The sequence below is a fragment of the Coloeus monedula genome (genome assembly GCF_965178545.1).
Source record: "Coloeus monedula genome assembly, chromosome: Z".
Taxonomy (NCBI): Eukaryota; Metazoa; Chordata; class Aves; order Passeriformes; family Corvidae; genus Coloeus; species Coloeus monedula.
Genome location: NC_138822.1, coordinates 68,342,007 through 68,414,095, shown reverse-complemented (window position 1 = coordinate 68,414,095; position 72,089 = coordinate 68,342,007). Strand labels below are relative to the sequence as shown.

The following is a 72,089-nucleotide window of genomic DNA, read 5'->3' as shown; positions in this document are numbered from 1 at the left end:
CAGCCTACAACAGAAGCCCAAACAAAATCTTCATTTCCTATCCGGAGAAAAGGCCAGAACCTGAAGTGTGTCGCCAGAGCCTGTGTAGAGCAAGGGTAGTCTAACATACAGAGTTGAGTACATACAGCGTGCTTCACAGATACACTGCACGTTAGCAGAGAGCTCTTCACCTCACTGCAAAAAATACATGGTGAGGCTTCAGAATAGTTGAGAGTTAATCTTACTGCTTCCACTCACCACCACCCCAGTTCTCCTCAGTAATGAACTAGTCAGGATGTAGATAACTCTTTTCTGAAAATAAATCAGTGAATGATATTCCCTTTATTAGATTTGTTTTACTTTTTTTGGTGGGTTTTTTTTGGGGGGGGGTGATGGTGTTTGTTTCTTTTCTTCTCCAAATGAGACATAACAAATGCAAAATTGAGAGAAATGAAGAAGTAACAGCAAAGTGTCACAGCAAGGTAAATGAAAAAAAAAATATGATGGCAGAGTAAAGGTATGAGGAAAAAACCACAAGAATAAAAAGAAATCAAATTATGCTAAAAGTTGCACATGAAGAGCTATACACCAGAAGGCCATTTGTAGCAGACGCTCAGATGCATGAGCAATGCTATGAACACTGAACTGCCACCTACTGGTATATTTTGTGCTAACCATGTTGCTTGGAGTACACCATGGGACTCCACAGGGAATGGGAGATCCATGTTTTTCTCTGCCACCGACGTTTTGGTGACTATGGTGACTTTTTGGTCACCAGGGTAATGGCCCTGGTGCTATAACCTCTCCACTGTAAAAGACAGATATTGAGATTTCATAATCTGTGTGCTTCCACAACCTGTGCAAAGTTCTTTAAAATCTAGCGGTAGAATGTTCTGCAAGAGAAGTAGAAACTTTTGCATGTCCATGTCCAAACTCAGCACTTCTGGAGAAGATGCTAAAAAATGAAGTGTGAGACTCATAAGAAATGGAGAACAGAAGATAGATGAGGAAAAAGAAATGCAAGAAGGTAAAGACCAGTAGGAGTTAAGGGGAGGAGAATCAATAGAATACAGTGTAAGTGATTAATTGCTAAGGACAATACAATTTACGCTGCAGTTTTAGCAGACGTGTATGTGTTTCTCCAGCTGTGGGAACAGTAGATTCTCCAGATCTTGTTTCTGACACACAATAACTGTGAACCCTATTATGTGCAAATAATAAATCTAAGCAGCACCTCCAACATACGAATGAGCAAGAAAAAGGAGGTCGTATTTTCAGAAGTGTTAGCACATATTTGTCAACACCAAACTTAGCTAAATAGCACAAAGGAAGACTACAAGACAGAACACACACACAAAGCAGTATGTGAGCTCGCAAATAGATACACGATTTTGAAACCCCATATTTAATAGGTAAGGACCCTAGGGATGGCAGACAGCAGGGTCTTGGGCAGACTGGATGGGCTTGTTTTGCTGATGTATTTACTGGCTGGTATGTTAATTTTTTCAATGTGTTATAGAGCAGTTCCCAAGTTAGGGTCATGACCCCACTTGGGGCCCACAAGCCTGGAAGTGAAAATGAAAGTGGGGTTGTGACCCTGGAAGTAGGGTTCCTAAGGGAAAACTTTGGGAAGCACTGATGTTGTGCTTCTAGGTGAGACCCCTACGTGGACAGTATGTTTAATCACTGCTGAGGGACAAAGTTTTTGCCAGTGCCTATATTTCCCAGACTTAAGTCTCATTTCTGACTGATGTATTGCCAGATTCAAGTAAATATCTCAGGTATATAAAGAGAGATTAGAGAATTAGATTCAGAATTTTGAGTACTACATCTTGAAAAGATCAGGCCCACAACACAGTGTAGACATATCCACCATTTTCTTTAAAATATCCTTTAGTAGCTATGTTCTACAGATTAGAGCACTTTCCTCACAATCCTTGTCCTGAAGAAATCATGCCCACTTTTGCCATTCTTCAGAAGTATGATCACACCACCAGGACATCACTGTGGCATGGAACAAAGTCTTTGGTAACTCTGCTTTGTTACCAGGGGACATGAGGGTTGTCCCTCACAATTTTTACGATCTTTGGGCAAGGAGCAAGTGTGTTGGCTAAGGAAAGAGTTACTATGTTGAGAGACATCCTCAATAGAAAGGGATAACCACTCTGAAGTCTGACATTGTTTAAAAGAAGTGGCACAGATACCTTCTTCAAGAACAGATCCTAAGCTTGAATCCAGCCTGCGCTGTGAAGGTTTGAAGGTTTAGTAGCCAGGACACATTCATCCAGTCCCATTTCAGGCACTGTAAAATATCCTTGTTGGTCTCCAGCAGCTGCTGCACCCAAATGAGACAGTTTTTCCAGCTCCTGTGTAATTTCTGACACCCCACAAGGGAGCTTGATACCCCAATGAGTTTTAAAAAGAGCAAGATCCCTATGTGTGGTCAAGTGAATTAAGCCCTTAGGCTCTTAAGTCATGTAAGTACTCTTGAAGAGTCATGAAAAGTAGACATAAAGAGTTGCATCTCCTTATTTCTCATGCTCTATGCATACTTATTTCAATTTAAAATTATACTGTGCCATGTCATCAGCTTTCTCTGTAGAGCTGGAGAATATTTCTGACTTTCACCTAGAGAAATATTTTGTAGTCATTAACAGAACAACTGTGATATGCAGCATGCCATTTCAGTAAGTGAAGAGGCATTAACAGCTGATTTTTGGCAGCAATATGTCTCTGTTTCTCATTTATTAGTAGCTTATATTGATTTATACCAGGATTAATTATTGATACAAATATTTCATCCATATTTTTTTATGTCACAAACAGGGGAAAAGACATGGCTGTGAATAATCCATAGAATGGTTTATGAAGCACAAATTCCTCAGAGAGTATCAGATATCCACCTGGTGTCCCTGAGTGCTGGATTTCACATTTAAATCTCTGAATTAACAGATGTGTACAGTCACACACAGGCAGAAATCCCCTTCTTGATACTACATCTGAGGAGGCTCATGGACACTGTTTATTTTAACAAAGTGGTGGGGTATCTTGTGCTCATGAAATTTATTCCAAATCTACACATCTTGGAATGTTAATAACCAGTATCTGCACAGAGTTCAACTCCCAAGTTTTAGTTCACAAAGCACATCTTAAAAAGACAAGTATACTTATTGAAATCAGTTTCCAAAGAGAAGACAGCTACAATTTTGAGCGGAAGTCTCCAAACCTGAGAAGCACGCTCTTCTAATGTATGCAACCCTGTTAAAAATTACATTTTTCAATTTTAGCCTGAACATTTTGATAACTGAGATCCAAGCATTTCAAATTAACTGAGACAAATAAAATTTATAGAAGCCATTATAATAAAAACTAAAAATAGTAGATCTCAAAAAGAAGGAAATTGCTCTAAAGCTTAACATATTTTAAAATACTCCACATTATAGATCCTTCCATTTCCTTTGTTAGAAGTGAGGATTGGAAAACAATTTTCAAGCTTTTTCTTCACGAACATGAATACTAGAAATATAGGCTTCTATGATGCAATCATATTATGCAAGAACTTGGGGATTTTAAGAAACAAAACAAAAACAAACATTGAAAAACATGATAAAGTCATTAAGAGTCAGCAAGGCTGCTGCCAAGCAGAGAGGACTTTATTTACTCAGAACTGTTCTGTCCTATGAAACTGAAGTCTTACATGCATTTAAGAACACCTCTTTCAATTAGTCCCACATAGGGAAAATCATTCTCCTCATCTAGAAATGGTAATTCTAGCTTAAACATGTTTTAAAGGTATATCCTATTTTTGGCAGTGAAGCAAGTCATATCTTCAGCATGAATGCCAGCATACCTACATCTTTGGAAAGGTAGTGTGAAGCATAGTTATCATGACCAAAAAAAAAAAAAAAAAAAGCATTTCTAGCAAACATAATCATGTCAGTGAAATGCATTAAGTCTAGACCAGACTGGAATACACCACTTTCTGAAGTACCACAGAAACAAACTGTTATTTAGAATTCAATTTTTCACAGGGGCAAGTAGCCACAGCTGCTTATGCAGTTTTAATAGCTGTTTTTCACTGCAGTAGCAAATCACATAAGAACATATCAAATAATCTTTAATTATGGTCTTGTAAAATAGTCAACAGCAAGTATCAAGCCCAGAACCTGTGTCCTCATTCTTTGTTAATAATGAAAAAAACCCTCAAACAACACGATATTTTGACATATGTGATCTCCAGAAGAAGAGTTGAGTATGCTTGTCACTGTGAAATCTTCATCTTTTCTAATGAAAAGCAAAATATTTAAAGTAATTTTTTCAACAACTCTTGGAAAAATGCTTGCATGAACTATCTGGATATTGAAAAAAATTAATGTAATTACTTGCACATACAATCACTTGATGTGCTGTCTTGTCTCAGGCAGATTGTGCACCGAATCCTCAAAGCTTCCGTGGGTTTCACAAAACCTGCAAATCACAGATGATATCTTTGTTTAAAGCCTCCAATGGCGGAACAAGTGGCTCAACAAACTAGAGGGCGTGTAACAACTGTTGCTCATGAGGAAGGTCTGACAGACCCACCATTACATGCATTTTTTCCTCTCCCCAGGTTACAAAGAAGCACTGCTGCCAGTAAATAAATCTTAGCTGAGAAGGGAGGTGGTTTTTGCCCTTCCACCCCTTCTGTGCAGGCACATATCCCTAAGCCACTGAGTTCAGTACAGAGAGCCGGGCTGGGCCTTAAGAGCCAGAAAGGGACCCTGGATAGTATGCTAAGGCAGGCATAAGGGATACAACAAAATACTGTATTGATGCTCAGCAGGGTCGCAGCATCGGTGGCTGAGTGTAGTGTGAAACTGTTATCAAGGTTCCTGGCATAGTTTTGGCTCAGGCCAACTACCTCTCTTCCACAATTCAAAATTGTATGTCCAGGATCTGCAGAGACCAAGGATCATCCTCAACATGAATGCAACTAACACAGTCAAGAATGGACACAGACTTTTGCTTCAAAGAATAGTCCATTTTATTCATTCACACAGACACAACCTTCAGGTCAGGTTTACACACTGTCTGTGTGAAACACTGTATATTTATGGTTCTAGAAATTACTTGTATAACTTGCAAGTGATGGAATGACATAAGACAAAGCCACAAATGAGCTGTGCATGATACTCATCTTAATTTTCCAGCAAAGGCAAGCATGTATCAACCTGACTATGTTCCTTGCTCCTTTAAATGTACCACAGAGATTTTTATTGCAGAATCAGGAGAGACAGCAGTTAAGAGAATATACTTAATAAATATCTTAATATGCAAACAGTATATAAGCAAAACACTAATAAACAGAAAATGTACTTGCTATTAAAATAATCAGGAAAGAAATTGATTGATTTCAGTAACTTCAGTGAACTTCACAATCTGTGTTTCTGAATAGGAGAAATGCCAGATTTGGAATAAGTAGTTGCCTTATGGAATCTTGGCGTTTTCTCCTGCTCAGAAATGCAAACTCTGAAGTTGAACTGAGCTATGCAAATCATCTTGTCTTATGCTCCTCTTATTAGGCAATTCCGTCTTGATATTCTGAGTAATGAACTACATAATACAGTCTCAATGGTACATGGAATCAACATGTTACTTCAAGAGCAAAGACACTTTCAGTAAAAAATTGCTTAAAATAATTTCTTTCATCCTTAAAGAGCTGCTGTCTGCACAAACATAGCTAGGCAGACTGAAGCAAGGAATGAGAAGGAATGAAGTGCTATTGGACACACCTCGTGGGTTCTTGATATTACTAGGAATATTCCTGGTGCATAGCTCAGTCTGAGATGCTATCTACATTATGGCATGTGGGCAGATAATTCACATTTCCTTTCTTGTGTGTCACTGATCTGTCTGCATGAGAACAAGTTATCTAACCTACTGAACAAAAATAAATCATGAAGCTCTGTTTTAGAAAAGATCGCAGAAATTTTTGCAAGGTTAAAGCAAATATCAAAATACTTTAGTAAAAGAAAGAAAAAGAAAAAAAGGGAAGAATGCATGAGAAAGCATATTAAAATAGTCAGATGGGCTACTAGTCCTAGGAAGCAAATAAAAGGAGTTAAATTACAGATATTTATGTGCCTTTTTTTTTTTTAACTCCAGAAAGGTGATTTTCCAGCAGGGAATTAATTGAAAGCTACCTGCTTGGAGCATCATTGTGGAGAAAAAGTGCTTTAGATTTCCAGAAGTAACTAAGCAGAGTCAAGGCTATTGCCTTGATAAGTCAGAGCAGTATGATAATTGCATTGCCTCCATTAGAATTTTGCAGGCTTCGTTAGCAGGAACTAGTTGATTCACTGAGGTGAAAGAACCCAAACAAAATAGAAATTAGTGAAATAATGTATTCTGAGCCTTCACTTCAATGCCAGCTGGAGAAATCTGCACTTGATTTGAGCATCCAGGTCAGCCCAGGAGCTCCGTGCAGTATTGGTCCTCCACTTGTGAGAGTTGTAGTGCTTTCATGCGTGCAAAGTCTGGTGTTCTTCCAAAAATTCATTCTCATGAAATAAGATAAACTCTCTAATTTTTCTGTTGTAAGAATGTTGTGTCTTGAGAAGAACTGTTTGAGAGTCTGAGATAGCCACCAGCACTTTGATGATTTTAACTTAAGATTTCCACTGCAAAGGAAGTGCCTTAGGCAATCAGCCTTGGTGAAAGTGAAATCCCAACTTTAGCAACATAAAGGTAACCACTGAGAAAGGCACAAGAAAGCTACAAAATAGTGACTTGTAAAATAGTTGCATTTCTGAGGCTAATTTTAGTGGGACAGTTTCCTAAGATTAATTAATTAATCCAGCAGACCTAATTGCAACTAAAGACATCTGTCAAGAAATTATCTTTTTGTCATCTTAAAATTAAGTTTTGATCTAACTTACTTGGTCCATGCATGGAGGAAGAGAAAACTGTTCTGTTTTCCTGTTGACATGAGGATTTGTGGTCCAGTTGCCTTTTTTTTTTACATCATCTCTTCTTCAATCAAGGTATCTAGACTATTTGTATACCCTTTAAAAGACCCAGTCAATAAATGCTTTACAATGAAAACCACATACATCCCTAGAAATTAAGTCATTTAAATAAGATAAAATGCCACACATATTTTAAAAAATGCATAAAAATTAAGATTAAATAGATGGAAGTTCTGAAAGTTTACTATAACCATCCTGCTGGTTAATAGGGACCCTTTTTTTGTTGTAGTTTGCAGTCAAAATCCATAATTCTGTAGGGTTTTAGCTGCTGTATAAATTTGCAAGAGGCCTTCAGGTTCTTCTTGGACAGGTTACATGGAAATTGTACTCTAATTCTGGAAACTTGTCATTAGGAACTGGTGAAAGGGACATCAAGAACCTAGGATGCTACAAGGAAATACATTTTTCCTCCAAATATTTATGTATGATGATATGGAAATATAAAGGACCTTTTGTGATTCCTTTCTACTGACTCTACTCCATATACTTTTGCTATAAAGAGGAGGATGACCCATGCCAGAAAAAAGCAGGACTTGGTGACTTGTCAAAAAGGGAATGAGTAATACAAACCCAAGAAATTGGATTAGGCTAAAATCAACATCCAATAAAAACATTCCCTAGGAAGTCTGAGTTTGGAGCTTATTTTTACGTGAAAGTATTTAAACTTTCACTGATACTTACAGTTTCAGACATCCCAATGGTTTTCCATTAATAAGAAAATTTTAGTTTCTCACTTACAAATTTCAGCTGGTTGACATAGCAAAGAGAGGAAGGGCATGACATTCTGGGAAATCTCTACCTTGTAATTCTTGGTCTTAAAGATCTGGGGGAATAAGTTTCATGTTCCATGAGGCTGCCCTATAGATAAATTATTACCTATAATGATAACCTCTTATCAGACACAGCATTGCATGTATTTAAAAATAAACAACATATTTTCATACAAAGCAAATGAAACAGAGATAATCCACTTGGGCATCAGCAAAAATCATGCCACAACACCATAAAGGAAATTTTTAGTTATGCTAGAAGAAGGTGGGGATCACAGGGAAGATGGTACGGCAGTTAAAAAAAAAAAAAAAAAGACAAAAAGAGGAAAACTGAGATAATCACAAGTAGTCCCAAGCAGTGAAGTATCCCACCTGAGTGCTTCTTAAACATCTTATTTAATATATTTGTCAACTTTACCTTGAAACAAAATCCAAGTATACAAATGTTGATAGCAAACATTAGGACACATTCTAGTCATACAGATAAAGACACAGATACAACCCAGAAGAACAATATGGCCATGATTAACTGGCTAGTGACAACAGACAAAAGAATTGAGACTCCAGACTGAGGAACAACTAAAAATGATACAGGACAATAGTGTCATATGAACAAACTTCAAGTCAAACACAATCCCAGGACAGGATACAAAGAGCAATGAAGCTCTTGAACAGACTTCCATAAGGAGCAATGGGGCAAAATTAGTCCAGATCATCTTAAGATGGAACTTTATCAAAACAGGCTATATGATATAGTTGCCTAAAGTAAGAGGAGATTGAGTGTGGCAAAAGACCCTTTTAAATCCTATATATTCTTGGTTAAAAAACCAAAACACCTTGCGACTATTTCTAGAAATGTAATTCACAGGGACAATAACCTGCATTCCACAACTTTCTATTAAAATTTATTTTCTTGTTCCAGTTTTTCCTATTGAGAAGCTATCAGTGCAAAACTTTTAAAGCACTCAAGGAAAGAATGTGAATACAGAAATCCAAGTAGGGATAGAAAGTTTTTGACCTGATGAGACAAGAATCAAAACAGAATAAATATGTGAAAGAAACCATGGGCTTTGCCTTTGTAGGGAGACCTTAAAGACTGAAGGGTGTGGTGATGAAGAAGGTAATAAAGATAATTATTCAATGCAAAAGTCAAAATATTTTATATAAGCATTCCTGAAATTCTCCCCCATTTTGTAGCAAATCAGTAACAATTATACAAAGTTTAGTACCAATGTAGAAAGTTCTGGGGGTTTACTGGATACAAAATTTTCGTATTGGCAAATCAAACATTGCTATTATAAAAGTCCAGAAATTGTGAATGTGGTGTATGGACTTCATAACTTGGAATTTTTTCAAGAAGTATCCCCAAAAATTGAAATACAGAAGCATGTAAAAACAAGTTTCAACATTATTGTCTGTGTTCTTAAAGACAGAAAACTAAGAAAAGGGAAAATTCTTTCTCTATTTTCACTGTACTTTAGGAATCTAGTTGTCTTCTGAAGTGCAAATTGCAACTTTGTCAATAACGGGGATATTTCAAGAGACTGCAAAAGTTTGCATTTGTTTTTTTCCCAAAATGTAAATTATGGCAATTTTTATTTAAATCTTCTTCTGAAAATTGTACTCTTTTTTTTTGCAGTTGTTTCCTTGTTATTTGGAGGGGTTTTACGTTGTTGGAATTAGAGGCCTCAATTCAGTGAAGTACATTAGCACATTCCAAATTTCTTTAGGGCCATGAATATCTCAGTTGAATGCATGAAGGACTCTATATAATATCACTGTCAAAAATAGACCTGGGTTTTAAACATATATGAGGCAATATTATAAAGTATTTTACATTAATTTCTGTTAAAAATGCATTTTCATTTGAATATGGTAATATAAAAAGGAAATATAAATTAGGAATACATTAAATAACCAAATATGAGGCTAAAGAACTCCCTTGAAATTGTCTGATCCTATCAGATAGTACTTAAACAGTTGTTACATACAATAACAAAAATACCCTTTGTGAATAGATATAAATTCTTTTGCCATTTCTAAGATTCACCTGAATTAGAGATATAAGACATAAAATGAGCTTCCAGAAGATGTTGCTAATGTCTTAATTTTTTTTCTGGGAGCCTTTGTTCTCATTCAGAATGCCAGTGATCCTCTCTAGACCACAGAGATTCAATGGAAAACCTTTATTATTATGTCCATTTTGTCCATAAATGTACTCTCTGATTTCATCTTGTGCTCTCTTTTCAGATCAGCTACCCTCCCCTTCAAAAAGGAAAACCCTAATAGCACTTTCCTCCAGTGAATTCCAGTAAAAGGAGGTAAGCAATAATAGTATGGATTAACAGGCATTAAAATGAAACCATATGGAAACATGGACAGAGGATTTGAGCAGGAAAAGTACTGTTTAAAAATTAATCTTTATGTCTTGAAAGGGATTGTTAGGAACATTGCAAAAGTTCTGAAAACTCTTAATTCAATGCTGCTACAAAGTCAATGTTCTGAAAAAGTAAAACAACATTTATGTTGTCAGATTGGCTTCTCTTAGAATGACAGCCTGGGAAATACACTTTGTGACCTAAATCTAAACTAACAAAAGACCCTGAAGAACACTTATTGTATCTGTCATTTTAGTCAAAATTTCTGTGATCACTGACATGTACATGTTAACATGGAATTTATTACCCTCTTGCAATATTACTACCCTTTTTTTTTATGAGGAAAATAGAAAATGAGAGTCTCCAGTGTCTAACATGGCAAATGAAGCACAAAGAAAGAAATATGAGAGCTACAGTACTATTTAGCCTGTTGTTTATGAGGGGGGGTGGGGGGGAGAATGTAATTTAAATTATAATTTTAAAATATTTAAAATTACAGTTTTCTACCTGCTTTTTCACTGCACTTCATTGATATAAAATGGAAAATATATGAGAAAAGTAGTCTGAAAGAAGGAGAGTTTTACTGATACTTTCCAAACTGACATGAAGAACACACAGACACAACAGGGATTACAAGTGTTTTTGATGAAGTCTCTCTCATTTAAATTTGTTTCCGCTTTCCTCATAGAATGGGATAATCTCTCCAAAATGAATTCTTAAAAAAAAATTACTCAAAGAAAGGTAATTGCTAGTATAAGGCTTAGCGGCCAGAAAAAACATGGGAAAAAAGGTAAGGAAAGCAATAATAAATAAATTTATAAAATTAGAAAAGGACTAGTATGAGGTAATTGCACAAGCCAGTTAATGTACCAAATGCTTAACTGTTTCATTGAAGAGCAGAAAAAGTAATGATCATGCATCCAGTTGTATGAAAGAGCCTTGGTTTCACAACAAATGGATGAGTTAGGTCCTCCTGATTAAATCTTGACATGTTAATATCTGAGTCAAAAGGCACAGATATGACTGACTTTGCTACCTATTAGTTAAAACTAAACTCAACAGGAACACTGAACTGAGTGAACTGAGGAAAAGACCTATTTGTGTCTAATAGTTTCTGTTTCAGATGAAATAGGAATTTATTTCAGTGGTTTTTCCTTGTGTTGCAATACAGCTGCTTTTGGTGAAAACTGAATCTGATAAAAAACTAAACCAGCAACAATTTAGTCAAGAAAATGGAAAAGTGACCCCAAGTTAAAAAATGACCAAATAAACTATTTTCTATTATAGTTATACACTTGGGGGATTGTTTTAATTTAATTTTTTAAATTGAAAAATAGTAATTCATTTTCATTTGGCAGGCAATTAATGACACTTTTGCTTTGCCACTTTCCTCTTGGATGTAAGTAATTTGTTTCTCAGTATAGCAGCATCCTGCAGCTGAGTGGCTGATAGTGGCAAGCATACTGATATGGTAACCCTTTTAGAGGCAAAGGGCAGAAACACCCCACTCTCCCCAGATGTTTAGACAGGCCTACAACTTATTTCACTTCAAGATCCTGATATTTGATTTGGCCTATACTCTTCAAAATTAAGAACTTTACTGTATTTTTAAGTAGAAATCTTTTGGCATTTACAGTCCTAATCTTATAAAATTAGGTGGTACAAATCAGTGTATTACTACTTTACAGCACTGTTTAGAATTGTCAAGACAAAATGTGGTATGCATTAGAAATTGATGACTACCAAAATGATAACCTCGTAATCAACTGTGTAAGTGACAAAACAGAGCTCACATCTTTAGAACAAAACCATGCTCAGAAACACATTCAAGCAGACAATCTTTTTCAGAAATTCTTTTTTTTTTATTAGTTTTATACAGGCTATAGTATGTTAGCAAGCAGAAAAATAATGTGCATCACTGATGTCACTGTGATTTAACAAATGAAAAAAGGGTTTATACAAAGGCACTTAGACAAGTAGAGAAAAGAGAATTACTGTGAATAAATGATCAGGTGCCTTAATTTATAAAAGTAACAGCACATTTTTGTCAAGTCGTGGTGGGCAAAGCAGAGGTGCCATGGCCAAGCACCTATATAAAAAAAAAAAAAATTCCTACTGAACATAACCTGACTGGGGGTTGTTTTAAGGAAGGCATAGTGTTCCTTCACCAGTGTATTGAGCAAAATCACACATTCTTCAACATATTCTCTTATAAATTACTCTGATTTTTCTTTTCTGGACATTTTCTAAATATTCTACTTAGAAAATATTCTAAATATGCTGACATATATTTCAGCAACTTACTTCTGTGGAAACAGAATCATTAAGAACCTTAAGAATACCAACAGCTGTTTTACAGAAATCATATTGTTTTTCTAGGATTACAATCCTTTTTGCAGAAACTAATTGTGTCACCAAAACATCCCTGGTGCAGCTAACATACTGCTGGTCACAATCAAAATTTAGAACACTATATAGCATGCTGCATTACAGTAGAAGATTTTTGTCTTTCATCCAAATACAGAAGGTGCAGAAATATAGGTCTCTTCCAGTATGCCAGTCCATAAGACAGACAGAGACAAAACTTGTATTTCCTTATCCAAAGTACTCAGCACCAAAGCAAGTTGGTTGTTGCCGACCAAGAACCAAATGGGTTGTTGCCTTCCTTTTTGCAACCTCCTGATTTCCAATTCCAGCTGCTATTGGGATATCCATCTTTCATTTCTATACAGACAGTTACAGATATTGCAGACTTTTTGGCAGCTTTTGTGAATCTTAAGACTCTGAAGCTCTAAACATAAGACAAAACTTATTTTTTATTTTACAACAAAGATCCAAAATAATGTACATGGTTCCGTAGTATAATTTGATTATGAAAAGTGAGTAAACCAAAATGGCCCAAATGTCTGGAGGCAACCCATGTTTTTACTTTTATTTAGCAAACTCATTACATTTGAGGCCCCCTTCCCATTTCTGAACAGACTGATTCGCAATGCTAGGTATGTGACAAATGAATCAATCCTCATACAAGGTATAGCACAGCCAGTCTTTTGACCTGGGTATTTCCACAGCAGGGGAATACTTGAGTAAATGCTGCCCTTTCTCAGATCTTGTTAGACAGGGGAGCTGGCTGGGGTATGGTGGTGACATGAACACCTGAACACTAAGCATGCTCCAAGCAACACATGAACTCCTGTGAGCAGCACAAAGAGAGCTGGAAGTAGCACTTTCTTCCATCTGGTCAACAAGACAGGTGCACAATTGCAAATCACACACAGATTGCTGCAGCCAGGAGAAAACAGAAAAGCACTTCTTAAAATGTCCTGCAAATTTTATAGCACAGAAGTTTGATTCCCAGTCTTTTCTGTGGTCCAGAACTGCAGAAGTCTGGGGTCCAATCCTTGCTTCAGTTTGTATGCTGTGGAAACAAGCAGCTGGCATTGAGAATCGTGATTATAGAAAGTGAGGTGGGGCTTATTCAAGACTTACGAGAAACGGTTAAAATACTCCACACTATACCTAACTGACTTGTGGGTTTTACTGCCAGAGAATACTGTGAAGTTCACTCAAACTCCATCTTTAAAAGAACTTCTGTGAGTAGGAAAAGCTTTCATGATAATGGATATTACTTAAGATGGGAACTTCTGTGTGGAAGATTGAATGTCATCCTTGCCTCCAGTGTCCTCAGAAACATCTTTTAGTGGTAAATACTGAGGCCTACTTTCATGCTAACATTAAAGGACTTTAGTCTGATCTAGCATTGCATTGTTGATATATTTCTGTTCTATATTTCAGTTCTCATAAGGCTAAAGGAAATTTTTTTCAAATATATTTTACTGGACAGCACAGTTGCTCCATTAAGATGTATTTATACTACCTATTTTCAATAATTTCCCCTAATCTCTCAAAAACCTCTTCAAAACAGGTGGACTTATTCAGTATCTATCTGTAGTTGATGGCATTCAATAAATAGGCAAGTTGAAGTGAGACACTATTTACAGTGATCAAATTTCTCACAGAGCAGTGGTACTCTGAACACTACTCTTGTGAAAAACTGAGTATAATGTAAGTGTGTGCATCCAAATGAAGATCAGATCAGTGAAGGAAGAGATTTAAATTGCATAGAGTAAATGAAAGGAAAATAAAGTCACAAATTAGACAAAAAAATGTTGGTCTCAATACAATTCTCTACCTTTAAATAAATTAATAATTAACCAGATACTCTTTCTCATAATTTCTTTTCCTAAATTCTAAAATGCATGTATTTATTTAGCTTACTTATGATTCTCATTTTCAAAAGGAATTAAAATCCTTTACATATAAATATAAATCTTAACGATATATGGGATATACAGAATATAGAATATACAAAAATAGATATAACACTAGATACAATATATATATAAAATATATCTCATAGATATAAATAAATCACTACTTTTCACCAATATATCAAGAAACATTTCCTAATTTTGCATGAAAGGGAAATAGAGTTCAGAAAAATGGTACTTCTACTGCACTACATATTATAATATCATATAGTGTTTCCAGCAATATTAAAGAATGGTGATTTAAAATTCTTTTGTTCCACATTAATCAGTTTAGGTGGGATTTTTTTATACTAAATACCATTTAGTATTTCAGAATGCTTCTAAAATCTCATCATCTGAACTCAGGGTTCAAAAACTATGCAAAATATCAGGTATGGACTTCTAAAATTGTTGGCAACAGAGAAATCTTTTATTTTTTGCAGCATGAACTGTAAGGACAAGGACCAGATTAAGTCATGCTCCTTCAAGACTGGAGGAAAACATTTCCTGAAGACTTAATTTTCCAGGAACCTCACAAAAAGCTAAGAAGGAAGAATGACTATCATTATCAGTGAAGTGTCTGATCTGGACAGCTAAAAGGACTAGAATCTCTAACAATTGTTTTACTTTTATTATTCTGATACTCTTCCACTAAGAAACACTCAGGCATACCTAGGATCTTTCAAAAATCATATGAGAAAGCAGATGGCTATAAAAATTCAAAGACTGAAATCTGTTTTACCTCCAGTTAAAAAAAAAAAAAGAAGAAAAAAGAAAAAGAAAGAAGACATAGAAATTACTCTACAGATGTTAATAATTGTCTGGGGTGGGAGTCGGGGAATGGGAAGGCTGGCTTCTAAGTAAACAATGCAAAAAAAGACAAAGAGGTCCCTGCTGATGTACAACAATAAAAGCAGTTTTCTCAGCAGTGTCAGCTTAGCAAGCCTGAGGGTCTGTATTTTAAACCCCAGTGGCCTGACGTCACTCACCCTGATGGTGTGTGTGAAGGAAGCTATCTCTCCGCAATGACCGACCTGAAAAGTGTTTTCAAAGCCCAGTGGGCTAATGTCACTCACACCGACGGTGGATGGTGGGATCTCTCAGGGTGGCAGCCTGGGGGAAGTGAGCTGCAACACCAGCAGCCGACCATCACTCACTCTGATGGCAGGGGGTCAGCTGGGATTCTTTGGTGGCCTCCCGGGCAATAGTTAAAAAGAAGATTTTGGTTCACATGTCAATGTCTAACTTGAAAGCAGCGAGTATAAAAAGTGATTTTTTTTTTTTCTATTTTTTTTTTAATTGTGTTTCACTAGTGGCAGCAGTGCAGCCAGGAAGGGGAGTTTCTCTGCAAGGATGTTTGATTGCATGTGAAGCTTACAATGAGGCTGGCTCTGCCTGGTTTTAATTTTTTTCTCCTGTATGAGCTGAGATATTTTATTCCCCCATACCAAAAGGGGGGGAAAAATTAAATCCAGACAGCTCCAACTGCACTTTACATTTCATATGCAATCAAACAGACTTTGAGAATACCGTCAGCTCTTTTACCAACCTGCCTGCCATATAAAGAATGTAAATAAATACTAAAATCCCAAAACATCATGTTCTTATGCTAACTCATCTTGTAATGCAGAAACTGACATTTGGGACAAATTCTCCCATTAAATTTACCCTGACACCTAAAACCTTGTAAGGTTTGCAAAGGACTACATAGGGATAGTTTCTGTCCCACTGCAAATACTAAAAAAACCCTACAAGCATAAGTGCAGCTGATATTTCATCAGCAAAGTAAATTATTTTGGACAGAATGAAGCCAAAAGAGTCACTACTTACACAGAAAGCTCTTTACAAAGATAAAATTTTCAAAATAAAATTCTCTAAAACTTAGTATTTTAAAAACTAAATCCTAGTCCTGTGAAAGTAAATGAATGTTATTTAGTCTGTGTTAAGCTGTCATACTTAGTTAGTCTGAAGGGTCAGAATCTGAGAGGTATCCAACACTGAAGTCATAGCTTCTGTATGTAAAATCAATGCAACCAACAAATAAAATGAAACTGGGAATACATGCAGTTCTAGACAATATAATCAGCTTTCTTGTATTTTGTATCCCTTTTCTCCCAGGTCTTTGCCCCATTAGACTGTTGAGATTGAGACTGATGCTATTGTTTCCTACACAGTTCCTCTCTGCCACCCAGAAGAAAACAAACTAATTCAAAGCAACAATACATTAAGGAATAGCTCAAGAGCTCTACTTGTGACTGCTAACTGTAGTTTACTTGAGACTATGAAATTATTTCCACCAAAACTGGTTTGCTTGAGCATGGAGTAAGGCTGTGCAACTTCAGTCTAGCAGGAAAAAAGTAAAAGGTTAAATTTTGCTCTCAAATTCTCACAATGTGTGCAGCTCACATATGTGAAGAGAAAATATGACTAACTCTGCACAGTTAAGCTAATAAGCTTTCTCATAGAGTGAGACAATAGGAACTCTGAGCATACTGTACAGCACAATAAGTGCTGGCACATGAACTGTTTCAGTCTTGAGGGACAGTGTTTCACAGTATATCAGTGACAGAAGATCAGCTTGCAGCCAGAATTATGAATGAAAAGTTTAAGCCTTCGTGAAAGTATTGACTTCAAATGGTAGTTCTGCGGTCACCTCAAAAATTGATGCATTGAACTAATTTGAGGCATTTCACACTCCACTTTCGAAAACTGCTACGCACAAAAGTTCATTAGTTTAACCTAAGACATGATGATTAAAAAAGGTGTTGTATTATATGTGTGAATACATTTACACAAATTTAAGCCAATCAGATAAAATAGTATACATTCGACCTATGTAGGAGTATCTTACAGGTCTTCTTATAAACCTGGGGAAGTAGTGGGAGACAGAAAAATTCATGTCTCTCCCTTTCTCAGGCACCAGACTGCAAGGGACTGCTGGTGCATATTAATTTCAGGGTAAACTGTGCGCTTGGAATTGCCACAAATGCTGTCTCTGGACAGCTATGGTTGTTTGTCTTGAAATAGTCTCTCATAATTTTGTGACTACTATACAAAAATACTTCATCAACAAATGCTATGGTTACATTTAAATTAGTAAATAAACAGTCTAAGAATCCTTTTGTAGCCCGGATGCAGCTCAGCTTACATGGCACAGCTCACATCCGTGGAGCTAAACTCTTTCTCCTCTTCTCCCCTACTCAAAAAAAAAAAAAAAACAACCCAAAACCTAGAATGGCCTCATCCACACGGCTTATTAGGAACAGTCCCAGGCCCATGCTCATTCCCAGACTGTGCTCAGACATTGTTTCGGATGGCGCTAATTGGTCAGGGTCGAAACGGTTCCAGGGGCTGTGCAAGCAATTAGCAGCACGTTCACTTGTGCACATGCTCAAACCCATCAGTTGTGATCTAACACAGGACCGTCCTGTCCCTGCAGCTGCCAAAGGCAGCTCCTGGATTTGGCAACCTCCTTTGAGAGATTCAGTTAATAAGGTGGCAACTTCGAATTCCAGCTGCCATGTGCTAGCTACCGCTGTCCTTCTCCCACCCAAAGGAGAGGCAGCAGGGAGGGCAGGAGTTTGAAGAACTAGGTCACATGAAGCACAGGAGCCTTCATGTGCTGTCCAAACCACTGGCTTCCTCTCTGGCAGGGAAAGAAGACACAGATACAAAGCTGGATCTACCCAAAAGATCTTCAGCTGAGCTATGATAATCTGTCAGCTGATAGACAGACTCAGACAATTTACCTCAGTTCACAATGGAGCCCTCAAGGGCAACCAAACCATTGGTGCCTTTATACAGCTATAAAATCTTCCCCTGCTCACATAAATGACAGAATATTCCTCCTAGCTGAAGCACCACAAAAGAGAAAAGTTTGGATCAGAGGAAGTAAATCTGAGTTGTTGTGAATGCTGTCATCACTCGTGCTGGACAAAGATTTTGGAAAAGAGAAAAACTAATGAATTTTGTGAGATACAGATACTCTTACTATGTCTTCTATGCAGGTGACTGAAGTTTTGATGTGAGACACGCATTATTACACTGATAACTAGTACAGCTGTGGAAAAAAAAATTGGGAAGCAGTTTTTCAAGTCTTTCTCTCAAACTTTGAACAAAAACTGCTAAGTTCAAAAGTTTGGGGTATTTTCCCACCTGAATTTACCAAAAGACACCTCTACCCCATATAAACCATTCCAATTCATCATTGCTTCAAAATTAGTCCTGTTATTTGTCTTACTACTTCTGACTTTGAACATACTCACTAGCAATTGAAAAATTAATTCTAAATACTCGTTTCTGTAAATCCACCAAATTTGTAAATCACTCATGTTACTGTATCTCTCTATTGTGCTCCCCAAGCAGATTTTTCACTTTTCTCTTTTTCTGCAGCATTGTTGCTATTTTGAAAGGGAAAAACAGGATACACTTTAATTTCCCCGTAATTCAGAAATACTTGAAGAAAGAATAGAAAATTACATATTTTACAGTGGAAAGTTTGTATAGAATGCCTTGCAACTGCCTAATACACAGACTATGAAATAATGGCTCTAGGTCTGACATTTCATTAGGACTATATAAAATAAGGATGTTGCTTACAAAATTAATGTTCTGTTGATCTCATGCTGTAGAAGATATTTGTTGAAAGTTTGTTTAGTTTTTCATTAGAACTATTTTTCCATCTTCCTTCATTTAGGGCACGAAAGTGCTGAATTTACTAGCTTGTACAGAATTTTTGTATCTGACCCTGTCAAGCTCTGCTGTCAAAATCAAGCACAAGGCTTGCTTCTCCTGGAGCAAAGCAGAAAGAGTTAGTCAAAACCAACATCCCCTCATGTAGGAATTCCATAGCTTTTATTTTTTAAAAAAACTTCTAAACATTTTCTCTTTTTTAAGTAAAATTAAAGTTGAAACTTTATTTAAGCTTTTTAAAAAAATCTTCAAATTTTTAATATAAAAATAGTTAGAATAGTTTCAAGCATTCCATCTATTTTCACCATCAGAACCAAAAACTTTTCAGTTCTTCACAATGTTGCAGATCCTACTATAACACTGCTTTTCCACCATGTGTTTTTGGAAAGTTTATGTCATATGAGCTTTTGGCACTGAACAGAAACATACTTGACTTCTGATTTATAGCAATCTGTCTTTAACCGTGTACACAGCACCCTAATTATTCTAGGGCATGAGCACTGTTATTTACTTCCTGTTTACAGTTAATGTATTATAAATACTACTCCAAGAGACTAGGGGTCATGTCAGTCTTCCTTGCTTGAATATAGGAGGTAAGGCTGGAATTGGTTTTAAAATAGAACAGAGCTCCTGAAAGTGCCACAGTATGTTAGAGACTTCCTTACAGAGACTCAGCAAACTAAGAACGTGAATCCATCTCAGACAGTGAAACTAAGAAGTATGCTAAAAAGCAGATGCAAGAAGATACACCAATACTTCCATGTCTTTGTACAGAGTGCACCATTTTGTCTGAGAAACATAATAGGAAAGAATGGGGCCAAAAATAGCTGTCCCCACAGCTTCTGTGCCCAGAAGGAGATCTCCAGGGCCAAGAGGACCAGCCAGCCCAGACACCTGCCTGCCCTGGGGCTTGTCCCCTGACGTCGAGAGTCACAGAATCAGTAAGTATTACGGCTTGAAACAGATCTTAAAGATCATCTAGTCCCAATCCCCCTGCCATGGGGCTGGGACACATCCCACTAGACCAGGTTTCTCAAGGCTTTATCCAACCTGGCTTTGAATACTGCCAGGATTGGCGAATCCACAACTTCCCTGGGCAATCGGTTCCAGCGTCTCACCACCCTCACAGTAAAGAATTTCCTTCTAATATCTAACCTAAATTTCCTCTCTATCAATTTGCGCCCATATAGAAAATGGCCTCACAACCAATGCTGCCAGAAAATGTTTCTGGGACAAATATGCGGCTGTGGAAAAGGAGCGTCTGCACCCCAAACACGTGAATGGCTCCTCCACGGAGCTCCGGGCGTCAGCTCTGCCCTCTCCCCGTGCCAGCAGTGCCTTTCACTCCAGTCTCTGCCGAGCCCTCTCCCCATCGCTCCCTATCCTTGTCCCTATCCCAGTCCTCCTTCCCGCCCGCCCTTCCCACCGCCTCTTTCCGCCCTCGCCTTCGCGTTTCCTGTTCGGGCGGAGGAAGTTTGGCCCCGCGGCGCCGCCGTCTCCCAGCGGCTGCGCTGAGCGTCATGGCGGCGTATCTCTCAATGTCAGCGGCGCTGAGGGGCCTCGTCGCCAGGAGCGGTGCGGCCGCGCTCCGCCCGCCGCCGCCCAGGTAACGGCACCGTGGGCTCCCCGCCGGCCGCCCGGGGGGCCTGAGGAGGCCGTCCCGGGCCTGGGCCTCCGCCGCGGCCGCCCCGGGAGCTGGGCCGGGGGGGGGCCTCGTAGGGACCCGCCGATGGTGGGGGGCGGCCAGGCTGGCAGCAGGCGCCCAGCCGAGGCTTACTCCGTGTCAGTCCATACGTGTCCTTGCCTGTCCCTGTCTGTCCGTGCGTGTCCTTTCTCGTCCTTGCTGTCTGCCTCGCGGTGACCGCCCGCCCGATGTCCTTGTGGTGCCTGGAGGTCAAGTTCTGGTCGTCATGGCCTCGCTGCTGGGTAGCGTTCCCTCGCCAGCAGGCCTCCCAGAGATTTGCACCCCATTACCCTCTTCTGTATCGTGTTGCCTTTCCTCTCCATCCCCTCTTCGAAACACGTTACCTTTTTCAGAGGATGAGTAGCTGCTTTTGCACTGACTTCCTGAAAGTAATATTGGAAATAGCTTTATGATCTTTGCTGGAACTTTTTCATTTATTTATTTAATGCAGAGACCTGTGTTAGAAGTCCAGTACATGACCCAACCGTGAGTTGAAGATGTGTACATGTGTTTACCTTTGTGCATCTCACAGGCCTAAAGCTATTTTAAGACCCCACTCTAGTCAGGAGAAGTAATGTAGCTCAATGCCTTTACTTTTGATTTAGAGGGTTTGCTTTTTGTGCTGATTAAGTCCTTATGTATTGACAGATACGGGTTAGTTACAGTAATTTTTTTAATCTATGGGGGTTTTGAAATGTGTATGTATATCTGTGTGTATGTATGCATGCATATAGAAAGACACAGAGAAATCTATATGTACACACATTGAGAAAGAAATATAGTTTAACTGTTTTTTCACATTTTTATCCTCTGATTGTCCCACTGGTTACTGCTGCCTCCTCCCTCCTAAAATGGCACCTGTTTTATGGTGTTGAAGGTTAATTCTCAGTCTCCTAAAAATGCTTTGAAATCTGTGAGTATGAATTTAGGAGTTCCTCTAGGCTAATGCAGAAACTTATTGTTCATGTTCAACTGCTTGTTTCTGCTCTTCTTCTCCTCCTCCTCCATGGTGCTGACAGAACTGTTGCCTGTGCCATGTGGTAAACTGGGTCAGTCAAGTGATTCAGGCTAAAAATAATTTTGTTTGTTTGTTTTAAAATCTTACCATTCTACATTTCAAGTAATTATTTTGGAAAAAATAGTAAGGTGTAGCAGGGCTGGGTATGAAAAACATGGAAGTATGAGGTAGGTACCGTTAAGTAGGTATTTCTTCTTTGAAACAGTGCCTTAGGTTCCTTCCTTGCCACAGAGGGAGACAAAAAAAATTGTGTCCCTTAGTGTTTTCAGTAAGAGGGATATCGAGGACATTTGCCTGAGTGGGACTGAAACTTATGCTTCGCATTCTGTAGGATAGTGGCCTGATCATAGGTCAGCAGGTTTCTTGGAGAAGAGGGAGAGCATTATGAGTTTCTCGTAAAGTTTTGTAAACAGCTTTGTAATCATTGCTTGTTGTTAGAATGAGAATAAAATTTTCTATGGAGCAAGGAAAAGACGCTTCAGAATTAGATAGTTTTGGCAGTATGAGGGAATGCTTAAGACTGTCATTCATTGCATGAGTTTTGCAATGTAATTATTTCTTGGTCAGTAGGCACTAAAACTTCAATCTTTTCTCAATTACTGTTTTATATAAAAATATCTGTATATAAAAAATATTTTTGTATGAAATTTTATTCTTAACCAGCCTCTGTAGTCTCCCTACTTGGGGATGAGAATCAACATACATAATTATAGAAAAGGATTTAGGGTTCTATGTTTTAAATTCAAGATGTCTTCACAGATCTTGCAGCTCACAGTGAGGTAGTAAATCAGATAGAAGTAGAGGGGAGAAAGTGTATCTGTTGCTTTTCTACTTTTTATTGCTTCTTGAATGGAACTGTTTGTTTTCCTTTGTTACATACCATATAATCGTTCTTACAGAGCATGTAATCCTTTGTATTTCATCAGAAACCTAGATAAATTTCAGTATACAGATAGATGCCTCAAAGTTTGACGGTGAACAAGTCCCATTTTTAGCTTTAGTGTCTCCTAACATCTCCTGAACTCACAGAACTGAACCTTTTGCTAAAGACTACTTAAGCTTGTTTTCCAATTACACTGGTCAGCAACTATCCAAAAGACTACTTCTTTGAGAAGCCAGTAGTTTGCTGCATATCTTGCAATTGGATATATAAATCCTGCAATACTGGTTTCCTTTCAGAAAAGTATTTTGACAGACACAATTTGGTACAAGTAGTTTCTTTGTTTTGGAGTATATTTGAAGTATTTTCTGTCCAATTTATTACTGGTGTAATCTCTGTTATTGTCAAACGGTAGAAAGAATGTATTATACTAGTATGCTAGATGTGTGTCTTTAAGTAAATACAGGCGTTAGAATTCCTAAGAATAAAAATTATTGGTGTTCTTAGGAGATGACTGAAGAAGATTCTGGAACTGTGAACTGTGAGAGAATTTGAGTGATTCTTACATCACTCCAGCCTTATACTTTCGTTTACTTAGATTCAGAGTAAGGTTTGGTTGTTAGGTAAAACTTTAGGCAAGTTTCATGTTACTTGCCCAGTTAGGTTATGAGAGTAATATAGCTTATTGTTCGGACGCTGTAGGATTAAATTTTAAGCATTCAAGATGTAGTTTTATTGGCAGTGCATTTTTATGCAGCTTTTTGCATGTGAAGCTTCTTACGGTGCTCCAGCTTTCAGAACTTCAGTTAAATAATAATACAGTCACTTTTCAAGAGTTACAAGAGAGATTCTGTTCTGATTTCCATTTGTGATATTTTGTTCTTAGAAATCTTATGACATCATCTAGCACAAATACTGCTTTTATCGGGACATGTTTAGGCACTTTAAGATACACATGGCCCAAGCTGCCCAATGATTATAAACTGGTTATTTCCACAATATGGAAATAAGTGTTCAGTTTGAAGTTAAGAGAACATACAGCAACATTCCTCTTATCTTTATGAAATCCCAAGTGCTTGTTTTAAATCACTTAAACAGTGGTTACTGAGTCCCTCATTATTTCATGTGGTGGTGAGCCTTTCAAATGTCAGCATATGCCTGAGCTGATTCAGAAGGCAGAAGTGCATCCTTTGCTTAAATCATGTTTTGAAGCTTTCATGCTGTAAGATCTGTGAAGTTTCCAGGAGGCTTGAAATTATGTTGAACATGCTCTCCCTATTTGACCTAAAAGATTGCAGTGTTTCCTTACATTAGTAATAAGGACAGTTGCAGCTGGGAAAAGAAAACTTCAAACAAATTTCTGCTGAACTGGGAGTCAGATACTTGTTTCAAAACCACTTCAGAATGTTTCTGAGAAGTCCTTTCTGTCACAGTGTATTGGAGACAGAATTAATTTCTGTTGCTGTTAGCAGAATATTTTGTGTGTGAAGGTGTAATGTGGCCACACACTCTGTACATTCCATGATAATGAATTTTTCATGTCACTTTTCAGTGGTTTTTCAAAATGTGTTACTTTCCTCTTGTAATGCTGTTGTAAAGACAGCAAATGTGTTGCTGGTTCATCATTGTTAGGGGTTCAGAAGGATGCCCATGCACAAAAAAAACTCAAGACGCAGTCAGAATTGCAAAGCAAGTCGATTTTATTAGTCAGCAATAAATACATACCAACCCCTGGATGTTGGAGAAGCCGCTGAGCAGGAGAAGGAGATGGAGTGTGGTGGTCAGGCAGGAGGGGCAGACAGTCTGTGCACCTTCAAGGCTAGCCCTGGATGAAAATGGCATGCATCATGTCCTCCTCTCCCCTCCACCCCAGAATCACACATTATATCTCCTCCTCAGGAGTGGCCAGTTTCAGTATTATCTCACATGGGGCCAGTGCATGAGATGAGGTCATAACAGCCCATGATCACACCTCCATGCCAACAATGGCTTTACTGTGTATTATTCCTCTTTCACAGGATGAATCTCACCAGGTGACTGATACATAGTTTCATTTCTGAAGGGTAGTCTTACCAACTAACAATAAGGTCTTCTTTTACATTATCTTGTCCATGTGTACAACAGCAAACCAAATATGGCAGGCCTTAGACATGTCTTTAGTCCCTGATACAATCGTAAATGCATATCTGAGGTTATGAAAGCAAACAATTATGGATACTTGTGTAGTACAAAGCCTGTTATTCAATTCATACTCAAGAAATTGAGGAAATCTGGGATGCCATTTACATCTCATTTTTCAGTTACTGTCTTCATAAGCAAGCTTCCCCTCAGGAAAATGAGGGGGAAGCCATTTTTGTGGCAAAATAAAGGACTTCTAAAACAGAAAAAACTCAGGTCTTCATTTTTTATCCTGTCCTTCCATGGAGAATAGATAAAATGCTTTCTAACTTAAAAAAAAAATCTGCAAGATCACTAGCTTACTCTTTTGTGTTATTGTTTGGTTTGTTTGTTTTCTTTCATGAAATAATATTGCCCTTTTTGTTGCATGCCAATACCAAACCATGTGCTAAAACAGGGCTTAGTAGACTTCCTGCATCTGGGTAGAGGAGAGAGCTGTTTAAAGATGCACAAAGCCCTGACTGAATTGGTTAATAGAAGCACTGTTTGGCCAGTGTTAGTGCTAGCCAGTGTGAGATTTTTTGTCAAGTCTGGAATAGGTGGCATGTTGCAGAAATTGTATTATTTATTATTTCATCCACATGTAATACATGTCTGCTGCTTACTTTATCCCACACAATATATAAAAGTATGTGTGGTGTTGTCAGGCTCAGACACATCAGAAGCTGTGGTTTTCATTAATAAAAATTAGTCTGTAGCATTTGTCTTTGTTAAAATTATTTCCGGTGACTGATATCATCTGCAGAGATTATCTGGGATAAAATTTAAAGATAAGACCAGGCGAAAGAGCAGCCTTTTTGCAGTCTTGCCCTACCTGTATAAGTGATGTTTATAGATAGTTTCATTTTGGTTATTCACTAGGGAAAAAGATGTATTTGACTTCTAAAATATGTATTTGGCTGGAATTTTACAATTTTCTTTTAAGTATCAGTTTTGGTTTTAATATGTATCAGAGCACGACATAATAACACTACTGTAAGTTGAAATCTGGAATAAAATTCCATCAAGTTTTTTGCTCATGATGTTGTGTTGACATGGAGTGTTGGAGCAGACTCAAGGTGAAAGATATGGAAAGACAAATGGGCATAGACAATGGGAGAAAAAAGATGAAATCCACTACAGTTCATACACTTAATAAGCATGAGTTTGAAAAGAAAACTCCAGGCAGCAGTGAGTCTTTGTCTGATCTTGGCAGACACCCTGAAGAAGTAGTAGTTTGGGAGTAGGCATTTCATATGTCTTAAGTGCATAATTTGTTTAAAACCAGCTCCTTTTGACACTGTCCACACTGTTCAAATAGTGATTGTGTCGTTCAGAGAGGGTCTAGGCAGCAAATCTTGCCTGTTCACTGTGACTGAAAGCAGCAGCAGTGGTTATTTGTTACAGTCACAGGTCCTTTGATGACACCCTGTATCTGGCACTTAAGAAGGATGGCCCTCTTTATTCAGCAATTTTGCATGCTTTGAGGAAAAGAAGGGGAAATTTCTGATAAGTAGGATGACTTCAGTCCCTCTGCAGTATTTTATGTAGTGTATCAAAATTCCTATTCCATCATTACTTGAGTAGTTACAGCAGAACAACATACTCTCTACTCATGTCTGTTGTGTTCATGGGTGTGCACCATTATTAAGATATCAGAGTGACTCTGGTGAACCAGAATGGTGTCTTAGATGTCCTGCTTTTGCCTTTTCTGTTCGGCACTGTTGGAAGTAGGATGTAGGAGTGCTCCTTGTTTCCTTTGGAGTGGAAAGAGGAAGCTTTGGAAAGTCCCCATGGAGCAATGAAGATGTTGAAGGTAATGAAACATGGGACCAGTAGGATGTTGCTGTCAATGTGAACAATTCCATCACAATGAAAAAGTGAAAAATACCATGTGTCGTGTAGTTGTTTAGTAGTGAGCTCAGATCAAGCTCATTCTACTTCTTAAAGTGTATGGGATTCCTGTAGTGTTTGTGAAAGTTAAAGTACTTTCAATATTGGTCTAGAGGAGGAAGAGGATGGATTAGAAAGATGTGCAGGTAAGAGGGGCAGATAGGAAAAAAAAGTTTGGGAGAGACAAAGTTTAGGAATGGGGCAAGGAGGAAATGTGTCATTCTGGAAATGGCTATTTTTGTGATGTACTTATGCAGAAGTAAGTAGAGCAGGCATCTTGACAGCAAAATGTTCCTGATAAGGCTTCTTAGGTTGCTCTTTCTTATTGGTCATATAACCTGGAGTGACTTTTTAATTACATCCAGTTGCTTCATTTTGGAATCAGAAACCCGGAGGGGAGGAATGACACTCTATTCAGAAAGTGAAAGTTGAACAGAGACAAGCAGACAGATGTTTAAGGTATACTTGTGTAGAAAGATAGCTAGTAAGTAAGCAATGTGCTTGCTTCTCCCCTAAAACAGCAGAATGCTCTTCTGACCAGTTCTGTGGCAACTAACTATCGTGGGCTCTGAACTGTAGTCGCTTACGTAAAGTTTGGCATACTTTTAAAAAAGCATTGTTACATGTGGTAATAACTTTTTTCAAAAACTTACTTATTTGAGAACCTAATAATCTTCTCTCTACATAGAAGATTTGAAGAGGAGTGGAGATATAAATAAAACCCCAAAACTGCACCAAAACAAAAAAACCAACCAACCAACCCCTGAAAAAAGGCTTTGGAGGGTAGAGGTGAAGTTTGTTGGCAATAGTATCCTAAAACAGAAGGACATAATACTGTCCTTCAGGGACTAAACAATTTAAAATAAAATCTAACACTGCATTTGAAAAATGACACTTCGTTTTCAAGACAATCCCCCAAACATTCTTATGGAGAAGAGTTTCCTGTTAGTATATGCTAATACCAAATATTTGATATCTCAGAGTTTGAGAAATATATTTGTGGAACTTGTTGCACTAAGTTGAACCACATTTTTTGTCAAATAAATAAGTCAATAGTAAGATTATGAAATGCCAGATAGATACACGGGGAAGGGGAATAATTATGCCAGTTGTCAGTGGACAGTTTTTCAAATCTATGTTAGCAAAATAATAAAATTTGCTTTATTGATGTATGTTTAATATATCATGTTCAACGGGCTTAACTCATAATGGAAAAATACTGCTGTTTGGATTTTAAAATTACCTTCATTTTGCCTTAATGTAGGTTTGAGCATTTTGACTCAGTTGACCTTGTTATTGTCTCTTAGATGAAATTGACTGTTTTAAGAGACTGAAATGCTGAGAGACTTTTATAGTTAGCAGAGAAGTATGAACCTGCTAGCAAATAGTTTTTAAAAAAACCCAAGTTTAAAAAATTTTATACCAATAATTTCTTTAAATTTGTGTGATCCTTAATAGCTGAATGTTTGATATTTTCTACCCATGTGCAGGTTTTCATTCTTATTATAATACAGTGGACTTTGCTAAGTTTTTAAAATTCTTCTGTAAGCATTTGATTCTGAGTATGTTAAAAAGTATACCTCTGAACTGTCTTAAGATCATATCCTTTTTTGTTTCTAATAAAAGAAATCTCTAAACTAGCAGGAGGCAAGCTGAACAGTTAACATTACCTTCTTTATAATGTGTGTTTTCGTATTTCCTAAGAAATGAATGGCATTATTTCTGTCTGAGTTTCAAAGGACAGTTGTTCTCTCCTGGCAGTATAATAGTATGTTTAAATACTATTTACTTAACTCTTTCTAGCTGCAGTAGTTTCTGTCCAAATCTTCCCTTTACCCATGACTGGTGTTGAAGAAGTAAAGTAACTTTTGACTCAATAAGACAGACTGTAGGCAGCTCCAGAATGTGTGTGGGCAAACAGTTCTTGCAGCTGCTTATTTCTGGGGTCTTAACGTAAAAGAGCTCATAAACAAGTCCTATTCAATTTTTTTGAAGTCAGACTTTTATGTATTTTTAGACCTTTTATGGATGTATATTCTATATATGAACACCTCTGACGTTGCCATTTATGATCAGTCTATTGTAGTAATCTTCTGCTAAATGTTAATGATGCCATTTATATTGAAGTCCAAACTAAAATTTTGTTGCAGATGATGGCTGTTGAGTTTTTAATATTTTTCATAGATTTTGGTACTTTTAAGCTAAGATTTTTATACACATTGCATGTTCAGAAGTTACCATATATCATCATCTTTCTACTGTATTTTAAATGAAGGAAAAAGGCAGAAAGCTCTTCATGCTGTAGCTTTGACTATTGTGTCATGTAGTCAAGGAGTATTTGCATGTGCTGTGTAAGTTATTGGAAGGAAAATTCTGCAAGAGTGATGTTTTGTCATATGCCGGTGTTTATGCCTACTGGAGAAAGAGACAAATAATCTGAATGTTATTGTCTGAACTGGAATTCAAGAATAAGGTTCGCATTTAAAACACCAGTGTTGCCTTAAGGCTTTAGAAACAGTGAGTATTATCAAGACTTTCAGTCTCCTTTCAGAGAGAGAGGTAACAGCTGATTAGATAGTAAGAATATGAAAAGGAAGAAAGAACAGTACTACTAGAGGAGAGAATCAGTGTACAAGGAAGAGTACAAGCGAACACACAAATAGGGTAGCTATTTTTATTCTCAAAGGTGAGTTCTCAAAAATGCTTCTGAGGTATGTTTAATAAATAAGGACGAATGGAAATAAAATCAGATAATTATGGAAAAACAGAGCACTCAAGCTTTCTTTGAATGTAGACTTAATTTATGTAGCTTGGTAGTTTCTTTGTATTTCTCTTGTAGCACGCAATAGTTTGTCCTTCATCAGTTTAAAGAGTTGTTGTTCCAAGATTGCAGATGCTGATGCAGTATGCAAAAGAAAGGATGCAGGTTTTTTTTCCTAGCTAGCGCCATGTAGTTGTTGCTTACACTTGTGTGTAGAATAGGAGTTAAAGTTTTGGTGTGGTAATTTTTTTTTAAACTCCTGTTAGAGACATTTATGTAGGTTGAGTACATTGCAGCCAACCGTTTGTTTTCATCTCAAGACAGATGGGTATTGTAGAAGGTATTTAGTCACACTGGTACCCACAACTAAAAGCTTGTGTGGTTAGTATCTCTTGAAAACAAGATTAGATTTAAAATCGGTCATTATAGAGAGACTACATAAAAATTAAATCCTTTGCTTTGGTTGCAGTATGAGTGTGAATACCAAGTGCAGGTAAATTGCATACACTTGAAAAAACCCTTTTTGATAGGAAACATTCGATAGAAATTAATGACAAGCAAAGTGTCAGGGAGCAGCTGTCTACTTCAGAAGGTAGGACAAGCTGGAAAGTGAGGGTGACCCCACCAGGGACAGTGCCCTTACAGATGAGGGTAAGAGCCAGAACCAGGGCGGGAGGTGGGTACACTTAAGCAAGGGCTCAAGACCCAGAGCTGAGCTTTTAAATGAAACTTTTAAATGGGGTGTTCATGGAGGCCCTGTGTGAGACTGGTAATGGCCATTAAGACCTGTTAATGCCCTTAGGGTCCTGATGCATGGTCCGAGAGAGTTAGTCTTCAGACTGTCAATACCAGAGCACTTGAAAACTCAGACTATATTGTTGCACGTGAGGTGGCACCATTGTATCTTCTCTCCATCTAACTCAGTAGTCAAAAATGTATTGAAGTATCATGAAGGTTGTTCCCCTCGGAGGTGTATAAGAACCATGTGGGCAGAAAGATCAAGTGGTGTGATTAAGGTGTGTGACATGGAGAGTAGCTAAGGTACATGATAATTGAGGAATGGCAACAGTTCAAAGGGGGATTGAGGACAAAAGCTTAGTCTCAGAAAGGAAATTGAAAAGTAAGGTAGCTGAGAAAAGGCAAAGTTCACAAAGCAAGTGTGAAATTAAATCATACAAAATAATATTACCTAGATTATCCCATTCTTATCTAGAACAGTTGCCAAGAGCATACAGTTTTGAAAAGAAACCTGTATGTCATGTTCCATTTGTAAAGCATTTGGCTTTCTCTAAGTGGCTTGTACTACAAACATTAATATATAGCTCTTAAATACAGTTTGTCAGAGCTGCCCAACAACTAAGGCTTACTAGCCAAATAGCTAGTAGATTTGACTTTCATGAACCATTATAAACCAAGATCTAGTTTTCCAGTAACACTTTAAAGGATTCTTTTTTGTGTAGTAGTTTACAGTTCAAGCGTTTGAGAGCATTAAATAAAAAAGAAGTTGCCTTTGTGTGTGTGTGTGTATATATATATGTGTACATGCCATGTTTTACAGGTCTTAGATTATTAGAGTAAGAATTAATTAAGCCTGCAAGTGCAGTCAGATTGCAGAGCTAGTGATATCAGTAAGTGTGGATAGGGATGAAATACAGCACCATGCTATGCCATAAACCAGTTTGCAAACACAGAGGAATCTTTACTCTTTTTTTCTGTTTAATGTTACGTGATTCAAAGGCTCTTTTTCAAAATGCACAAAATAAGACAGAGGTGGGTTGTGGAACATTAGTTTCATTCCTCACAGTTTTGAAACAAAACCCTTTGACTTTTGTTGTTGCTTCTATAAAGAGAGCACAGTTTTTAGTTTTGTCAAGTTGTATGAATGCCTGAATGTGTATGTGGGGGGAGTTTGACATTTAGAAAGCACAAACAAAGCAAATGTGTCACCTGGGTATTTTATCTTTACACCCTACACAACTTTTCTCTTTTCCTTTTTAACTTTATTAGGCTTTTTAACTAGAGAATGTAAAATTCAGTTGATAGTTGTTACGGGCTGTGCAACATTTCTAGTATTATTTGTCTTCCAACTGACTTGCCTATAAGAAGTTTCTTGTTCTTTGCAGCCTGCTACTCCGATTGTGAACTGAGGTTAATTCCTAAGATTAGGTGTTCTAGTTTGGAGAGTAGTGTGTAATGAAATGGTTTATTAGCAACTGTACAGGTGACAGTAGTTCAGAGCTCCTGTGACCTGATAGCAGTTGGACATCTTAAAAATTGCATATTGTATTGCTGTAAAAGTAGTACACCAGGTCTCCTTTTATAATTAGTTATTTCTACAACAAAAATATTTAAATAATTTTGAGTCATTCTCAACATGTTAAGCCCCTCTCTTAAAAGTGTTTCTAGTCTGTTTTCTGTAATCTATCAGAGACCACTGGGATGCTCTGAGTCATATGCATGTGAGGGTCAAGGAGCACCGACGTGACTTTTTTTAGAAGTTTAGTTGCAAATAATGACTCAGTTGGCATCCATGCACTTACAGAAATGTTTTGATGCCAGCCTGGGACTTGCAGAGAACTGTTTCAGGATGTGCAGCTGTTGCTTGCCAGTGTGCTGACTTGAACCTCCAAGCTAGCTCTGTGGATTTTTGCCTGAACTTTTCCTCAGCTCAAGCTTCTTTGCATTGTGTGTATGCTTGTACTCAAAAGCTTTGAAGACACCTGTACAGCTCTGCAGGAGTAGGTTGAGCTGGCCTGGGCATACTGTCTGCCTGATGTGGAGCCTTCTGAAGGACTGGTCTTTGTTGTGCGCCTAGTCATGTCACCTCAATTAGCTGGCTACTCAAACGGGCCCTGAGTCAGGGAAAGTGTGGGCTTGGTAGTAGGTCAGACCTGACCTCCTTTATTATGTCTTGACTGCAAGAAAGCTGGTTAAATAAAGAAAACTGCTGGTGAGCAACTCATGTCTTCACAGAACTGACTTGTGTCCTGAGGAATTCAATGGGGTGCAGGAGTGGATGCGGTGCTCTGGTCCTGTTCTGGAAGGACCATGTCTGTCTTTACATTGTGCAGTGGTTCAGCTGATACTTGTTTGAAGATAGTAGGTCAACAGCATTTTCCCACCTGTGGGATAATTAAAGTAGAATCTAAAATAACTAAAATTTGATTATTTTCTACTTAATGACGTATTCACTACTGGAAAATTTAACTAATTTAAAAGAGTTACAGAATATTCTGAGTTGGAAAAGACCCACAGGTATCATTGAGTCCAGCTCCTGGCCCTGCGCAGGACACCCCAAGGGTCACACCAGGTGCCTGAGTGCATTGTCCAAACACCTCTTGAACTCTGTCAGGCTTGGTGCTGTGACCACTTCCCTGGAGAGCCTGTTCCAGTGCCCAACCACCCTCTTGGTGAAGAACCTTTTCCTGATACCCAGCCTAAACCTCCCCTGACACAGCTTTGTGTCGTTACCTCAAGTACTATTATCACAGAGAAGAGATCAGTGTCCACCCTCCATGTCCCCTCACAAGGAAGTTGTAGACTGCAATGTGGTCTCTCTCCAGTCTCCTCCAGGCTGAACAGACCAAGCTGCTCCTCATACGGCTTCCCCTCAAGACCCTTCAACACCTCCATGGCCCTCCTGTGGGCATTCTCTAATAGCTTTATATCCTTCTTATATTGTGGCACCCAAAGCTGCCCCAGCACTGGAGGTGAGGCTGCCCCAGTGCAGAGCAGAGGGGACAATCCCCTCCCTTGCCCGGCTGGCGATGCTGTGCCTGATGCCCCCCAGGACACGCTTGGCCCTCCTGGCTGCCAGGGCACTGCTGGCTCATGTTCAACTTGCCACTGACCAGGACCCCCAGGGCCCTTTCCATGGCACTGCTCTCCAGCCTCTCACTGCCCAGTCTGTCCATACATCCAGGGCTGCCCCATGCCAGGTGCAGAATCCAGGACTTGCCCGTGTTAAATTTTGTGTGGTTTGTGATTTTCAGTCCCTCTGACTGTCAAGATCTCTCTGTGCAGCCTCTCTACCTTCAAAAGCTTCTCCCAATTTAGTATCATTGTCAAACTTGCTTAGTATCCCTTACAGTCCTGCATTCAGGTTGTTAATGAAGATGTTGAAGGGCACAGGGCCAAAGATGAAGTTCTGTGGAACCCCCCTAGTGACAGATCACCAGTCTGATACCACCCCAAACACTGTGACCTTTTGTGCCCAACCCATGAGCCAGTTCTCACCCATCCCATGATGTATTTGTCCAGCTGTGAGCCAGACATTTTGTCCAGAAGGATCCTGTGAGAGACAGTATTGAAAGCTTTGCCAAAATCCAAAAAGATCACATCAACCAGCTTCCCTTGAGCAACTAGGTGTGCTACCTTGTCATAAATGGAAACTGACAAGCAGGAGTGTTCCCTCATGAAGCCATGGTGGCTGTGACTGATGGCTGCATTGTTCTTCAGGTGTTTTTCCCCTTGTTTGATCTTCTCCAAAGCTTTACCAGGCATTGAAGTTAGACTGACAGGCCTGTAGTTTAATATTTGTAAAGGCAGGTTAACTTAACATTTAGCTTTGAAGAAGCATACTTTAAGTTCCAAACCACAAGTCAAATGCTTATTTCCATGTTTATTTAGTACATTTATATAACCATTGCTTCTTTTCATAAGTCTTTCCTGACAGAAAAGCATAGTCAGTTCTTGCCCTGTTTTCCAAACACACAACTGGAAAAAAATTTATTGCATGTGAACTTAATAGCAAGTAGAGGTAGTGTCTGTGTATTTGTATTTCAATTATGATGATTTCAGCAGCTTATTACAGAAATTTCAGTAGATTAACTAAATTAATATTGCTTTCATCTATTTAGAAACATAATTTACTCTGTTTAACATCATTTTATAGGCAAAAGTATGATCAGCCAACTTTGTCACAGAATGAAAGCATTATTTATTAATGAGGAACTTAGTTTTCCTCCAAACAGAGAAGTTACTCTTGCACAGAGTAACTTAATAGAACTACATGTCTCCGTAGGCAGTGTTTGGCACTATTTTGCTTCTGTTGGAAAGTAGTAAGACTAGTAAATTAAATCAGGTAAAAATGAATACTGCTGACTCTGTTAAGTCATTATTACTTCAACTGCAGTAGTGAGTTTAATACCAAGGAAGCGTTATCCCACTGTGTTTAAATTCATATCTCACAAGTTCAACTTTGCAAGCTGTCTTTGTAAGAATGCATTATATTGGGACTAAATAAAAATATATTATATGGGTCTGAATACTGTGATCTGTATTGTATGTGACATTGTATCATTATTGCTTGTGTTTTATGTACAAGAACTTCGTACTGATCTGTATTTAGTCTGTTTAATCACAGTGTATGACTAGGTTGGATGCTGTGGAAGTTGTTAGCTGGTAGTGTTTCTTTTAGTTCTTTTTGTTCAGAATTTAATGTTTTGATGGTGGCTGGACATTTTGATGCTCATATTTTTCCTTATAAGTGCAATAATATTAAAAAGGCTCACTAAGAATTAACATTATTTAATGTATTGAATCGTTCATCATGGTTTTTGCATATATGTATATTCACACCCACTGGTGCCCTAGTCTTTCAGTGTCAGAGTACTTAGAACATCCTTTAGAGTTCTTGGTGACTTTCTTCATTTTTCATGTGGCACATGGAGCTTTCTTCAAGACTTTGTTTTACCTACACTTTATGATCTGATTACGTGTTTTTTTTAACCATATCTCCAACAGTTGACCAAAAGGGGGTGCTAATAGATCAAACAGTCAGATGTGTTGCATAAAGATGTTAAGGAAAAGTTTTTGTGCAATGGATTAAGTCCCAGCTACTGAATTTTGTCAGGTAAACACAAGTTTTCACATCTTGGTGTTGTGTAACATTCCGATCACAGCACTGCTCTCCATGGAAGGTAAATTCATGCTGTGTAAATATGGCAGCTTCTTACCGTGTAGGGGTTAAGCATGGGTTACCTAGCAGGTATTTACAGTGGTCAAATTTGTTGAATTTTAGCAATTGAATGCAGATACCCAGAACTACCAAGTTTTATATGTTCAAGTCGGATGCCTTAATATTCTTTATTCAGTTACCACAAAAGACATCCACTGACCAGTTTTTTACTGTTTGGTCTCTTCTATTCAACGGAAGTTGTTAACGACATCAGTAGAGCTGGGACTTCTTAACATAAGAAGGGAGGTGGAGACCTAAGTGTCTTCCCTGCAACAAGGAACTGCTATGTCCTTGTCCCACAGTGGGAAGGGATGGTTCAGAGACCTGATACTGTTATGAATATTGTGATTCTCCAGTAGACTGAGGAACTTCAGTGGCTTCTCACTGGACCCCTTCATTTGCATAGCAGGGATGTGAAACAGCAGATGATGGTGGAAGGGGAGTACGCACCTTCCATGGAGGACATGTGGTTAGATGATCACAGCATTTGTTTTTCCAGGACACATGATACCTACGAAAGTTTTGAATTCTGCACTTACTTTTGCTGATAGTCCTCATTAATGAATTCCACGTTACTGAGCTGATGGAAAAGTTACAAGTATTTAATAAGACCATGTAGATATTGCATGTAGATATTGCAAAATATCTATTCCTGTCTATACAGTGTAAAAGATATTTTACATGTCTAGATTTATTGTGACACTCTAAAATAACAAATGGTAGCCCTAATTCGTTCTAGATGCAATGTTCAGTTCTATAATGCCTCTCTAAAGAACTATGCAAAGTGGAAGAAAAAGTCAACTTTAACCTATTTAAAATTCCCAACACTGAGACCCAGAAATAGAATTAAAATATATTGGTTTTAGCATATATAAAAGCAAAGTCCATACTGAAATAATCAGATTGATGGTAAAGACAAAATTTTGGTATACATGTTGCAGTTTAAAATACCTGTAGATATTAGTATCATGAAATTATTATAAACTATAGAAAATATTAAATTATGATAGTGTAAAATAATGGTATCAGATCGTATAGGTCAAGATTAGGAATGGGGATTCCCAACACAATGGCAAGGGCCAGGGAGAAAATCCTTTTGTAAATATAAACTAAATGACATTTAAATGGTGGACTTGGAAGGTAAAGGAGCTGCTGTAGTGTGGGAAAGTATATGCAAAATCATAGAGAAGTGGCTTTATTTAGTAAACCTTAATTTTTGTTCTACGTAATTTTGAAGTGTTTTTGTTTTAAAAGGCTGGCTTTTATACCTAGGTTTTTACATTTAAATGCCTGTTTATTCATCACTAGCAAGCTCACTATAAGGAAATCATTTGGGCAGATTCGCAACAGAGCCATGGCCGGCTTGGAGCCTTGTCACGCTTTGTTTATTAGATAGTAACCATGAAGGAAGTTTGTTTGGTACGTGTTTTGAATAGGACACTAATGAGCCTGGAAGATAGCAAGGTTTATTGTTTCTAGTTATGTGTAAAACTTTCTGTATAGTTTATGAAATTCAGAATTATTTTACCAGTCTATTTGTGATTATTCTAAGTATTCTTTGTACAGTAATTTTAAATCAGAGTTTGATTAGACTTGGAACAGGGTAGAAGTAGAACTTCTGTTCTTAAGGCCTCATCCAAAGATATTTCAACAGGGGGAAAAAAAAGTACAAGCAGTCAAAAAGAAACAAAATGGAGTAATGTATACCTGTACTGCTTACAGAGAAAAAGGAAGAAAGCAGATTACCTTTTCAGAGGTCAGTAATAGAAAAAAGCAGTAGAACCTTGTGAGAATGAAACTGTAAAAATGTATGTTTTATAATTCTGCAAGATCATCCATCAGAAAACCTGTGTAAAATTCAAGCTGGATGTGGGCAGAAGCAAATATTAATGGGGAGTTTTGTGAGAATTACTGTACTGTTGAGGATGAAATAAAAGGCTTAAGTCAAGTGTTAACTTAAGTGATTTAGATTGAGGATTCATTTAATTTGAAGGTAGAATAGATATGATAAAGTTTATACAATTTCTAAGAGGAAGCTTGAGTGAGGAAATTATACTTGCCATTGTGGGAGTTGGAGAAGAGAGGGTTGTGTGAAAGAGGTGGGTTTCCTGGTTCTTTCCTCAGTTAAGTGCCTGGCATTAGCTACAAACTTGAAATGAAGCCTCTTGAAAATTAAACAGTCATTCTAGGAATCAAGCTACACTTTCTATTAGCTTTCAAATAGCAATATTTCAGTTCACATGACGTTTCAGAGTTGCTGGTTTTTCCAAGCTCCTGATTACCTTCCTGTGAGAGATGCAACAAATGGAAATATCATCAGCCTGTCATCTTTAAAGAAAAACTGGTGTTTTATGTATTTTCAGATGGAGGTCTCTCCTCCACTGTCGTGAGATTCACTTTCCTAGTCTAGTCCAAAAGCCAGTTTTCGACCACTCTCCACTTAGGAAGTTCTCAGAGAAAGTATGTTCTTTCCGACTCGTTGCAGTCCAGGGATGGACAGAAGGTAGCTCATTTAAGAAGTGTACAAGGTTGCAAATTCCAGTAACAGTTGTGTGTTTTTCAGAATTGTGTAGTCAAGAGGAATGTCTTTGAAAAATGGTGAAGAGGAGAAGTTGACTTCGTTTAGTAAGCTGTCCATCTGCTTTTGAAGAATAGCTAAAATATCATGGAGAGCTATAAGGTATTGATGCCTTGGAAATTATCCCAGTTGACAGTCACCTGGTGCAAAAAAACCAGCTTCCTCTGTGTAAAATGTGGAGGCATCTCAGAAAGAGATTCTGCCCACCTTTAATCTGGTGGGGTTTTTACCCTGCTCTTTATCATGGCATTAGTAAAAACAATGTCAAATGACGTAATGCTGAGTGGAAATAATTTTCAAGGGCATGGCATTTGTACTTTTCAAAGCTGATTAATGCTTTTTCAGTTTAAAACAAAACAACCCACACTCATCCATATTCAAACGAAATTGTCCTAAATTTTGTTCATAATTGAATTTATATTACAAGAAAAAGTATGATTCTGATCTTTTACATCCTTACAGCCTTTTTACATCCATTGCGTACTGAAATCCTTGCAATGTTGATCAGACTTCTCCACAGAGCAAGCTTCAGAGAACTTCTTGATTCATAGTCTCGATTGCTTTTCTTTAGAGAATGAAAGAATCAAATTGCATAATCCACTGTCCTTCTCTGGACATATGTTAAGTAGTGTAGTGAACACTGTATCACATGAAGTTCTGGAATACCTGCAGAATACTACCTTGATACCAAAGCTACTGTAGTGGGGAGAAACTAATTTTGCTGTTACAATGTTTTTTGCATATTTAAGATTGGATATGTTGTAGCTTTAGCTACTTAGATCTGGAACACAAGTGTAATGCTGCTGTTCAGGATGCTCTTAAGGTAACTGCTCTCTTGGTGTGTAATTGAATAAGGACCAAGTAACAGCCTGTTCTCCTATTACTGCAGTATCTAACTATTCTGTTTTTATGATGTATTATTTTACATGTGCAAATTAAAAAATAGCAGCTGTGTTGAGCCAGAAACTCTGTGGTACCGAGATTTTGAGCTAACAAAGTAGTTACCTTGAATTTTTATGGAATTATAGTGCTTTCTTGCACTTGAAAGCTTCTCGGTCTTGAAACAAAGTAACTTTCCTAACAGATTTTGTCACTTTAAGTAGGAATAGATATGTCTGTCCATGCCGCAGAGTTACATGATCCTGTAAATTTTGTGCTTTGGAGATTTTTTTGAAGTTATTAATGGCAGATGGAAGGTAATTTAGTAGAATGTAATCTGTGTTGAATGTATAGACTTATATTAAATATTTCTGAAGTGAACTTTGTTCCAGGTGCTTAGTTTTCTAAGATTCTTGTAGAGAAAACTGAATTCTTGCATTTTTGTTCCTCATTTCTTTAAAATGGTCTTAATTCAATATGGTGCACACTGTTGTCTACCTGGATTTCTCCAAGGGTTTTGTTATGCTTTGTCACAGCCTCCTCCCAGAAAAACTGCTGTGTTACAGTCCTGCAAAGTGGTCCGTGCAGTGAGGGGGGAACTGGCCAACAGGCAGCACGCACAGGGTGGTGCTGCATCGCTCCTTTTCATGCTGGCAGCCTGTCACAAGTGGGGTCCCCAGGGATCAGCTTTGGGCCCAGTAGTGTTTGATTTCTTCATAAGTGATCTATGGTGGGATCCTGATAAACCCAGATAAAAGTTAGCTGATGATACCAAACTGAGTGGGGAAGTGGACATCTTGGAAAGGAAATTCACCCTGCAGGAAGACCTGGACAGACTGGAAGAATGGGCTAACAAGACCCTTATGAAGTTCAACAAGAGCAAGTTGTTGCCATTGTTCAACCTGGGAAATCACAATCCAGAACTGCAGCATAGTTTGGGATTTACCTGACTGGGCACTAGCTCTGGGGTAAGGGACTGGGGGGTCCTGGAGGAAAACAGTCTCAATCTGTGTGAACAGTTGCTTCTGAGCAGAGAGGCAACAGGTTGCTGGGTTGCATCAATGAAAGTATAACCAGCAGAGATGAAGAAGTTATTATCCCACTGTTCTCAACACTTCTCAGGCCATACCTGCAATACTACATGGACAGGCTGGAGAGGATCCAAAGAAAGGCCACAAAGATCATTGAAGGAAAGGGAAGCCTGCCATGTGAGGAAAGGCTGAAAGAACTGGGTTGGTTTCAGTCTTGAGAAGATCTAGAGGAGACCTTATCGCCATGTTCCAACATTTTAAAAGTTGGTTACACAGAAGGTGGACACTCCTTTTTTACAGTGAGTCACATGCAAAAGGAGCTAATGGTACGAGTTACTCCTGTGGAGATTTTGGTTAGACACAGGAGGAAAATTTTTCACAATGTAGTTAAGTCAGTCAGCTATTGGAACAATCTCCCCAGGGAAGTGGTGGATTCCTCAGTGTTGGACAATTCAAAGATTCAGCTGGACAGGGTGCTGGGCCATCTTGTCTAGACTGTGCTTTTGCCAAAAAAGGTTGGAACAGATGGTCTTTGAGGTTCCCTTCCAACCTGGTATTCTATCATGAGCTCAGAGAATTAGGTTTCTTGGCCTGTTTCACCTGCTGTTGCATTATTTTGCCAAAAGATGATTTGTACTGAAAGGGCCTAATCCTGACATTAGTGACATAATGTAAGTTAAAGGTAGATTTAACTTGCTAATTCAGTGATGTGGAATTGGGTTCTCTGTTTCCATATGTATCTTACAGATTTAGCAGTTATGCAGGAAGATAAATTGTATTTCTTGGTAATGAATAAGCTGACCCCAAATGATTTAGAAATGAAGCAAAATAGTTGCAAGTTTTGCCCACTCACAACAGCAAACTGTGTTTGCAGTATAGTTTAGGGTTTGTTTAGTTATTTTTTTGGTTTGGTTTGGGGTTTTTTGAATTTTTTAACGTCCTGTTATTGAAGTGTAGAATTGGAGCTTTACCATTACAAATAGATTTAGGATTTTTTTCCTCTGATGCCATCATTTTAAGGATCAGAGTTCCAGAATGCTTGCAGCAGCCTTGTATTTTTCTGTCTGTTCGTGACAAACCGGCTACTGTACATTCATATAGAGCAGTACAGTCCTTGCCACTGGCAGTCTCTCTGTGACAGAGAGCCTGTAGGCTGACATAAAGTGCAGCCTGTTGTGAACTGCTAAGTGGGAGTCTGCCAAAAACTCAGCAGACAGAACTAATTGGGGAGAAAAAGGATTTTTGTGCCCTCATCTCTCCCTCTTCAATTTTTTTTACAAGACGGATATTGTTAAAGTAACTTGTTTATGTAAGATTTGTCTGCCTCTATTTTCTCATTGCATGAATCATTTTTTAACTTCAAGTCTTGTACTGCAGGTCACTGAGCACTTCCACATGGCGGCTGGCGCAGGACCAAACTCGAGACACGCAACTCATCACAGTTGATGAAAAATTGGTAAGGGTTTTCTACTGAATACTGCTATGATACAGCCTTCAGGGTTATTTCTACACAATAGGCATTCAGTATGGTATTCTACGTTCTTCTAGGAAAGCTGTATAAATGTGAACTACAAAGCAACAGCCTTTTAAATACACTTTTAAAAGTGGAACATCACTAAAACATAAATATGTGAACAAATATGGCATTCAAAGTGTTAAACAATGTAAAATGATGAGTACCTTATTTGTATTGTTACATTTTAATCAAGGACCAGAGTGAGCTGTAATTAATAACAAGTTTGTTCTTTTTGAAATTTGTGTATATTTTTTATGTAGTGAAATTATACAGAATTTGCCAGCTTCCTGAAATTTTCTTCATTGGTACCCATATTACTAAAGATACTGAGTAAAGAAATATCATGGAAGATGATTCTTACTATGCATATACACTCTAGCTTTTGAATATGCATGAAGGTTAGATTACAACTGGAAACAAATGCATAACATTCTTCTGCTAATCGGTAGCAGATCAGAAATTTGGCAATCTTTTCTTGTAACTTCTTCCATAATGTGTGGTCTGTTACTCTAGATGCAACCTGACACTTATGTTTACATTATTCAATAGTATAATTTTTGTAAGACTTCTGGGGGGAATGCATCACAGCAGAAGCATGCCTTTCATTGGTTTTCATATCGCTTTTGAATCTCCAGGAAAACAATGTTCCTATCGTATGTACCAGACAGTTCACACTGAATGTATCTTTTCTGTATCCCTGAAGCTATACTAAATACCTAAGAAATATTTGGAGTTTATGTTTATAAATTGTACGTTTGTAATGATATGTACAAGTCGAGACAGCTGAAGTTTAACAGGCTGTTGGAAAAAACCCACACTTACTTTAACAACTCTTTAGGGTTTATTTCTCTCATGCTTTGTGTATAGATGTAGCAATAATAATCTACATATGGGTAAAAAAAAAATGGTTATTTCATAAACTTCTTTCTGAATTTAAGAAGTAACAGTATAATCTTAGATTTAAAAATTAAGGAAAAAAATTGTACTTTATTCTAGCTAATATGCTTATCTTACTAGTCAAGTTGCATAACTTGGGATTCAGGAAATATGTACAGAGATCGTGAGTCACTGTGTAAAAAAGATTGAACAAGTTAGTAGACCTGCATTTTCCTAAATGGCTTTTAAATGCCCTGTTCTTTAATGTTAAAATATACATATATATGTAAATAACAGCTTTTATAATGCCTGAAAAGTATCACGTTTCCCTACTGTGGCCTTGGGTGACAGATACATAGGTCTGAAAAGACTACAGTGCAAAGACAGACCCACAAAATAAATACTCTTCCATCTTCTATTTTGAATTTAAATGTACATTATCCAAAGTTAGTGTTGCACATTACCCTGTCTAGCTATGACAGTTGAGTGAAAGTGAAAGTAGTTTGAAATACAGCTATTCAGTTCCCTTAGTGTTACTGTAAATGAACCGTATGTGGAGTGCATATTTCTAATGTCATTATATGTTGTCATCAGGTTGAAGACTCTCGTATCATATTTGCTGAGGTTTTTTGAGATCTCATAGTGGCAGCCATTAAGTATTTTTATTTTGATACATATATTTAGATATAATGTATCTAAATCATTATTTCTTGAAGTATTAGGTTAAATGTCAGACTGAATAGTACTTTCTTACAGTGTTATGTATGTAGGTTCACATTCTAAATGCAAAAACCTTTTTTTTTCTTTTCTAGATTATTATAGGTCCTGAAACAAAATGACAGAAAATTAGAAACTTCATTTGTAGCTTTAGTTAAATTTTGTGAGTAGTTTCCATAATGTCATAAATTCATGTTCTTTTAATGGGCAAAAATTATGTGCCATTAACAAGGAAAATTGTCACAAAAGGGTTTGATATGGTTTTCAACATTTTCAGCATTAGGAGAAGTTCTCTAAACACCTGTTAAATCTCATGTTAAAATAGCGTACTATCTTACCTTATTTTAGGTTGCTGCAGTATAATTTTAAGTAGGATTAATTACAACCAGTTAAGAGTAGTTTAACATATTAAAGGAGTTTTCTGTTAATTAATGTTACAAAGCATAAAACCATTATTTCCTTGCAAGTTGTATTTAAACTGTATTCTGGAAATTGATACATAACATTTAGTTTTAAAAGACCTCTTCTTTTGAACTAGAGATTGTTAGAAATCACGAAGTCGTATTTTGATGGGTTTGTCATCTTTGCCATATTTTTAAATTTTTTTTTTTTAAAGCTGGGCATCACCTTATAGGTGCTTTTACGTGCATTTCAGAAGGAGCAAGAACAGGTGGAAAACAGGATATGGTTATCCTTGTTTGCCATGTTCATCTTGTAGCTTATTTTGAAACTGAAGTCATCTTTGACTTGATATGTACAAGGCTGGAAGAGTAATGCTGAGGTTGTTGAAAACTTCTAACTGCATGTTTTAGTGGAATAAATCTGTATTTCCAGTGCTCTTGTAGATCTTGTATTCCTCTGTGTACATGCATATGCTAGAACTTGTTCAACAGGATGATTTGGTTCTAGAAGTACTAAAATATTCCCTGTGTTGGGAAAAACAAATTAAGAAGAGGTATGAGCATCCTGACGTTGAATAATTAGGCGGTAGTTGGTCACTTCCTTACTGCAGCCTAGAATCTGTTGAATACAATAGAAAAATGAGTTCTAATGAAATAGTAGGAAAAGCAGTAGTTTAGACCACATTCGTCACACTAGAAAAAAAGTGTCTCTTTAATGTAAAAGGAGTTAAATGCTCGGCTTGTGTAGAACATATCCAAGAAATTGTATCTTTGTCTCAGTTATTAGCCATTTTCAGTGAATACTGAATAAAATAACTTTTAATGGACAGTAAAACCTGAAGAAAATAACATACAAAAGGAACAAAGCTCAAAGAGATACAGTTCTTGCGTCACATTTTGATTCTCTGGCCACCAATTAGGTCATATTCCAAGAGTCTGGACAAATAGCTGTGCGAAAAGTAGTCTCTCAAGACCCTGCTTGCATTAGGAAATTCGGGCTATAGAGGGCAAAGGCTGTCAGCAGCAAATCTTACTCAGGTAATGTTCCAAATTATTTAACTGTTTGTGTGTATGGTATAAAAGGCATCATTATATCATCATTATAAAAAAGTTTTAAGTGGTTTTGCTTGAAATGGGGTTTGAACTGTTCTAATTCCTGCAATTTATTTCAGTTGTTGTGAATAGTGTGCATCAATACTGTGCGTAGCTAAAAGTCATCCAGTTCCACATGTGTCCTTTAAGCAGGCTTCCCAGTCAGTGCTGGTAAGGCTGCATTGTGGATGTTTAGCCTGGAGTTATGCACTTTGGTGGAGGTTGCTGTTTGCAGTTGAAAGGTTCCCACAAATATTTGTAAATAAAAGGACTTTTCTATTGGTGAAATTATAATGATATTTCAAGAATATTTCAAAATTAGAACCACTGTCAGAAATTATCCATTGCATTGCTAAAGCAGAATATTCAACTGATAATATATATTCTGTAGCTCAATGCAAGAATAATTGCAAGAGCAGTTATAGCGCTTAGTCACTGGGGAGTTTTAGTTACCTCACAGATGTTTTTATTCTGTATCAGGCCAAGATAAAATAGGATGAGTTGCTGCACAGGGTTAAGCATTCCAGGCCAGTGCTATACAGTGCAGTTTAAGTGGCACTAAAGTAGTGTTTTTAGCAGGTGAGAACATCTAGGGACAGACAGTTACAAGCATGAAAGGCTAAACAGAATGATGCTATTGACATTTCACTGCCTGTCCTGAAGTTGTTTTGTCTGTACTGCTATTTAACGTTTTCTAAGTAATGGTTCAGAAGTCTTTAGTACTGAACCTCATCAGAGGACCATTTTCCTTCAGACTGTAGACAAACTCTAGGTAATTCACTGAAAATAACTTGTATAAACTAAACTGGGCACAGAAACCTTTATTTGAGGGTGAACAGTTCATATCTTTGAAAGAGTGCTCATGATGATACAGAAATACCGTATACTACAGCTTGGATCAGCAATATGGTGGCCAGCAGGACCAGAACAGGGATTGTCCTCTGTCCTGGGCACTGGTGAGGCCACACCTCGGGTGCTGTGTCCAATTCTGGGCCCCTCACTGCAAGAAAGACATTGAGGTGCTGGAGTGAGTCCGGAAAAGGTCAGGGGAGATGGGGAAGAGTCTGGAGCACAAGTCTTGTGAGGGGGAGCTGAGGGTGTTACACCTGGAGAAGCTCAGCACACTTCGTTGTTCCCTACAACTACTTGAAAGGAGGTTGTAGCCAGGTGGGATTGGTCTCCTCTCCCAAAAAGCAATTGATAGGAAAAGAGGAAATGGGTTGGGTATTAGGAAAAATTTCTTCACAGGAAGGGTTGTCAAGCATTGGAACAGGCTGCCTGGGGATGTGGTTGAGTCGCCATCCCTGGAGATGTATAAAAGATGTGTAGATATGGCACTTGAGGACATTGTTCAGTGATGGACTTGGCTGTCCATCCAATTGGATTAAATTATTTTACATGTCTTTGCAGTGATTTCTGTGATTCTTATAACTATTGTGAAATCCTTGTGAAGAATCTTAGCAGCTTCCTTTTGGCTGTCTAGAGCTATCATTTAGTGTCTGTTTTAAATCTTTGCTACTAGATAATCCAGGAGTAACAGTGTATTAATAGGATTTTCAGAATATGAACCTTTTCTGCAAAAAAGTTGTGGAAACGCTCCATTCCATTTTTTCTAGAAGACTGTGTTATTAGCAAACATCACACAGTGTTTTCAGGATTGAGTCATAGCTTGTTCACCATCCAAATCCCAATTTTGGCTAGGATTAAAAATTAGTGAAATTGTATAATCTTTGTTTGATTAAAGAACCGTAGACTTTACTATAATAAACAGTGATAATACTGCAGCTTAACGTAAAATATACAAACAAGTGAAAAATAGTCTGGAATGCTGAAACGTCTTCAAATCTCAGTCTGATAGTCTACGGTGCTGTGAAACAAAGGATATAGCAAATCAAGCTTTAAAATGCATTTTAAAGTGTAATCATTGCTTTCCCAAGAACTGAGAGTATGTAATACACTTTACTCTGAAAACCAAAGCAGTAATGTGTCATAAAATTGTGTGAGACAGTGTGACATTGCATTGAAGACTGTGTGTGTAGGAGCTGTTTTTGCAACTCAGTGAAGAGAAACACTTGGCAAAGTATGCATTTATTAAGGACAGGCTTACTAGATTTTCTTTTATTGAAACTACTATTCAGCCAAGCATTACCACTGTGTTAAGTAATAAGGATATAGTGGATGTTCTATGTTTTGGTTTTCCAAAGTGCTGTTAACCCATTGTGGGTTAATTCCTTAAGGATGAGTTCAAGCTGTTCCTAAAGTACCTTAATGGGATAAAAGAATTTGCAATAATCCTTTCTTCATTTAATCCACTCTAGCTGCAGTATTTATTCAAGTGGCTACCATAAAGGATTCAGTTGAGGACACTGTTCCTCTGTAGATGACGAATCTAACTTACAAGTTTTTCTGTACTTCATATGTATAGCTCTGAAAGGGGCTTGTCATATTCTAAGCATACATGGGATCAGGATGGTAATTTCTGTGGGGGTTCAGACAGTTACTCATTCCCTCCCCTAGCCTCAAATTTTCCTCTTGTGGCTTGTCTTCCTTCTGTTTGTTGGTTTCTTTTTCTCTATAAATTAGATCAGCAGCTCGCATTTTGCTTCAGAATACTGAAAACTTAATAAAAAATAATAAAGCTGTTATGTAAAATTAGGCTAATTAAGGTTTTTTTCCATCCTTTACTTTGCAGATATATTTTGAGAAACAGTTTCTAGCTTTGCACAAAGGGGCTTTGCATATGAAGCCTGTGATTTGGAGAAGTACTTTCTTCTATCACAGTTGTGTCAAGTAAGCAGGTGATCAGCTTATTTGATGTATTACAGTGTTGTACTCAAGATACAAGATTTAAAAAAATGTTTTGTTTGCCTTTGGTCATCTGCAGTTCTCTGTTTGACCACTCTGATGTTTGAACAATGTAGAGGCTGATTAAGGTGTAAAACTATATTCTAGAACTATTTCCAAATTATTTGAATTATTTCAATAGAAGTAAAATATTCAAAAGAGAAGACCATTAGGAAATAAAAACACATGCACATCTACTTTAATAAAATTGTTTAATCTAAGAGTGGACTTGCACAGAGTTAAATGCTTAAAGGCCTTTACTCTGCAGTCACTGATAATTTATTTGTGACACTGCATTTTTGCTACAAAACATAATCTATTACGAAGTTATTTTTCTATTTTTCTGTTTTACCCTGCACACACACACACTCATTTCCCACCACCCCCTCACCCAGTGAAGACTAAGAAATAATACTTTGGGAAGAAAAAACCTTGTTAAAGAAGCAGATAATATGAAAGGTAATATTTAAAGGTTTAATGACTCTAGAGATAGTGATAATCTTTTATACTTCATGTACGGTGTTCTGGTCTGCCAGAGCATATGTTTATTTCTAAACATTAATTAATTTGTTTGCTTCTAATTGAAGTAATTTGACATTTTCAAATTATTTGGTAGTTGCATTTGGGCTTAATTACAGAACAAGCTCAGGTTACCAGTTTATCTAGTTATGTACATATTTTCACTACTGCATATTTACTATATTTTGCTGTTTGGCAATTAAATCCCTCCTAAGTTGCAATATCCTAGCTCAATTCAGTCTGTAGTACTTGCTACAACTTGTTTTTTTAAGCAATTGTAGTTTGATGAAGCTTGCAGTGGTTTAGAAAACCCAGCTGGCTGATAAAGTGCTTTCTGTAAGAATGTCTGGAGGCAACAAGTTATAAACTCCCTGTTATAAAGAAGCTTTCTGTAACTCTGACAGTCTCAGTAAAGAAATTCCTATCACCTTTAGCTGTCTTCTAAGAACAGTAAATATTGCTGTATTACTAAAGTTCAGTTGAAAATAATTCTGGTGTTCAGTTTAGAAAACTGCACATTTTGCAGTAGCTCAGAACCCCGTATAAAGTGTTAGATCATTGTATCCATGAAGGCAATTGTCCTCTCATCCCTGTGTAGGTTTATTTTGGGTTTGGGCTGGGGCAAAGGATTTGGATTTCTTTGGTCTGAGTCTTTTCTTTTGGTACATAGTAGTGCTCTCTCTGCTGGCTGTTGGAAGGAGAAGTGTCTGTGATTGAGGTTACACAACCCTTCTGAGTGTCTGTTTCAGTGTCTGGGCTTCCTTCATATAGCGTTATTGTGCAAAAATTTCAAGGCTTCAATCTAGAGCACTTGGTTTTGACCAAGTTGTTTTGAAAACTATGTAGGCTCCTTTTTTTCATTTCATTACACAGTATTTAATTTTCTATCAAAGAACAATGCTTTTGAAGACCTTGCTGTGATGGCCACTCAGAACAAGTTAAAGGGTTGTCATTGTGTTGTGTTTAGTTTGGATTCCAAAGGGTTATTCAACATGCAAATACTTACTTGGTTTTGGAAGTCTAGATATGCAAACCATGTTTCTAATCCACTAGGAAGAATAAAAGTCATTGATACGGCCAAGTAATCAACAGGAGTAACTTCTTTTTTTGGAGCTGTTTTTTTCAATAGGTTGGGTTTCAAAGCGTGGTATTTCCATGTTCTCATAAAACAGTATCATTATCTGAACCTTGTCTAAAACACCCAAGTTCGTATCCCATGTTATGAAATATTTCTGTAGATGACATGAATTCTTTTAGTCTTGTCAGGAATAGTGAATAAACAATTCACTGTACAGTGATCATTTTTCTGTGCATTCAAATGTGTCTTTCTGCATTTCTGTAGTACTGAGTTGTAGACTTAAACCACAAATCCTAGCCTAGGAAAGTCTAGAAAACCACAAATCCTAAGAAAGTTCCTTGTACAGACATGAAAGCTGTTTCTAGTAATGAAGTTCTAGCTGAATCATTTTATCAAGTCAGAAAGGACAAGCTTTCCTTCTCTGGGAAGCCTGGTAATTTCATGGGAATCCTTGAACATCTTGGTCATGCTGCAAGAGAGCTTGGTGCTTCTTCAGTACTTCCTTGCCCTGCTCAGATCATCAGTGATGGAATCAGATGCTTTTCAAATTCCTGATGGCATGTTTGTGAGGTATCTTTGAAATACTTTCATGTCTGTTTTCTCAAACTGGCAAAGTTAACATGTGTCAGGTGGGCACAATGGACCATGGAGAGGGCATCTGATGTTCAGATCCAGAGTTTCAGTGTGCCATTTAGTTCTTGTGTTGTGAAGCACACACTGTAGGGATATTGCTTAGTCTCTTATGTATCTTTTTGGCATACTCAGTTCTACTCACTTCAAATTTAAAGCAAAAAAAAGTCTGTGCTGATGGGAAAATAACTTTTATCCTATTACCTATTATCCTGAAACCTCACTTGGTTAACAGGTGAGAAGAAGCTGAGCTATAAGGATTTCTACAAAATGCTGGTGAGACATATGAAGGACAGTGTTTTTTTGAAGATGTTTTAATTATGTTGCAGATGTTTTTGAGAAATTATGACTGGTTAGTAATTCAGATAAAAATTTCTGCTGAAGTTGTTGGTTTTCCTGATCAGTTAATTTTCTAGATGTGCACATAAATTCACGTATAAAAATAAGTAACTGTTTTTCAATGTAGGCCAACATCACCTGTATAAATCATGTATTTGAAGTTTTCACTGAATAGCATGTTAACCAGGCAGAAGCTGTTTTAAGATAAATATTGTAGCTTGTACTAGTATTTTATTTTTTATTCTTCTGGTGTGTATTTTTTCTTAGGACCTCATTTTTGTTGCTGTGTTGACTCCATTTGAAGGCATTCTTGAATCAACTCATTCTGGTTCTATTAAGTCAGAGGTTGACTTAATATCTTCTCTCTAATGTCTGGTTACAATACAAATTCTTACTTTTTTATCACCATTTAGTAAACACAATTGTACATTGTACTCTCCTTTAATTTTTTTTCCCCACAGCAATAGAAAACTGAAAGGAAACATGTCGTGTATTAAGTTGAATTTCAAGTTGGATTTCAAGTATCAAGTTGGATTTCTCTCTATTGTATTAGAAAGTGTAAGACCATGATTTCCATCCTATAAATAATCTTAAAGGCCAAGCTTATAAGGGCCAAAGCACTAATTACAGGAATTGACTTCTAGAGAGAACAAGCTAAAACCAGTTGTGAAGTATTAGTGATATGTTCTAGTTATGATTCAGCTTTTTTAAAGAGAGATTTTTGAAACCATCAATTTTAACTAGCCATATAGATAAATGTAAAGAAACCCGTTTTGTCCAATGGTATTAAGTAGTATTTTATTGATAACATTGAAACAGTTGAAGCCCCATCAACCCTTCCCATTCCCACCAGGAAATAATGACTGTGCTACTGTTAGAAAAGAACCTTCTAAAACACAGTTAAGGCTTAAAAGCTATATGCACTAATTAACAAAATACAGTGAACATTTAAGCTGTTAATAGCCGCAACATCCCTGATGCATAGACCTTCAATATGCTAACACTGCATAACAGTTCTCTATTGTGCATCTCTTTAATGAGGGTAACTGTGTCAGTTCTTTTCTTGCTTCACTACCTGCTGTGTATGGAAATTATGTACACTATTTAGCACTTTCTTTCAACTTTTAAAGTGCATGCATATTACATAGAAGCATTACATCCTGCATTAGGGTAAGGGACAGCTTTTAACAGGTCTGATTTCCTTGTAGTTTCTGAAGTGTAACTTTTCTTCTTCTAAAAAGCATGCACTAACAGGGATTGTGCTCTAAATTTGCATTTCTTGATTGGGGATTTGCTTCTGTTTTTCTCATATGTCTCACACCACTTGTAACTGTATGGGCAAAGATCTGTTACAGAAATCACTTTCTCTATAAAGGCAATGTGAAGAATAGAGAACATGCATCACAATGAAGGCAGGCATTGGTTGAATTTCCTGATACTGTTCTTAGTAGCAGACCATACAGTAGTGTGACAGAACTGCCAAGCTAAACTTTAAAACACTACTTTTTGCCCTTTTTTTCACCCTCACATTTGATGGGTGCCTTTTTTTAAATAAACAGAACCCTAAATAGTTTGCTAAATTTTAAACCTTAAATGCTGCTCCATAACTGCCATTCAATAGGGAATTAATTAATTGGTGGTTGTGAGGAAAAGACCACTAGAAAATGCATGATAATGGAATTTAAATTTTAGTATTCTTTGCTCTAGCTTCCAGCCGGGGGACACTGTTAGTTAGTTAAAACTGAATTCACAATTAATGTTTCATACACTGTAGTGATAATATTTCTTATGATTTGAATTCATCATAGAAAACCTTACCAGAGTTATCAGTTCCTAAGATGTTGCTGTACATTCAAATGGGTACTCAACAACTCAGACCTTAGAATGTTTGCTGTCCAGGTTGGATTAGGAATTGACCAAGGTGTTCCTGCCTCACAGCAGCAATTCTACTACCTGTGTGAAAGTAGTTTCCCGGTTCCCTTCAGGCTCTCAATGTTTTGCTCCCTTGGGTCTTTTGGAGCTTCAGTGGATAAGGGAGCTTTGAGAAAAAGCTCCCTTAATATTTAATTAACATCAGTTGAAACCTTTCTAAAGGCTGACGATTATGGAACAAGTGATACCTGAATTTGGGAACTCTACTGGGGCCTTTCTTTGAAATGTTCTTGATTCATACTTCAAAGGAAGCTTTGTAAGGTTTTCAGATGGGCATAAAGCAGATCATAACACTTAATTTTTTTGTTCCTGACAGAATTCCTGAAAAACTGTAATCTTAAAAAATTCATTTAAATCTTATGTTTATGGTTTATTTTGTAAGTACACCTAACTTCTAATGAATGTTGAAAGTAAGTACTTTATTAAAATGGCATCAGAAACATAGAGAAAATACAGAATTTTTTTCCAGTGCACAAGAGTAGCCTGAATTTTGGCTTTCATTTCAGATAGGAAGACCTCATCCTGAATTGCTGGTTAAGGCTCTTGGTGTCCATGATCAAAACTGCATTTTATAGACTATAAGTCATCGGTAATGAATAATTCACCAAGATATTATTGAAATACTGTGTTTAGCTTTGCAAGACAATCTGCTTACTGTGACTTATGCTAGGATTATATTATAAGTAATCAGAACTGCAAACTGAATAAATGATGTTTGAAAAACATGCCACCACTGAACTACAAGTACACTACAATATGCTATTTATTTAATAGTACATACAAAATTGAACTAACCAGGGGAATAGGTACAAAGTTCTTTATCCTAGGTAGTGTCTATCTGCTAGTACTTCTGTCTGCTTTCCTTCAAAGCTCTTTCCTGCTTGTTGTCTTGTTTTGCACTGAGAAACAGTATCTGTAGGAGCAGTTGCTTATGGTAGTACAGCAATGAAGTGTTGCCATAATGTAAATTATTCTAAGATAAATCAGATTGTTTCAATTGCTTGGTTATCCTCTTTCTAAATGCAGGTAAATTAAGACTGCCTCTTCTTTGACTTGAAAGTCTGTCATCTAAAAATATGGCTGTAGTCTTATTCTTCACTAATTTATTTCCTTGCATGTTTTTTAATCTGAGCATTGTGAATTTCTAGCCGAGTGCTTGAAATTTGTGCACAGTAGAAAACTGTATTTTTAAAAGACTTCAAACACCCAGCCACTTGTGTGTGTGTGCAAGCAAAACATTTGCTTACATATGCTTTGGATGAGTTCTAGAAAGTATGCTTTCTCTAAATATTGTTGGGATACAAGAAAAAGTAATTATGAGATCTTCTGTAATTCAGACTTTTTTCCACCTTGTTCAAGATAATCATACTGTTTGTCATTTCGTCAGTTTGAAGAGCATCACATCTACCCTGAAGTCTCTTGTGAGTACTAGTAGCAACATTAATCTATTTTTGTGAAGTATACTCTGTCCCTGATTGCCCCAGCTTTCCTCCATTTAATATTGATTTTCTTAATTTCAGATATATGGAGAAACCAAAGTGTAAACCTAGCTATTTGATTTCCTTTCTTTTTAATGTTTTTTTATTTACCCAGACAACATCTACACAGCTAAGACATACTGTTACAGGAAAAAAAAAGGAGTATTAACACATTTTTGTTGCTTGTGATTTTTTCTTGGCAGAAAAATGATATTGAACATGAAATAATATGTCTGTGCTGAAAGTGGGACTTAGGTGTTTCAACTGTTTCATTTTTAAATTTCTGAAATGTTGTTTACTTGTCTATCAGAATGCAGGCTATATGGTAGGTATTTTTTGCAAGTGTGCCAAGAAAAATGCGTCTCTGTTTTGAGTCTTGTTAGGGTACTGAGAGGTGCAGAATCATAGATTTTTGGTTTTCTTTTCAGTGTTGTAGTTTAAACTAACAAAAGCACAACTCAGCAGCTTTTTCCATAAGTTGCCAGTAATCACTTTTATAAATACCAATTTTCTGTGACTTTTGGAGGAGATGAGAATACAGAATTTGGGGATGTACTGCAGACTTCAAGTGAAGTGTTTTAAAGATGTGAAAGAAGGGCTGTTGAGAAGGATGTTTTCTACTTACTACTGTGAAGGAACATTCCAATCATTATTCCATTATTCTTTCCTTGTGTTTTTCTCAAATCACAGATTCAAAGAGATGTTGGTTTAATGGCATGTGGAATGTGTTACGCCATTTTATTTGTAGTCTCTCATATAAGCAAGTACAGAATAATATTAAGTATGTAAAATACTGGTGAAGTGTAGTGAGCCTTTGCAGCAGGACAACAGGTTGGTTCTCAAGGAATTTTTGCAACTGCAGTGAATGCTCAGACATCATGGTTGCTACAGTATTGCCTCAGCTGTGAAATACAAACTGATGGATAGAAATGCTGAAGCTACCAGTGCTTGTTTTGGATGCTGACACTTCCTTTACGTAATGGCAGTCAGCAATCTAAAAAGTATTATAGTGGACTTAGCTTCATTCCAGTAGTGTGATGGTTTCTGCTTCTATTAGACCTACTTTTCTTCATTTTCAGTTTCTCTTTAATTTTTTACAAAACTGCTTATGAAAAGACATTTTCTTTAAATGGAATCTTTGTTACTATCAAATTCTGTTTCCTGTTTAGAATGTTTGGTTTTCTTTTTAAAAATACAGTTCTTTAGGTGCTTTTTTCAGCTTCTTTATTAATCATTCTGCAGGATAGCTACATGGGAGAATATGTTATGAGTAATACCATGTTGTTCACCATTTACTGTGATAATGCAAAATGACTGTGAAGCCTGAAAGAAAACTGTGTCCTGTGTGATACAAAGTTTCCTAAGGGCAAATATGCTTTTTCCCCTTGTTTTGTCTGTAGCTGTTAGATAAACGTTGTCTGACCATGTTTAGTTCATTCTGCTCCATTTTTCCACTTGCAATTTACATAGCAGATTCTGTTCTCTTGCATTTCCTTCAAAAATATTGTACTGAAATGTTGAAACATAAATGTTCTCATCCAGACTTACAGTTAAGCAGCTGAGCACATTAAATAAAAAATTCTTTTCACAGCAGCTAGTTTGTGGGTATTATGCAAGATGTTCTGTGCTTTGATAGAACAACTTTTAAATAAAGTGAATTGCAACATGAATTTACAGCAAAACTTTACGTACTTAGTCTAGTAAAACATGTTGGCGGTGGGGAAGAGAGCAAGCTGTTGTAAACTCCTATAAAGTACAGAAAACTTCTACTTTCTCTTCATTCTAACAAGTGTAAAACTATTGAGGTTAAGTAGGTGGGGCAACCGGAAGTAATTGCTAAGGCCAGTGGCATTTTTGTGGTTTAATAAAGGCAGAAGCTAATTATTCAGTTTTTATTTAAGTGAAATGATGCCAAAAAGGAGGTTCCTGCAGAGCAGCTGCACTCCTTCAATGTTACCCTAATTTACCACAGACACAACTGTCACAAATAGAACTTTTAAACTTGATATATAGCCACGAAAGTAAGGAGCCCTTTGTCTGGAATGCATGCAGAAGAACTCCTTTATACAAATCAACCGGCAGATGACGGACAATGATGAAAATTTGATTCTTTGAAGTCATAATGGTCATTGAAATGTGTGAAATTCTGGTATTGAAAAGAGAGCAGCTAGCAAGACTCTAAATCCTGGGTGGTTGCTGGAAGCTTGCTGGGAGGTTTTTCTGTGTTTTGACATCAACTTCCCATTGCTTGTTCCCTGTTTCCTTTATTAAAAAAAAAAAAAAAAAAAAAAAAGAGGGGGTAGTGCTAAACTGTAGGTAGTTAATAGTGGTTATGTACAGTTTCTGTCTTTATGGTGAAAGAAATGCCGTAGAAGAAACATGACACCTTTATGCACACCTGACCCATCTATTCAAAACCATTTGTTTTCAGAGCTACTTTCAATCATTTTGTCTCTTTCCTTTAATTAGAGAGTTCCATTTCTTGTCCCCTTTGGAATTTGTGCTATTAGTGGAGTACTTAAAAGAAGGAAATTCTCATTTCCTTTATAAGTCATCTTCATGCTGAATAGTGCTTTCATTGACACTGCCTCTGTGAATCAGTTTTTCTCCTTCCTGCATAGCACATTTCGTTTCTTATTACCCTTTCCAGAACAGCTTTAGTAGGCTTTCCACTATGACAAGCATTCTTAAATAATATAAGTTATAATAAAGAAAATCTCTATGTTTGTAAGCAATTTTATGTGGTTTCTGCTGTTTAAAAAAAAAGTATTTTGTCCCTTTCAGCTTATTCCAAGAAGAGATAAAATGCCTCAAAATGAGAATTAAAATTTTCTTGAGTTACAAAAAAAAATTCAGTTTGCTATTCAAAGAATATATATATTAAGAAAAACACAATGTCAGAATGCACCTTTTAGATGACAGGCTGTTTTAAAAATGTGAAGCAGGGTTATTAATTTTTAGTAAAGTAAACCTATACAGTTCAAATCTCAAGTCTTTTATATTGTCATCTCATATCTTTAAGATTTTGAATGCTGAATACCTCACTAGTATCTTAATATGCTAATACAGCAAAATTCATTAAGGAACACTTTAAAAAAAATAGTAATGTGAAACCAGCTGTCAAAAATATCTTTGTTTTGGAAAGTTGGTTCACAGGTAGTTTCAATGAGAACTTGAACTCAGAACAAAGCACTGAAGACCCAGTAAAGAGTTCAACCCAATGCAGCATAGTTCTTTTCAAGTATTATATTGTTTTAATGGCATCTTGGAGCGGGAGCTTTAGCCCATTGAAATGTCGCTTAAAGGACAGGTTCTTCTGTCACTAGCTGGAGCTGTGTGGATGAAATGATCACAATAGAGTGTTGTAATGCATTTTAAAAGTGTGAGAAATCAGTTTGTCTAGACTAAGAGTGCGCCTACAGGGAATAGGAATCTTAGAGCTTCTGTGCTCTTTAGGTGTCAAGTATGTGATAGATGCCAAGCCTTTTTATTCCATATCTTTGGCAACAGCTCAGCTATGCTACAGTACCTTACATGTCTACAGCAAGCAAAATCAGTGATTTTATGTCAGGACAACTTGAGCTTCAGCAACCAGAAACTCATTGTCCTAACAACTGTCTGTTCAATTGCCAGCTTTTAAAATAGGAAGATATCAATAAATGATTGCTAGATTCCCAGAAGGCATGGAAACTGTAGCTGTAATAAATGTAGTATGGAGAGCTAGCAACACCATGTAGATATTTCCATTTTAGAAAGCAGGCAGGTTTTAATTTTCAGTTTGAAAAGATTTTTATGGGATTAATCCTATATTATTAGTGAAATAACCTTGATTTAGAGCTGAGTGCCCAAAAAAAACATGGTTTGAAGGGTTTGTCTGAGGTTTTGGTTTTACTTTCATCCAGATAAACAAGTCTAGGCATTTCTTTACTATGGTTATCTCATAAATATAGCTTTTTCTGGTTTTAACCCTCCTTTTAGATTGTGTTCTGTATGCACTATGTAATATTTTTACGATTTTCTGGGAGAAAATAGTATATGTCCATAATGTTATTTAACATAGTATCTTAATTTTAGTACTTCCAGATTATTCTGGAAGAATTCAAAAACTTCTAAATCTGAAGCATAAAATACATAATGGACTTACGAGTCCCTGAGATTAATAATAGTAAAAAATAATCATAATTTTGAGCTGTTTTGAAGTTGATGTATCTGGAAGTGTTTGATGATAACAACCCCAGCATTTTTGCACATACCATATTGTTTGGGAGCAGAAAAATAAATTTTTTGTGAATATTACTACATTTCCTCACGTTTGTTAAATACAAAAATAAAGACTAATGTTTCAGCCTATTTGTATAAATAAGCATGCTGAAACTTTGAATCCTCACCAAACTTTTCTGCAGGTAAAAACTTCTTTTTGTTAAACAAAGCACTTTGCCAATTCAAATCAGAAAAAATTTAAGCAAATTCCTTCTAAAATTGCAGTTTAAGCTTCACCAGTGAGAAATGCCAGTCTGTCAGAAGGTATTTTTATATAGGTGTTGCAACATTCCAGTGGCTGGTACTGCTTCTCTTTCATATCACTGGTAGTCTCATACTAAAAATAAGCATGACTTGGTCCTAATGAAAGCATTTGTGATGGAATTGTTAAGATGCTTTGACAGTTTCTTTTGGTAGTTTGGGTAGAAATGTCAGAAGTTGGAAAGCTAGTGAGGATGCTTGTTTGTTGCCCCTTCAGTCCTAATAGCAAATGCAAGTCAAATGCTTTAAACTTCCTGCCTCTTGTAGTTTTGAGGGACTGATCTCCCAAAATTTATTTTCTGAAGTAAAATTGAAAATAAGAACTTCTGCATTTCAAAAGATGGTCTGGTGATTGCATCAGGAAGTTTTAAGTTTGCCACAAAGCAAAATCCCAAAAAGTTAGTAGGTACATTTATGTAAAACCACAGTGTGCTATTTAAACTTGTTTCTCTTTTCATTCAAGTCATGGCAATACTGTCAAGATGAGTTCAATATCCCCAAAGTTTTGCTGCAGTTTTCTGGACTGTTACCAGTTTACTACTTGTTCCTGGAGAGACAGAAGAGGAGGGGAGGGAGGGAGACTGAGGAGCTCCCACTGGCCTTTTAAGTATGTAAGGAACAGGAGTAGTTTAGTCCCCTTAGAGATAGATGGATTTGATGTTTGATTTCACTCTTTACTAGGGTGAACTGACAGGTTAATTTTATATAATTACTGTTTAGTTTTTAGTGAGAATGTTCACTTTAATTATATCAGATGGTGCTGAGGGTAATTTTTCATAGCAATTCTTGTGAGGTTTTTCCCTATCTTACACTTTGTTAAAGTCAGTTAATATTTTTAGGCTTGTTTGAAGGATTTATCTTTCTTAGGTTTATTTGGGGAGGCCCTCAACAAGGCTCATCCCTCCCTAGTAGAGGAGCGCATCCTACTACTGGTTGTATACAATGTTATATATCTTTTTTTTCTTTGAAGGTTGGAATCTCCTAAATAAATTTGTCCTTCACAAATATACTGAAGACTGTTACTAGCATCAAATGTGCATCTCTTGATCTTGAACATCAACAGAACTGACTGTCAGATGCTGAGTCATAGCTTGAAACACGAAGAGGAGGTCAACTTTATGTAGTAACTAATGACTAGAGAAAGAAGAGAGCTGAATTCTAGTACCTGCTCTGCAGTCTCAAACAATCAGTAGCATATTGTGCAAAAGACACTACCTTCTGCCTCTTCCTTTATGCTAAGCATAGCTTCTTGAGTCAGCATAGGTGTTGGTGTCTCTTAACTCTATACAGAGCTAAGCCCAAGGGAAAGCACTTGCACTGCAGCACATACTTGGCTGGCAAGTATTTTGGTAAACAGTCTTGTTCATATGAAATTCAGGCTCCTAATGGTAATGTAAAATTTTAGAATTTGTCAATATTTCAGTCTGTGTTCTAATGTTTTCCTGAAGCAAGAAAGGGTTTGCACATTTCCATGTTTGCTTTAGCTGGTGCAAGTTGAAGCAGTCCTGACTTTGCAGCTGTGGACAGAGAAGGATGGGGGGAAATGTCCAGTCCCTCCTCTGGCACTACCTGTTTTGTAGGTGGGAAGTGAGCAGGGTCAGGTAACTGATCCAAGCAAAACCTAACTCAGCTGGGGAAGCAGGACGATAGCAGCCCTAACATCTGTGACCTTCCATTGTTTTTAGTTGAAATAATAATGTATTTCTCTAAATTTTTTTCAGCTTTTGTAATTTTAAAAATAAGGTATGAAATTATGTAAAAAGCATAAGCAATATTATTTTACAACCCTCTTACAAACCTCTTTTTAACAAGTCACATTATGGTTTTTTTTAGGATATTACTACTTTAAGTGGTGTTCCAGATGAGCACATCAAAACCAGGAAAGTTCACATTTTTGTTCCAGCACGTAATGCAATGCAGTCAGGACTTAACAATACAAAGAAGTGGAAGATGGAATTTGATAACAGGGAGCGCTGGGAGAACCCTTTGATGGGCTGGGCATCTACGTGAGTACTTACTGAATTTGAAAATACTTTTCTTCTGTATTCGGCTCTCACTAGTAATCTAAATCTGAAATATCCTTTCTACCTGTAAATCTGGTTGTGTTTTAACAGTACTTACAGTAAGTGGTTGGGTTTGTTTGTTGTATGATTTATGATCTGTTAAGTTTAAAAGCAGATTTTTACTCACAACATCATCTGGAAGAGTTTGAAAAAGATGTTAACAACCAGAAATTTCAATGATTACATTGTGGTGATGTTACTGTGTGGCAGCATCAGGGCCAGAAAGTTATTAGTTACATAAAGTAGTAAATCATTCTCAGCTCTCAATTGCATCTTTTAAACGAAACCAACAGTACTTCTGGATTTTTTTTTATGCTGAGGATCTAAAATGAGGAGTCATAACTAATAAAAAAACCACAACAAACCAAGCTATTTAAAATATTACACTGTTTCTTTAAATATTGTCAATATTAGTATTAAAAACTCTTAAATGCACAAAAAGTACAGAAAGGAACTACTTTTAGCTAGATATGCTGTAATTTGGAGTTGTAATTACAATTTGGATGCATCTAATTTTTAATTCTTTTTTTTCCCCTTATATGAATACACTACCTGCATTTCGCAGCATGGTTAGAATTCCTGTAGACTCTGAAAACTATGCCAGCAATTCCTCTGAAAATACTGTAATTTTGATTTGCAGCTGTCTGCTTTGAGGCATATTGAGAATAGTTAATTATTATACATAAACCAAAGTCAGCCACTAAAGATTATTTTTCAAATTTCAGAAAGGATAAAATGTGTACTGAAAATACCTGGCTACAGTCATTAGCACTTATGATCAAAGAATACAAAATTCTATGAAAGAAAACTTTAAAACCTTAAACATTAAATTACCTGAGGATGCATTTTTTGAGATTTATTAACATTCCAAATCCAGTCACAGAATTTTTTTTTTATTTATAACAGAAGTATATCCAGAAATTTAGTTCAAAGTAACTCTGAAATCAAGTCTTCCTGTTGCATTGATCTCTCATAAAAATGTGAGGAGGCTCTACATACGTTTTTATTTTGGGGTAGGGAAAGGAATTTCTCATGGGTAAGCAAGCTCCAGGTAGAATAAAAGCAAGTGCTCTGTTGAGAATTGACACTGCTAGGTTAACGGTTTTGTAAATTAGTTTGCATCTGTTCATTTTTAAGGCATTCTTGTAAAAAGTGTTAGTGTAGACTCTGGTGTTACCATTCAACACCCAAAAATACCTAAGAGTTTTTTCTCTTGAGATTTAATTTCTGCAAAGAACATTTCTTAGACATTTTTCCATTTCCTTTTGAATAATGTAATGGGATTAGTGGATTAGAGCTGTTTAGGGTCTACATATTAAAGCCCTTTTTTCTCTGAACTCAATATACTTATTTACCTCTAGGTCTTTCCTATATTTCTGTCATTTTAGTCTTGTTTGGGGTTAGGGGTTTTTTTGCACTTGCTGTTTCTTGGCTGTTGGGGCTCTTCTTCAGTGAAGATTATCCAGTTATAGGTCTAAGTAAAATGGAACTGTGGCATTTTTTTTTAATTGGGAGGTTTCGTTACAAGAATGCCTAAAGGCAGTTCTCAAGTACACCTTATAATATAAAGCTCTAAACAAAGAAACGTGGCAAGTGTGAAGTTCCCATTGTATGAGATCTCTTAAGAGAACAAAATGTGGAATCCTAGTTTTCAGTGACTGATGAAAGAATTTGGGGTAGGTATAGGAAATTCTGCAGCACTGGAACTGCTGACACTATCAGGACGTCATCCTGGACATCCTGAAATCAAGTTTGCTCACACAGATAGCTCATTTATAGAAATAAATCAGAAGTGTATTTAGATTGAATGAAAGATTATTCCACATAAAACAGAAGAAATAATTTCTGCAAAATTCTCATTTCCCATCTACCTCTGTCTGGGAAGGATTTTGCCATATTTGCAGTACTGAATGGGCGCTGGTACCTCACGACACTTCAGACTTAAAGCTTCTTTGTTCCTTTTTAGTAGTGTTGAAAAGATTTTTCTAACCAAAATCATGGAAGAGAGTAACAACAAGCAAAAGTTGTCACAGTATTGCAGTACACTGGGGCCACTTCATTCTCCCCTGGTCATGTCATGAACTAATTCTTAGTTCCTAATGCACTTACTGCTGTTTTAAGAGAAATCTTTAGATGTCTTTAAGAGAGCCTATCGCAGTGGCTTGCAAAAGTGTAATTTATGTCTTTATCCTGGTTTTGTTTGTTTGTTGTGTGTTTTTTGTTCATTTGTGATTTTTTTTACTGGAGAATATATTGGATATATAGCGAATTCCATTTTTCCATGTGTACATCAGATAAAATTACACTGTTGTCTTTGCTGGAAGCGAGATTCCCCCTTTTCCCCTCCCCCTTTGCCAGTCACAGGCTTTGTCCTTTATTGTAGCGAGTTCAGTGTATCTTCGGTCTTTTCTCTTCATTTATCCTTCTAGCTTCAAAGAGAGAACAGTTGAGAGGCAGCTCCTTCAATAGTTTGTTGCAATTTGGTCTTGTCTTTCCAGTTGTCTCCCAGGCTCATAGGCAGTGTTGTCTCAGGGAGGCTTTATCTATCTTTGTGCTGCTACTACCAGTATCTCATTTCTTTAAGAGTTAGAACGCCTCTCTTTTTTTTTTTTTCATCCTTTGCCATTGTTCTTAAATTGAGCTTTTATAGCAATAAATAAGGCAATTTCATGTTTTAACTGAGATTTTAATTTGTTTCAAAGGGGTTTATGGTGTTCCATTCCTTTCAAAAATGCAGTTTAAGAATAGGTGGTCATCTAAAACTAACCACTATGTAATTAGGTAGCTAGCAATTTGCATTTTGGAGCTTCATTTTTTGTTGAGGCCTGTGATCTTGCTTGCTGTGTAGGAATAAATTGTGGAGGTCATGTGACCTCAGCCAAAGTAGAACTCTCAATATTTTTTATGGACTTTTCAGTTTCTGCTTAATTCCTTCTCTGGTCACTTAAGTATTCTGCTCTTTTCTCTCTGAAATTTTCTTCCCCTAGCTGCTCTACAGACTCTTGGTCTCCTTGAAATGTTCAGAATTACCTTAAACCTTACCAAAAGAGAGGGATTTTACATATTTAAATGAAAAAAGAGTATTGCAGAGCACTTACTATAACCTCAGCAAGTGGTTAGACATGTTTGTCTACTAACCGAATTAATTTTTGCAAGTAGTTGTGAGGGAAGTTTAACACACTGAAAGAGTAAAACAGTACTCTGCAGAAAATAAGTGCTGACCCTGGAAATAATTTTAAAAAGTGTTTTGAAGGTTTTGTGAGTTGGCATACTAAAGTGAGCTGTGTAATACAGCTTTTAATATTTGAGATACAGATAAAATTTTTTTCTATTTCCGATCTGCCTAAAAATTGTCATCTGATTTCTTACAGAGCTGATCCTTTATCCAACATGGTTCTTACTTTCTCTACTAAAGAAGATGCCATTGCTTTTGCTGAAAAAAATGGTATGTATTGTACGAATGGGCTATGAGGGGTTCATCCTTCTATAGGCAATCTGGATCTCAAAGTATTAAAAACAGAATAAGTACAGGATAAAGTACCTTCCCTCTGTTCTGCAGAATTGGTAGACTGCTAGTGTTCTACAAGAGGAGGAGGAAGATAGGAATGGGGGATATTTCCAAGGGTGCTGAAGGCGTTTAATCTAGACTTTCCACTCTCTAGAAAGGTGTTTCAGTCATTAATATTAATATTAAAATGTAATATTAATATTAAAATGCTTTTGCAAGTATCTCCATTTTGAATGAGAGCTGAATGAGACCTTGCTCAGGTCTTGAAGGAAAGTTAATACTTCAAGTGTATCCCAGGCTTGGTGTTCCGGCTACATGGCAATGTGTTCTTTGCCTGAAGGCTTAACATGAGCATCTCAGTTCTTACTAAGGGAAACTGTCAGAGCGCTTGTGAATATTTGATAATCAGAAAAACTAAAATGACTACCAAGTAAGCATGTTGGACTTCATTTTTGGCTGTGTTGCAGCACAGATTTATTGTAAAAGGAACCCAAGAGGATCATCAAGTCCAACTCACTGCTCCTCACAGGACTGCCTAAAAGTAAACGGTGTGACTAAAAGCATCGCCCAGATAATCACTGAACTCCGACAGGCTTGTTGTCCTGGTCAGTTCCCTGGGGAGCCTGTTCCCGTGACCAACCACTCTTTCAGTGAATATGCTTTTACTGTTGTTGAGTCTGGATTTCCCCAGATGTAGTTTCATTGCATTCTTTGTGTCCTGTCACTGGTCACCAGAGAGGAGATCAGCACATCCCCTCACTGCTCCCCAAGAGGAACCTTTAGATTGAGGATGTTATGCCTAACTCTTAGCATGAGAGTCTAAACACGTACACTTGATGATGGTTCTTGTGAAAAAGACAGTAGAAAAGCCAGTATCATCACTTAATAATTTTTGAAGCTGATGATATATCAGAGGGAATGTATCTGTAAACTTATTTCGTTAGTTAGGCTTGTATTTCCTTACAGAATGATGGTACCACAAACAGTACCCATAATCTCAGCCTTTTGAATATTCAGCGGTCCTTTTTCATGTTAGCATGTTTTTTTGCTGCTCTCTTTTCTTTATTTTCTTCTAAATCAACTCAATTTTCCTTAAAAAGTTAATCCTGATGCTTAGTCCCTGTGGATGTGAAGAAGATTAATTACATTGAGATAAAGCCAGGAATAATACACATGAAGCGTAAGCTTCTTCAGAAGTCTTCCCTGTGGTCTTCAGCTTCCAACTGTATTTAGTCTGGGGTAAATAGTACAGTTCCTTGGTCAGACCAAATTATGCAGAGTTGTTAGATGGTTGATGTTGTGCACCACAAACATTGTAAGTCCATTAACCTGTACATCTAAGAAACCAAACCATTTAATGCGCAATTTATTTGCACTTTTTAATGGTAAAGGCTAGTATTTAATTTGTCTGTTCCTCTTTGAATGGAATTTTTTTTTGGTTTAATAGTCCTAATTTTATTGAAAAATAAGTTCTACTTTTAAGAAATTAATAGGATCATATTTGCATTGGATAATTGTATGATTTTATTAGTGGTTTTTATTGTTTAATGAACAAATACGAAATTTGGGAGAATTTGGTATAGTTGCATTCATGCTTCTGTGTTGTTCATGTTATTTCTTGAACAATTCAGCATACAAGAGAGAAAAATTAATGTAATGAGCTGCTTATGTCATCTCTTTGTAGATGCTATATTTGTACTTTCAAAATGCAGATTCAAGTAAAATGCATTTGTTCAGTGTAGAAAGTTTATGCCTTTACTGAGTTAGAAATTACTCCATTGTGCACGAAACCAAATAAACTAGGGCTATGACTTGGTATTAATATTAGTAGTTCAGTATTATGATAAAATTAAGAGTTTGCACTCTTAATTTTACCATAATTGAGATGCACCAAACTTTTCTGTAGATACTGGCTTGCCTAAATTGTGATTTCATTTTTATTTATGCATATGATATGTGCATAATATTTTCTGTAGTGATAGCTTCAGTATCATATGTAGCTAGAAATACAAATTTTACATTATTTAGTTATGCTTTTTAAAATACATTAGAAATTTAGGCACACATTTACACTGGAAGTTAGCTTCTTAACCAAGATAGTATTGAGACATATCTAGGTCTACAAACACAAATACTTAACTCTCTCTGTTCCTCCTGTATGAACCACACAAATTTTCCATTACAAAATTCCTTGAGAACCTAGAGTTTAATTTCTGAAAATTCTAGATATTGCAGGTTATTTTGGTACAGTTGGTAAACTCAGAGTTCTTTCTCACCGAAGAACTTAAGGAGGTAAGACAAGCTGTCTTTCTGCCTGCCCCATCTGATGTGTCTTCTAATGCTGGAGTAGCAGTGCTGGATACACTTAACAGGAAACACTGCTGTCCAAAATATTACTGCTGAGAATGGTCTGAGGTTCAGGCAAGGAGGAAACATTGTAAACTGGAAGAAATTAAAAGTTCTGGCTGTTGACCTAATTTTTTTTTTGTCCTGTGACATCACTGAAGCAGTTGTTTAAAAACATACAGCTTAAGTAACAAGGATGGAGAGTTTTTCTACTCCACAATAACCTTTAGTCAGGTGGTGAGGGTGTTCTTCCAGAGATGGTGAAATCTGCTTTCTGTCTACTTGGATTGTATGGCAGGGCTCTGGGCAAGAGTAACTCCCCCCTCCATTCTGGTATTTTTATAAAAATGACCTCTGCTCTCCGTCGTGAACAACTCAACGTGCTGGTCTGAAGGAGTCTGTTCCAAAGTGTGGAACCTAATCACATATGGTGGCCTCTTGCAATTTTTAGTTAGATGTAACTAACCTTATGTATTTTGGATATCTATGGCAGTGCAAGTCATTGTGCTGGCAGTTGCAAATCTCTTTTGGAGGCACTCGGCCCCTCTCCATCTAGTGTATAAAAAGATGAAGCAATACCTTGGGGCTGTAGATTCCATTCCAGCAGCCAAATGTCTCAATGTTAGGTGTTACAATGCTGAATGTTGCAATACTGAAGTCTGTCTCTGGATCTAGTTCTGGCTGTTTACTCAAGCTTATATTTTTAATCAGAACAGGAGGCAAAAGCCAGTGTTGTCACAGATGGAAAGAATATGTTTTTAAAATCTCTATTCAGTGTTTCTTACAGAGAGTAGTTAACTTGGAAATTAACACTGGTTGGGACTAATAAATATGAAGAAAATGTTTGTGTGACATTTGTGAATACACAAAAATGAGGCAGTGACATGACAACTTGTGTATCTTACAGAACATTTTGGTGTGTAGGTGTATCTTGACTGTTTACTGTGAGCACCTTAACTGTAAAAATTCAGATATATGTTAAACATTTTAGGGCTTACAACTTTCAGTTTTAAAACTAAGGAAGAAAAGTACTGTCTTATGAGTATCACTTAAAACTGCATATTTAACCACTTCTAGCTTCAACTGAAGTATCTCAACTTTGAGTGAAATATGCAGCTAAAGAGACCAAACTTCGGAATACTGAGTGCTGCCCTGGCAACTTTCCAGGCACCTGGAGGCTGCAACCAATTTGCATTTTGATTTACATAAACACTAATGTCTCCACCTCCTCTTTTCTGACATTTTTAAGCATTTCTCTTGCTTAACTATCACATAATTTACTTGTCTTCTATCACTTCATTCCCTTTTCTTTTTACTCCTAATTTTTTATGTTCTTATAAAAAATGTTAAGTATTAAACTCCTTTCTAATGTTGAAGTTTTTTCTTTCCTTTTCATTTTTTCGGTCCTCCTACCTTTCTTTTTTTTCTAGCTTTCCAAGGTCTCCATTGTCTCCCAGCCTTTGAGTTTGATCTTCTATATGTTATTTTTTTCCATGTTTTTTCTTATCTTCTTCATTTCCTGTGCCAACATACACGGGGCCTTAGTGCTTCTGAGGTGCTGTGGAGTTGTGGAGCCATGAACTTACAGGACAGTCAGTCTTCTCTGTTGAGCTTTTCATCGGTGACTGTCAAGTTGTCTGTAGTATGGTCAGGTCTTGCCATCTCACAGGATGGTTATTAGTCACATTTCAGTATTCTCCATTGCCAACTAGAAAGGAATAGATTAGTGGGTGCCTACGTGGAGAAAAACATATTAAATCTAAAACCTTTAAGTTGCATTTGCTGTATATTGTATGCTGAGAATATAATTCTCGTTGTTTCTTGTCTTCCCCTGCCGCATAACCTCTAGGCTGGAGTTATGATGTTGAAGAGAAGAAGATTCCAAAGCCTAAATCCAAGTCTTATGGTGCAAATTTTTCTTGGAACAAAAGAACAAGAGTGTCTACAAAATAGGTTGGCATTGGCTGTGTGACTGTGAATAAAGTCAGCTGTGCTATATTTATAGTCCATGTATAATACATCTCTTAATCTCCTAATAAATTTGACCTTTAAACTACATATGTATCTTGTAATGTCTATTTAAAATGTTTTTGATGTCTCCAATTGAACCTGTTACAAACTTCCCTATAAATAGAGGAGATTTGAAGTGTTCGTACTTCTAAAAAATTGCTTTACTAGGAATATCAAAAGGAATGTTTGAAATCAGCTGCAACTTCAGAGATTATGATTAATCTTTGATGGTAATTTTATATCTACTATCCTGTTTAAACTTCTGAAGTTTAGTAATTTCAATAAGCTTTGCATATAAAAAGTCTTTGAATAAAAGCTGGGGTTTTTTTCTTTCAATACAGGACAGTTTTGGCAGTTGAAGAGCAAAGGATGGGTATAACTCAAGACCATTCTGTATAAATGTATGTTATATAACTCCTTTCTGCTGAAATTACTACTTTCATTATTCCAGAAGAATTCATGACTGGAATAGAAAGCACTGGGTTTTGTTTTGGTTATGGAGCAGGTTTAGTCCAAAAGATTAAGATTGCAGTTGTTTCTCTGTGATGTTCTTGAAATGTGAAACTAAGCCAGTTAAATATTCACAAATTAAGTCAGAATAGTTGGGTGCCTCATACAGTATCAGCATATACTAATTACTTAATTATAGTTCTGGGTCTTTTATTGCTATTTACATGTTTATCTGAATTGAGGTTTCCTGTTGCTTAACAGGAGATGTGATGATAGCATCTCAGCCTTAACAGCAAGTATATATACTAAACTCAATTTGTCTTAAATGGTGTTAAATTATTAGTTTTAAAAATGCACAATGTTGTATTTGAAATCTTTGTTTATATATCTTTGGCTGTTGCTTTATTCACTTTAACTTAACAAGTTACAGTATTGACATATGATAAGTGAAATGTATTACAAATGGGGAGTGTTGTACCTTTTTCTTATGCAACTGAGAGTTTTATCCCAGCTGTCTCAAAAGATGCTGTTGAGACATCTCTGTCCACATAGACCTAAGTACTGGTGTGAGTGCTGTGCACTAGCTTTTAGCTAAAAGGAGGCATAAAACTATCTTATGTTGCCCAGATTTTATTATTATATAGCATATATTCTTGCTTCAGTTTTAACCAGCTCCCTGTATGCTGGCTAGCATTCATTTAAGGCATTGGTTCTGACCCAGTTTCAGCATAATCAGCCAGTTGGATGAAGTTGCTATTTTCCTATCACAGACAAGAACTGTTATTCCAATTCATCTTCTATTGAATTTTGAATGCAGCATTCTGCAGTGGAGCCTGAAGTCCTCCAGGAACGCCAAAGTGCACCAAACTGGAATCATAACAGGCCAGAATCTGCTGCAACTTTTTGTATTCCAGTTCAGCTTAATATGCTGATACTACTAAGAAGACAGTAATAAGAAAAGCCATTTGTTGGAGTTTTTTTCTTCTGTTTTTTTCTAAGTAAAGAGCAGCAAGTTCATTAAATTAAGATCTTCAAGCTTTGTCAGATTATTAAAACAAGAAATCCACAAATATCTAATGCAGCTGAGACACAGCTTGGTTTGTGAAATTACATGGTCCATGGAATTGACTGATTAGTATTAGATACCTAACATTATCTTTGGACACCTTATTCATGAAATTGTTGTCTGTTAATCTATACTTCTCATAACTAGAACCAGTTCCACAGAAAGCACAGTTTCTTGTTTGTTTCTACTGGAAAGATAATGGAAATACTTAAAAGGAGAATTTGATAAATCACCTTTAATTTCTAAGGAAGAAATCCTTTTTGTTCGTTTGTTTTAAATGGGTAAGTTCATTATGATTCTGTATTGTTCAGGCCACCTTGATGTTTTTAAGTTGTGTTTGAGGCCAGGATCTTCTCTTCCTTTGATCATTTTCCTAGGACTTGGATTTTTTGATCCTGTTACATGGATTAAGAATGATCATGGTGACAGTGGGAATAGATTGATTATAGTCACTACAGTCTTGAAACCCTAGAAGTAATACTGAGGGCATGAGCTTGGAGAGGATCAGTTGCAGCAAGAATGTATTTTAGAGATCAGAAGTTCTATTAGATACTAAACTTCTTTAGCCTTTCATTAATTTACCAAATTATTATAACTCTAGGCTGGAACTGAACTTGTACAAGGTGATCTGGCTGTCTTTAGATAACTGCCTTCAGAAGTGAATGTTTTGTAGGTGAACTTCAGCTTCTAGCTACTCTGCAATATGTTGTGATAAGTAAAATCACTCCTGAAGCTAGAATATGTCAAAAGGCACAAGTAAACTACCATAATAGGTCATTCTTGATGATAGAGATTAGCCATTCATTTGAATAAGAATTAGAATGCTGAATGAGATTAGAAATTCATTTTGGTGGTAGATGTAGCTGTGCTGCATCCAACTAATCTAAGCTTTTAATGGGAAGAATATTTGAAAACTGTGAAAGTAACAAAATCATTACTGGGTAAAGAAGTGTAAAGCTCAAAAGTAAACTGAACATGTTCTTTATCCAGTGGGATTTGTTTGCATCTCAGGTGTCTTGCCACCTTACATGGCACTAGCAAAAGAATGTTAAAGAATTAATAGACAGCTGCAGTATTGCAGAGTAATGTACCACAAATGTTACATTTACATTCTTTCACTGAGCTGTGTAGAATTAAGGTGTCTTCTTTCCAGTTTTGTAGCTTCCATTATTGTGGAAAGCCCTCTGCAAAGAATGAGCTGATTTGAAGTAGTTGATGTTTTGGCTTCAATAGTTATGTTGTGTGGAGAAAGCATGCTGCTGCTGGAGACAAAGTCCTTTCACATTTCTAACAAACTATCCACAGAACCTTTCTGAAAAAGGCTTATTATCTGTCATTGCTGTCTCAGCCAGCATATCATAATGAGTTTTGGATTATTCCTGTGAAGTCTTGGTGAAGGTTCCTTCTTCAAAGAAAGAAGCAGCATCATAATATCTTTCCTGCGGTATGCTACTAGCTTTTATTCCTGTCAACTCTACAAGGTATATGGTATATAGGTTTGAGGGTTTTTTCGTGTCTCTTGTCCACTTAACATTTTCATACATGAGTTTTGAAAGGTTGGCCACTCCAGTTCTATAATTACTGCATAAAACCAAGAATGTTTTAGTGAAATTTTAACTTCGCTAATAAACTACAGTTCTTTATTTTACTGCACATTTATGTTTCCACCTTCCTGACAGCTGATAGCAAGTGTGCATCCTGCAGGTACCAGGAATATTTTCATCATTCATAATTCAAATTAACTATTTTTTAAATTAATAATAAAGGCCCTGCGATTCTTAAAATTGTTATGTTATAATGGAACATAAAGAATGTCAGGAAACTAAAAGCACAGTTTCAGATTTCTAGCAGAGTATTTCTTAACTGTGTAGTTTGATGGATAATTTAAAACAAATCAGACTATTAATGGATACTATGAAATGGAAAAATTATTTACCCATATATTGAAAGTTTGGCCATGTGCTAGAAAAGGAGAAGCTAATTTGGACGATCACTAGCTTTTGCCTGTATTTTCACACTTATGTAGTTTGGTTTTGCGAGATACAGTTATCTAACTATGTTTAGTTACTGGGATCGCCAACATATTTTGTTATTCTGAAAAGAAAAAAAGGTGCAAATAACTTTAAAATTACCTAAGAAAATTATTTTAGAGAGTTGTATAGTAAGTTATGGTGTGTCTGGGCAGGTGATTTGCTTTCATAAGTCCTTTTTCTCATTTCCACATTCTGAGAGGGATTTACATTTAGTTGGTATTTAATTAATGCCAGAGAGTATCACCAGCTTCACAAGATTGTGCTTACAGCAACGTAAAGAAAAAAGTGGGGGGTGCAAAATAATACTGAATTGATATTAACATGAAGATTTCAGTGGATGTAAAATACTGATTCTTCACATCCATGTTCATCAAGAGGGAAATTAAAAAAACTCCTGTCATGAATGCCTCCCACACTGAAAAAGTGAATTACCACCTTTTAGGACAAGTTGATTAGAATAAGTACAAATAAGTTGATTAGAATAAGACAGTAGTCTTGAAGTAATTGAAATTTGGAACTGTGTAACTATTACATGTGGTATAAACATTTTTCTTAAAACGCTCATCTGAATAGCAGATGACAGGTTTTGGGGTTTTTGTTCATTGGGTTTTCTTTCATTCCTTCCTACACCTTGAAAATATCTATAAATAATGCTGTGAACAGATATGATATAAAAATGATGCAGCAATTTGGC

At 36.8% G+C, this 72,089-nt stretch overlaps 1 protein-coding gene across 1 annotated transcript; it reads left to right on the top strand.

Moving 5' to 3' along the window:
• The first annotated feature begins 20,598 nt into the window (after positions 1 to 20,598).
• NDUFS4 (NADH:ubiquinone oxidoreductase subunit S4) lies at positions 20,599 to 67,894 on the top strand. Its single transcript, XM_082301432.1, has 5 exons — positions 20,599 to 20,742; positions 41,354 to 41,432; positions 59,753 to 59,925; positions 63,354 to 63,427; positions 67,686 to 67,894. The coding sequence occupies exons 1-5, from the start codon at positions 20,657 to 20,659 to the stop codon at positions 67,787 to 67,789; spliced, it is 516 nt and encodes a 171-aa protein (XP_082157558.1). The 5' UTR covers positions 20,599 to 20,656; the 3' UTR covers positions 67,790 to 67,894.
• The last annotated feature ends 4,195 nt before the right edge of the window (positions 67,895 to 72,089 follow it).

Bases quoted from the DNA above. Each gene is read 5' to 3' on its own strand.
- NDUFS4 (XM_082301432.1), top strand. From the start codon at position 20,657: ATGGCGGCGTATCTCTCAATGTCAGCGGCGCTGAGGGGCCTCGTCGCC. The intron at 41,433-59,752 runs GTAAGGGTTTTC...GGTTTTTTTTAG, and splicing joins TCACAGTTGATGAAAAATTG to GATATTACTACTTTAAGTGG. The intron at 59,926-63,353 runs GTGAGTACTTAC...GATTTCTTACAG, and splicing joins TTGATGGGCTGGGCATCTAC to AGCTGATCCTTTATCCAACA.